Source organism: Silene latifolia, unplaced genomic scaffold (genome assembly GCF_048544455.1).
Source record: "Silene latifolia isolate original U9 population unplaced genomic scaffold, ASM4854445v1 scaffold_181, whole genome shotgun sequence".
Lineage (NCBI taxonomy): Eukaryota > Viridiplantae > Streptophyta > Magnoliopsida > Caryophyllales > Caryophyllaceae > Silene > Silene latifolia.
In genome coordinates, this window is record NW_027413152.1 from 403,871 (window position 1) to 475,959 (window position 72,089).

Sequence of the window (72,089 nt, forward strand, 5' to 3'; positions counted from 1 at the left end):
AAAAAGAAAGAAATGTCTTTTACCTGCAGAATGACGGGACTTCCCAAGTATGGTAGGTCACGATTGGCTTTCCTATTATCCAAGCCCAAAAGAATCTCTCTTAAGCATAAACAAGCTGGGCTCCTGCTGCGCAGCTCCATTTGCTCAACAAGGCCCAGAAGACGGGGATCACCTCTCAAGTCTTCATCAACATGCCCTTGGAAAACATACACATGTAACAAGCAAAAGCCAAATGCCCTCCGCTTAGCAACATGAGAAACGGTGGGGTCGGCCCTGTTGATGAATCGATCTATGAAGTCCAACATTCGCACTCCCTTCGAAGTCACTAGACGGTCCACCTCAAGTCTAGTCAACCCAAGCAAGTCTCTAAATTTGCTCTTGTACCCTTGCGAAGTAGAAGGAATGGCAGGCAAGTGTTCGGGATCCCACCCACCAATAGCGGCAATTTCTTCAGGAAATGGGCAAATATCGCCCTGTGGAACGCAAAAACATGGTAATTCGGGTCCCAATAGTTAAGACAAGCATCCAAGAACGGTTTAACAATCTTGATGAGTTTTAAACTCAACAAAGACCCAAAATTATAAGCACCCATATCATGTTTCTCCATGTTCGAAAATTCGTTGGTCCATTCCTTCAAGCGAATCTCCAAAGTATTCATGATGAAAAGATTATTTTGAGAATTTTATGTAATTAGACGAAGAGACGGAAGAATTGTGTGAATAAAAACTCCATCGACGTTTCTATTTATACTAATTTCTGTTTCCAAAAATCGCTGCAGAATAGAGCAACTGGGGAACAAGCGCAGCAAAGACTGCGCGCCTCTTCAAAGGGACGCACTCATGCTGCGCCTCTTCCTCATCTTCACTTCTGTGATTTTCCGCGTTGGATCTTTCCTAATTCCATGACGAATAATTTCCTATTCCTACGGGTTGTTACTTTGGTAAATACGTGTACATTACCATGTTTCAGGTTTCCTAATTCCGCGAGCACGCATTTCGAGGCGACACCGACATTTTGGCCATTTTACCGCACTTGCACATTTTTTCATTTTAGGAAATAATTTTCATTTTTAATAATTTCCATTTTCATTTTCGGAAATAATTTTCATTTTTATTAATTCATTTTAGGAAATAAATCTCATTTCGATTTCATTTCACTTATTTCATCATCTCACCTCTAACTTATAGATTTCTATTTTTTTCTTTTTTTAGGGGGTAACCCTCCCTACCATCCGGTCATTTTCCGACAGATTTTTTGCATTTTTGCATTCTTTTGAGTCACTCGTTTTGCGCTAATTAAGGGCCATATGTATATATAAATGTACGTTTTGCGTGATTTTCTATGTAAATTTCGGCGGCATGACGGCGTAAACGTCATCCACCAAACCTGTTCAAAGCTAACCTGCAGGTACAAGCAATGCAACCCAGCAGCAAAGGCACTCAGGCCGTCGTATATACAACCAAAAAGGGAAATGTACAACAAACTGGGGGCTCGAGCCCCAAACAAAGTCCAGAATGTTCAAAATGAAGGTCCAAATGTACAACTGTGCAAAATACAGCCAACAAACAAACAAAAAAGCTACACAAAACTATCGCTGGTCGCCCTCCACTCTGCAACTCTTGCCGCAAGACCGCAATCTCGGCGCCCCGAACCTCGAGCTCCCTCAACAAGCGAGCTGTCTCCTCCCGAGACTGTGTCAACTCTCGCTCCAGCTCGCGGTTCCCCTCTAAACAACAAAATGGCTCATGTCAATCGTTTCAAGCAAAATTGGAAAATCAAAATTCAAAAATGAAACAGGCACAAGGTTCATACCGACGGCCTCGACACGACAAGTGCCTCGACGGCAGAGCTCGCACGGTTAGCCACCCTCCACAACGCCACGAACCGAAACGGCGCAACCTGCATTTTCAAAAAAAGTTCTCAACAATTGAACAAACTCAATCAAATGTGTTCTTACACAAAAGTTATGCAAAGTTAGAGGATTTATCCTCCGAATCGAATCTTGTCGCCAATCGCCTAGGCCAAGATCCGTCACGCCTACGTCAAAGTCACGCAGCTCGGAGATCGTCGTCCTCCCAATCGCGTCGTGTGTACTCGAGGGTCTCGGGGTACAATGGGGGCTCGATGCCCGCCGCCTCAACCTCCCGCAAAACCAAATATTTTCGTTAATCGGTGATCTTTCATCATAATTCAAAAATCAAGAGGAAGAGTAAAAGATGCTCACCACTACCGGCCAAGACACCAACCTCCTCAGAGGAACGTCGAGTAGTCCTCGCCGGGGAAGAAGGAGGGCGTCACCACTAGCGCCAGCCAAGTCCGCCTCCTCTCGCCTCGAAGGCTCCTCGAACATCGTTCTAAAAGGATCGATGGGAACCGTCAACACGTCCCGAGAGCACTGACGAGCCAAGCGCGCGCCCAAGTACCACACCGGACCCATAGACGCCCTCAACAAAGCTGGCTCGAGCTTCGGGTCGAAGGACCTTAGCCACAAAAGGAGGCGTGTCGCGTACTCCGCCCAAGGCCTCGGGGCACCCACTAGGACAAGATAAACAAGGAATCATTCTTACGATCAAGGCAATATAGAAGCAAATGAATATAAGCAAGATACTTACGTTGTCAGTCAAGAGCGTTCACATCCCGCGGTGAGACACCGTGAGAAGAACGCTTGCTCTTCGTCCCGCACATCACCCAATCCCTCACCACGGGATAGGCCTTCTCAGCGCTCCGTCCTCTTGGGCGCGAGGCTCGGGAAGTAGGAGTACACCACGCCCGTGAAGCAAGATAATCAATAATGATCTTTCGGATTTGATAAAGAAAGGAATTAACTTTGGTCTAAAGGAAGGTTCATCCCTCCAAAAGTAGTCCAGTCCGGCGCCGGGAGAAGTCCCCTTCTCCATCAACTCCGGACGAACCATGGCCCTCATGAAGCGGATGAGGACCGCAGCCAGCCAGATAACTTGACCCCAACGCCCTAGGGAACTCGGGTCGAAAGGAAGGGAAGAAGCTTCGTCGATGACCTCTCACCCTTATCTCCGAGGTAAATCAAGAGAGAAACCACTGTGAGCCACAAACGAGCCCTCGCTCGGTCGCCAGACAGGGGAGGAGGAGCCGTCTCCCCTCTCGTCAATCGTCACGGCCGCCGGATCTTTCCCGCAAAGTAGTCTCGAACATAGGAGCTGGGCACCAAGCCTTAAGATCGTGACAGCCTTTCAGCGATGTGTTCCGGCCGATCAATCTCCTCGCCTCGGCCGAGTCCACCCTCATGGCAGTCTCCGGCCGCTCCACCTCCTCGGTCCCACACGGCAGACCATAAATCATGCCGTAATCCTCCAGAGTGACTCCCACCTCACCAAAAGGCATGTGAAACGTGGAAGTCGTATCCCAGAATCGGTCCAAGAAAGCGCGGACCAGGCTAAGGTTAGCCCGCAGCTTCCTCTTCGCGATATCCCTCCAGGCCTGCACCAAAGGACCGAACGCTCCACGCTCAATCATGGCCCGCTCCTCCGCCGACAGCCGCTCGTAGTGCTCCATCGCTGTCGTGTAGCCCGAGAACGACCTGATGTTCCCGGCCTCCTATTGTGATTTGAAATAAAAAGCTATCTTTAGTTTTAAATGAAAATCGAAAGAGATATAAATGAATGAAAGAGGATGGGTAATAAGTAGTGAATTCTTATTGACCAAGATCTTCACCGTCCTGTAGGACAGGTGACCCTCTGCAGCCCACAGCAGGTGCCTACTCTCCCAAGTCTCAGCCCACGCAGGAGCTCCTCTCAGCTGACGACCTCCTCGTCCAACGTTGGCCCGTCTCGGGGCCTCCTCCTCCTCAACAGCCTCCTCCTCATGGACCTCGTCCCCAGCAGCCATCACCGCGGTGATGAAGGCCTGCTCTAAAGCCTCCTCGACAGTAGCAACATCTATCTCCATGGGAGTCCTCCCAGAAGTAGAAGCCACATCACCTGCAACGTTAAAACAAATTTAGGCCACGTCATGTGACGACAAGCCTTGGTTAGGGGATTTTCGAGCCTTCGAAAGCCCTGAAATCGCTCTTTTCTCGCCATATTTGGCCACATTCTCACCAACCCGATCACTCATGTGGTAACTTGGGTCAAGTCAAGCCTAATTTGAAGCCTAGTTCCGGGTTCGAGTCGAAATTTCGGCAGCATTTCGTTATAACAACGATTATGCCCTAGAAAAGTGTCCAGAAAAAGCTTTCACAAACCAAAATTCCGAGATGATAAAAAGTTTACCCATCATTCAAGGATCCCAAATATCAAGTTTCATCGCAAATGGGCGATCCTAAGGCTATTTTCGAAGCGATTTAAGGTTTAGCTGTGAAACCGTCTCAAATTTCATTCAAAGGCTCAAAACTCGACGAAAATCCAAGACAAATACATGTTTATGTTCCTTATACTACCAATTATCCATTTATAATGTCAATTTGACAAGGCAAATGCATTTGGGGGAAAAGCCCCAAATTTTCGATCAAATGGGTCATAAAGCCTAATTTTTTCGACTCAAAATTGAGCAAATACGGAAGATTAATGCAAGAATGAGACACATACCTCGATTAGTCATGATTAATGCAAGCTTTTGAATCAAACCTTGGCGGAAATGGTGAAGATTTGAGAGATAATATGTGAAATTGTGTTTCGAACAAATGAACATAAGCCTCCTGATTATCGCGTTTTTACGCAGAAAAAACACTTTGGGGAATAGACGCAGCAGGCGCTACGCCTCTTCCAAGAGACGCAGCTCTTGCTGCGCCTCTTCCTTGTGTTCCCTCCATACGGATTTTCAAAAATTCGTTATGAGTTCGTTATTTGTGGGCCCATCTTTGGTGCGCCTCTTCCCCGATGCTATTTTATCCTTTTGGTCCGTTTGACGATTTTCTTTCATTCCGACCCGCATTTTCTCAAGCCAGCAGCAAACTGTTGCATATTATTTATTCCTTTCAAGACCTTTGCTTGTCGCGACGAGCATTTATTCCTTCACAGAATTCGACACGCCTTCATTATAACGAGAGTAAGCGGATACACTTTCCCTCTCACGACATGGAGATTAATTCCCAATCATGTCCCCAGCGAGAGTAAGCGGACGTACTGTCCCTCTCAAGATATGAAGATTAACATTTATCTAAGCAGATTTCTCCTCAGCAGTTCCCGACTGTGTCCTGCTATTTATAATGCTTCTCGAAGACTACCCAAGCAGTCTTCTCCTCAGCAGTTCCCGCATGTGTCCTGCTATTTATATTATTTCTCGAAAGACTACCCAAGCAGTCTTCTTTCAGCAGTTCCCGTCTGTGTCCTGCTACTCACCTTATTTAGTCCTTACGCTTGATCTTCGCTCCTTAGCTCCCATGTACCTCCGGAAGCATTTCGAGAAGAAGTCTCAGGTATGGTCTCTTCTTATGGCTGGCGAGCTTCCTTACGTAGTCTAATGGACTTTAAACGACCCTCCCCGATAGTCGACAGACTCTAAAATGTTCCCGACGACAGGTCCTTGGCTCAGACCCCTTGAGCCGCCTCGCGTCGCCATAGTCGTCAGGTTGTAATCTTCGATTGACCTGATGGCTATACTTTGACTTTCGCCTTGTCCAAGCCTCAGTCAAAGTGGGGGCTCTGTAGATACCTCGTTTCTGCACCTCTCCCAAACCACCCGGTGATGATTTGGCCGCATGTTTGGTACGCGGAACGATTTGTGACAATTCGTAAGATTATCGTCAAGTGATTGCTCAAATATTCATGTCTACCTCTTAGTTGTCATCTACGTGCCGATACGGTCGTTTTGACAGTAATTAGAGTACATTTGGAGTCCGGGCCTAAAACCGTCTCCATTTTCTGATAACCGTTAAATCCCGAGTCGAATGTTCGGGAATGTTAGGATATTTCTATTCCATATTTCATAATTTTCATCCTTTGGTAAACAATTTTCCGAAATATTCACATAAGATATTAAGGAAAACCAAATTATTCCGTCCTACCATAACTTAAACACGGAAATCTTTCTTCCGCAGGAGGAAACCACTTGGGAACAGACGCAGCAGGTGCTGCGCCTCTTCCAACAGACGCAGTGGCTGCTGCGCCTCTTCCCAGGTCCTTTTGCGTATTTCTCGTATCTTTTCATATCTTTCCGAGATTCACTTCCAAAGAGTCTCTGAAACCCTAATTCCTTCACGTGATTAGTATAAATAGGAGCCTTCGCTCCTCATATTTCTCACGCGAGTGTCCGCCCATAACTTCTCCCTTTGCATTCTAGACTTTTGTTCTTACTTTTTGGCGCCTACGTGCTTGAACATTCGACCACGTAAGCTCGGATCCTTCTGAGTACCAGCCTCGTTTGCATGACCGACCAATTTAACCAACTCCACAATCAATCAACTTAATTAATTAATCGTTTTCCTCTTACGAGGGCACTTTCTTTACGTTCGCGTCGAGCATCACTAATCGATATCTTAGTCCTTCTCGTTTCGTTATACATGTAAGTCTGAGGGTGTATAATCCTTATTTATTTATTGTATTTACCTTTTTGTAATCATCAATGTAATATTTACGTCGAAAATACCTCTTAAAACCGATTAATAAAAGCTTGTTTAAAAACCCTTTTACGGATTTCCGTGAGACAAACGTCGAGAAAGGACGCAGCACTGCCGCGCCTCTTGAAGGAGCGCAGATTCTGCTGCGCCTCTTCGTGAGGCCGCGCAGTTCTCGCTTCCTTTCTTCTTCCTTCGCCCTCTCGTAATTCGTTCGTCAAAATTTGTTTCGTTTGTTTCTTGTTAATTCTTTGACATAATAGCTTATCATCTCACATGTATATCATTAATCATCATTAGTATTTAATTCATTATTAAATCCCGACTTAAATCCCTTATAATTCATATTTGCAGGTTTTCGTCATTAAAATCAAATTCGGGTTTTAGAGGTTCGATTCATCCATATTGAGTCTCTGGAATTCGTCATTGATATATTTTTTCATCTGTTATTTATCGTCACCATCATTAGTTCGTCATTAATAACTTGTTTAACCTAATTAGTTTGTTTAGTTAATTTATATTTGTTAATTATTAATCTCATTAATCTTGTAAATAATTCGTCTTAAATCCGTCTCATCCATGTTTATTGCTTTTATGACCATCATTCACATGTAAATGACCCATTAATCACTTCCATCCGAGTAAATATCATAATCGATCCTTAAATTAACCAATTGATATTAACGATTTGCGATTCGCCATTACCATAACTCACCCTTGGAACAGACGTAGCATCTCATTGCGCCTCTTCAGGGCGATCTCTGCGCTGTTCGAGATGAGTTATGTCTCTCGAACTCCGTTGTTGCTTGACCTAGCTTAATTAGCTTACGTATAATTGACTATTATCCGTATTATCGCCTCTTGATTTGATCGTTAATTTATTCTTTTATTCTTTTCTCAAATTATCCGTTTTAAAGGTATTTTCGACATAAATCGCCTAATCCCATTGTAATTATTGTAATATTTATTATTGTAATTTTCCTTATCGTATTTATCATTATTTCTTGTATCCATTTGTATGTTTCCACATGTAATTGAACTTAAATCCTACTTTGACATTAATTGTTTGCTAAATTAATTGTTCACCGACTTAGTCTAATTCTCACATGCTAGGATTAAAACTTGGATGTTGCATTGCATGCATATAATCGACAATATATCGAGTATAGACGATTTTCCCTAATCATTAGTAGAGGCCGCTATCGAGGCGGGCGGGATTAGGTGTTCGATCAAAAGAGCTTCCTAATACGTACCCTCACCCCTTACTCCAGATCTCCGTGAGCACCCGTGTTCATTGGCATCCACGAGAGTCATTCTAGACATAGAATGCTAAGGGTAACGATTGCTTAGTGTTCATGTCTTTACTTTGTGTCTTGACATGACACGAGGTATTCGAACGGTTCCAATTTCCCATAAAAATTGGTGGCGACTCCAACAAAAATGCAAACGCTTGTTCCTCTTTCCTCCCAAGCGCCCCCGTGGGCACCCCCGCTGTCCACACTTAGTCATTCTTATATAGTATTATTTATTATTTAAGTTATAATAAATGGCGGGGTTTTAGAATCCTAACCTAGCATTTTCAGCATTTTTAAAAAATATGTATTTGGCGTACTACTATTATATTAAGGAGTGATGAACAACTGATTTATTAGTTAAGAAACTTTTATAAATTTTCTTTATTTATTCTTGTCGAATTTCAAATGCACCATGTAAATGTCCTTCTATTTACATCTTGAAATGACGGGTTGTATCCTGTAAAGGATTGCCTGAAAGGTTCAATAAACCATTTTATTAGACTCTTCTAATAATGAAACTAATTTAATTATTAAACTAGTGGTGGATCTAGTGCATGCAAAACAAAATAAAAAGATTTGGAAGAAAATAATTTCCTTACATTGTTGTAAGAACCGAAATTTTGGGCACAAGTAAGGTCTCCTACCTTCGCTTGTTCTTCAGCTAGAATTAGAATGGATGATCTTCCAAAACCGAGTATTCAAACTAGAATACCTCCTTTAGTGAACACCCAAGACTAGCACAAAAATTAAAACAAATATTAACTAGATAGTTGTAGTAATATAACCTTAATAATGTTATTACTACACTAGTAATTTTAGATTAATATCATCATATTAATATGTGAGGTTTTAGAGAGAATTTTTAGTGGAAAAATGCAAAAAAGAAGAGAGTAAAAATGAGCCACAATGACCCATTTTGTAGCTCCCAAAACCAAGACCTTCATCTAAGGTGAGTGGGTTTTCTTTTTCTTATTTTATTCCCATGCTTAGTAGGTAGTAGGCTAGCTAGGTGTGATTAATAAGGTTAATCATCATTGTGTTTTTAGCATCTTCCAAACAAAAGAAGACAAAAACCAATGGACTCACTATGCCCTCTTAAAACCGGTTATGGGTTCTTGTAGGATCCATTTCGGTTTTCGACATTTGTCCCGTAAATGCTTATTAACCTCGTGTTTAATTATTAAGATAATTAAATATTTAATTTGTCGTATAACGATTTATATGACAAATTAACGGACGATGTATATATGCTCAACTTGTTGAGTATGTTTTATCGTCATCACATCAATTAATGGGTACTACGATGCCCATTTTAATTAATTTACAACTTCTTGTAAATATAATGAACTTACAACCTCTACCTCAAAATACATATAAATCTCATTTAAATTTATGAGTTCCAAACTCATATTAAATATTTAACTCACATAACTCAATATATATAAGGGATTAATTAACTTGTATCAAATACAAATAATTACTTTTCCATTTGTGCGTCATCCTATAGGTGTGACCGAAGGGATCAACTGATCACCACCATCAAACGACGGTAATGTCAAACTCTAGTTAGCCAATCATTACCGATTAATGTGGATCACTTGACAATATAATTGAATCATCCCCTCCGTATTCTTATTATGAGATTTAATCATGTGATCGCACTATTGTTAAGAACACTTACTCCAACAATCTCCCACTTGTCTGAGACAAGTGTGCGTCACCAATTCTCTTGTCCTATTACATCATCTCCCACTCAATGCAAGGTGTCTTGCAGGTCGATTTGTATTTTATCATATCATGAGTGGTTTTCTCGATCCGGAGAGTAACGTCGACCGAAATTATCTATCGTGGATACCTTCCAACGTGGCCACGCATTTCGCTTTACTACTCCTCGAGTGGCCTTGAGATTTTAAATAACCCCGACAAGGGGTGGACAATTCCTATCGCACTGTTCCCTTTGAATAGCCACATCTCATTATGACTCAAAAGATGCCAATTTGACCTCAGTTACGAAAGTCGTAGAGCATAAACCAAAGTCATTTAGAAACTGTGCCACCATGGGAAAACAGTCTTTAGTCTAAGAATTGACTCAAAAGAATACTATAGTAGCTCTCGCCACGACCAGGCTACATAAAAATTGCCAGAACTCTATAAGCGGTCACTGCCCAATAGAGTGTCCTATACAGTCTGCCTATGTGATCGACTAGTCATCCCTTATGACTCTATGGCTTTTGAACTTACCATCAATCGACTCACACTCTAGTCACTAGGAGACATCACCTCATGTAAGTGACTAGGGGCCACTACTAAGTTAATCCAGTTCACTTTAATAGGGTTCAACGTTGTCCTTACAATTTATTTGGATATAACAAAGTAATAAAAGAGTTTAAAATAAAACTCAAACGATAAATGTATTATCACATATGTAAAATTAATACAATATCAATTACTACATAATCTATAATCCGTATTTAATTTTTATATAATCGTACATTTCAATTCAATTGAAATGGCATGACTTATCATGTTAAGCCTATGAGAAGGCCTTGGTTAACAAGTCTTAGCAACATCTTGCACCTTACTTAACCTCATTATATACTATTCCCCTTCGTTATCTATAATCTTGTATTATAAAACCTTTTCAGCGCGTGTCTAGATCCAATCTAGACATAGGCTATCTTGCCTTAGGATAGCTCCCACTATCCTCACAGTGTGTGGGATTCATCCTTCTTGCATATCTCATAGATGCAGGTGTACTCAAGGGATCAACCGATCACCACCGTCAAACGACGGTAACGTCAAACTCTAGTGAGCCAATTGTTATTGATAAATGATGATCAGTTGACAATATAATTTGCGTTGTATACTACTCAGATTTACTCCTAATAAATATAGCCAAGATGGTTCTCTAACCATCTTTATGTGTTTAGAATATGGTTTTGTGTAACTTATTGCACATAAATCCAATAATTATTTCTAAACATTTATCCTCTCGTATATATCACTTATAGATTCGGATATTAAAGATGTTTTGCATCTCTTCCTAGTCTCCCAATCCCTTCTTCATTGGTCCATTATTCTCAATGAATAATATGTTATCTATATATGAGACATAGAAGACATATCATTAATACTTCTTGAGTACTAATGGATAGACTATATGGCTATATATTGACTTTCACAAAGATTTGATTTTAATTTCTCGTCATACTCTAAGTATACGAAGTAAAAGAATAGTGATACATCTTAGCATAATAAATTAATCCCGCCGCGAAAGCAAGTGGATTCAATTTCTACATGTTCAATACTTTTGAACTTGTCAAGATTCTTATTAATACAAGAATACTAACTTTATGCTAATATCCATCGAACTGGATATCTTAGAGATGTATTATTCCTCTCCTAAGTCTTTCATCACTCACAGTGATCAATATGTCACTCACAGTGATCAATATGTCATTCTCATATAAGACTAATAATAACACCCTACTCCCACTAAAATTCATATATAAACAAAACTACTCAACAAATTGAGAAAGGTTTATTACATGACTGAAACATACCATTCAACTCCTTGACTTTTACTAAATATTTCTTCTTAAGTTCGTATCCTACCTTAGGATAGTTGCGATTTACAAAACTCATGCAAGATGATTTTAAAATTCAACAGTCCAATAATATTATTAAATCCGAATTTAACGAAGTGTTGCAATTGGTGTAAACTTCTTACCACCAATCAACCAAGTTATGGAAACATCTTAATGTTTATGTTCAGTTCGGACTTTTGCGGAGTTGAAACTAGATAAAGCGTCTTAATAAGTTACATGTTTGTTACTTTCAAAAATAACATGACTCTTGTCTACTTAGGTTTCTCGAAATAATTACTGATTTTGACCAAGAAGGAACATCTTCCTACGTCTTATCTTCAGTTTGTGGCTCTTGAACATTTTCTCCCACTCTGTCTTTAAAAAATAATCCTCTTTTCTTTAATAGACAACATCACGAGCCACACACCCTTTATTCTCATGATCATGTAGGAAGAGAGAGCACATGTTTACTATCAAAACAAGCTACAATTTAGGTACCATGCCTAACCATATCTCATATGAAAAGTAGATGACTGCTTTTACCATGTTTTGTTTTAGTGGAAAATTTAAATGCCAGACAAATTTTATAACAGAAACTACCTCCAACTACATTGTAAAGATTCAATTATACCGTAATGAAAGTGAACTTGTGATATCATATCACACTGTTTTTGCTGCAGATAAAAGTCTTCACTTTATTGTTCCTCATTTTAACAAAGTACTAATACTTTGGTTTTATTATCTGTAGGTTTTGATACTTTTTAAATATTCATTGAACTTATTCAAAGAATTTCTCTTCTTACCTCATTAAGGGGATACCTAGTATCTACCTAGTTCGTTGGTAAAAGAGATGAAGAAGTTATAACCGTTTCTGATTGAAATTGTATTTGACCATACACTTCAAAGTATAAATAGGGGGAATATCTTGCTCTATTCATAATCCTTTTCCAGAAAAAGTCATGAATTAACTTGCTTTGAATACAAGATTCGCATACACCAAAAGATTCCCAATCAAATGATTTGGGAGACTAGTCAAAACTAGTTTCTAAATGTGATTTTCAATCGAGAATTGAGAAATGATTGGGGTCACCAACTTGAGTCTTGTACATATGACATTTTATATCTAGTTTGAATATAATTACCTTGATTTTCATGGTCTCACCATAAACTTAATAGTGTATGTTAGGGCACATCGCATGTTTTAATTGCATAATAGAGAAACCCTTTGCGTTTTATACAAAAACTTGAATTATATTCTTATTAAGACATATTGTACATCATAACAATTATTGAAGTACATTTCTAAACTAAAATGATTACACTACAACATTCTTGCTAGTCATCACACGATAATACCAAATATTATGATGAAATCCACAAATTTGTATCAAATACTCATGATGTGGTATTTTTTTTTTTTTTGATGACGAGGGGGTTGAATCCCCCGGGCCCATGCATTCTCGCACCACCACATGGACCATGTAAGCCACCTTTCGAGGGCTGCAGTGGCCAAGTGATCATCGTCGCAGCTGGTAGTCGAACTCGGGACCTCTCAACTCCTGTATTTCTGCAAGCTGCAAGCTTCATGATGTGGTATTTGGCAAGAATGCAATGTCAATGTCATAGATTCTCAAGAAGGAATATGTTGGAGTCACACGACCAACTTCCTTGATCTTTATTTATTGGGGTTTGTATCTATTTTAGTGTCTAACACCTTCTCTTCCGAGGCTAGTTCTATCCTTAACAATTAAGATAGGTACTTACTTATTATTGCTCCCACTGGCTTCAAGAATTTCTACTTGATGAAGACTTATCTTCATTTAAATTCCTATTTAATCCTTCACAAGGGTTAACTCTATTGTGGTATTTGGTTAATCAAAATTTCTAACAAATTAATTTACCAATTTAACATTGTCATGTTTTTAACAACTTAAGTGCTTGATGACAAGTGTTTAGTTTGAGCAATAAGACTTTTGAACTGTGGATGCATAGAAGATATTATCAAAATATATTTTGACTAATCATTACCTCTATTCATATTTCTTCACAAGAAATCATACATAGGTATGTTAGGAATTTAAAGATGCTAACCTTATAAGACATAGGACAACTTCTACGGTGTTCTATGGAATAGAACGATTCCTTTGGAACTAGTCCATGCCCTATTTAAACGGTTCAATTGAGGCTTTTAGAAAGGAGATTCTATTTGTCTTTGGTTATAATGGTTTAATGGAGACATAAGTTAAAATCGAAATGACATCGTATATGTCTAGGAGCACAGATATAGAACAAACTTAAACAACGAAATAGTGGGAAAACTAACATTTATCGTAATATATGAAAACATTTAGCAAGTTTTAGCATTTATATAGTGACCTCTAGCCAACTATAATAAATGATTCCGAGATCCATCTTCATACAAATATGGGCACGGGGAAACCGATACATCCCATACTTATGTAAATTTGGTGAATTAACTCTTTAATTGATTCTAATTTAGAATTCTCGGTTGATGAATTTCATAAAACCCATCTTATAGCCCCGGAACATAAGACTAGTCATAATATCCCGTTGAGACCAACCAAATTTCGTGTGTAATAATGTTTTATTACCCCACTTACCCAATAAAAATGAAAGCACCGGGAAAATCGAACCTACCCCAAATGTCACGGGGATTTATGGGTCCTACTATTTGGTAAGGCTAATCTCAATTTTAAATTTAGTGAGAGGTCATGTCAATCTATTATCTATCTCGTTTAGTGAACTAAATCGGTGAACTATCGATAATTGTAATTGACACGGTCGATGACTCGATAAGAAAATATATGCATGTAAAGTTATTGCGATTTGGCAATGCATGCAACATATTAAAAGAAATGCAAAGCAAATAATAAATTCCTAGTATGGTCTTCCTAAAATAGAAAATCAAATAATTTAGTAAAAGTAAAAGTGATGGAACTTCAAGTGGCACGCTTCTCAAGAACACCGTCTTTCTCGGAACGCCTTTCCGAATGGCACTAAATCTTGAAGGAACTCCGAATTAAAAATATAGTAATGAAATTACATAGCTTTTGAATTATACATATAAAATGGAAAAACTTAGTAAAAGTAAAAGTGATGCGAGATCACATTAACTTACAACTGTATCGATATCCCCTTATATTACGGAAAATATCAATAAAAACTAAGGTCATACTAAGATAAAATTACATAATTCAAAATTATATAAATAACATATGACATTCATCAATGAAATATGCGGCATTATAATATGTATCTAAGATGCCAAGCTATGTGTCAAATCGCCCTTCGTCATAAACAAAAACCCATGCATCATGTAGTGTAGCCTAGTATAGCTTACATTTAGTTTAGAAATCATGCATTATACTTGCATAATTTCCTATCATATTGGCCATTGAGGACAATGCTCATACTAGTGTGGGGATGAGAAATTCTAACTTAACTTCTATTCCAAAAAAAAAATCAAAAATTTCGAAAAATCAAAAAAATTGAAAAATTGAAAATCCAAAAACATGTTCATTTTCTTTGTAGTGTAGTCTTGTATATATTGTTTGTATATATTATGTTTGTCTATCCTTGTTCACATTGAATGACTACGCCACATCCGAGACATGAGGATATTGAAGACCGCATGGTATGATCTTTCCAATCTCCTTTTTCCTCTCTATGTTAATGACTATGTGGCTTTATTTTGATTGATGCGGTATAAACAATGTGAATTTAGGACTTGCATTTAGATTATTTGGCATATTAGTTGGTAGAATCATATGCATTAGGATGTATATATGATAGTTGCATCATGGCATGTAGTTGCATGTTAGAAAAATTTTGCGAAACCGTCTACTTGGGAAGCTTGACAAGTGTATATAGGCCCTAGTAGATGCTTTTTCTTCTTAATACTTTGCTTGTTAGAATACTTGTAAAACACCCTAGGATGTGTCATGCTAGTATCCTTTGACCCATGGATTAAGGCCTAGTCAAGAGTACTTTGTGGTGTGATAACTCCTTGGCTACCGTTTATTCCAAGGTGACTCTTGAAACCATGCAACCATCATTCATCCATGTTTTACCATATATTTTGACATCAAAAGGAATGGGCACAAAAATTGTTAAAAATTTGAGTTCAAGAAATGAAATGAAAAGTAAAAAAGTTTGCAATTGCATCAAAAGAAAAGAGGAGTAATAAAAATGAAAACTCCTATGCTTCAAATATAAGGCACCCTCGCTACAAATGGGGTGACTTTGAAAATGTTCAAAAGAAAAATGCAAAAAGTTGAAAAGTTGTCAAGTATTGAATTGCCAAAAGTCAAAAGAAATGGCAAAAGAAATTGTTCTCAAATGTTATATGCCACAAGAAATTGGGGGGAAAAAACAAACAACAAAAGCAAACTCCCAAGTGAAACTCAAATACTATCAATCCCTTTATCCATCGTATCCATTTTTGTGCATGGTAGATAAGGGACGACCCTTCTTCTTGTCTAGGCAAGAAGGGGAATTCCGTGATCCTCCAGTGTTTCTAACACCATAGGGATTCTACTCTTGACAAAAGCATTTAACGATTGAGGACAAAGGTACCCTAGCTTGACACAATTTGGAGGCGATTTATTGTTATCCTTCTAGGCTTAGTAATTTGAAGAAATTGTATCTATGAAGGAGTGTGTACCCTTGAATTGCTTCCCTTGTAGATAATTTTTTGTAAGATATAAACCAACTCAATCCATCACAACAATAATTGCTTGCTTATAATTTGAGAATATGTTTGTATGATCAATTCCCATGAATCCCCTATGACCCCAGGACACCCTAGTGCCTTTTATCAATTGTTTACATCCCTTTTTAACCATCTTGCTTGTTTACTTTCATTGCTATCTAGTTTAGTGATCTTCTATTCAAACCCCAAATTGTGACACCCCTAGACACCACTACTTACAATTGAAAATCTTACTTCAATACCCGTCCCTTGGGATCCGACCTTTACTTGCCTCTTTACTAATAATAGAGTTGTTTGTGGAGTTATAAATATTGTTTTGGTCTAGGTGCTCCTAACGACAAATACCGAAAACTAAACCTCCAGCAAGTAAGTCCGACCACAAGTATATAGAATGAGTAGTGAACAAAAGTCCTCTAATAGTGGAGGAGGTGTCACGGTTCAAGGAGGGATGAGGACCAATATCTTGTCCTTCACTTTTCCTTTTGTTCCTATCAAAACCTTAGGCATGTAAGGCTAGGTGTAGACTAGGCATCATAAGCTTATTTTATCTCATAAAATAATTCACCCACTAACACCCATCACTCTCATTATATCGGTCCATGTACCATAAAATGGACTACCATTTTATTTTGTCAATTTGTCATTTGTCACACAATATGTCACATGTAGAATGCTACATGTTATTAATTAATTTTAATGCACATTTATCACATAAATATCATTTTATAAATTAATTAAATTACATTCAACAAATTGACTAGTGATACTTGATCACATAAATAAAATGGGTCATTTAATTATAATTCACAACATCTTGTAATTATAATTAACCATTCATTATCATCTCTATTGTTTCACAAACAATTTTAGTAATAAAATATTTCAATTACTAAAATAAATCTTATTTAATCCCATTATTATAAGATATCAATATTCTCTCTCTCAAATTGAATTGTTCAATTTTAAGGAATTGATTAACTTGTATCGTCATACAATTAATCAACTTTACAGATTAGGGCATCATCCTTTAGGTGTGACCTTAAGGGATCAACTGACCACCACCGTCCCACGACAGTAACGTCAAACTCTAGCAAGCCAATCGTTACCGATTAATGTTGATCAGTTGACTATATAATGAATCATCCCTTACGTATTCTTAAAAATGAGATTTAAACATGTGATCATCATGATCGACAATTGTGATCGCATTATTGTCGGGGACACTCCAACAGAATATCGAGCCATGGCATATACGGTATGTGAACTCAAATGGCTCAATGGCCTCCTACATTTTCTCAGCATAACTCACACTAGGCCTATTGAGCTCTCGTGCAATTGCCAATCGGCTCTATATATAGCTCGCAATCGCGTTTTTCATGAACGAACAAAACACATTGAGGTGGATTGTCATTTATCCAGGACGAGATCTTAAAAGGCTTTATCAAACCATGTTACGTCCACGGAATGGCTCAATTGGCCGATATCTTCACTAAAGCCCTTGGCCGCACATCCTTTGAAGAGCTCTTGTTCAAGTTGGGCGTTTCACACTTACATGCACCAACTTGAGAAGAGGGGGGGATAATACGCGCATCCCAGACCCAACGGCTCACATTTGTTCATAAGGCAACAGTCCGACATTGCCTCCTTTAGTTTATTTTGTAGCTGTTGTAAATTATTTCCTTCCGCATTTACGTTATACATGTTAGTATATAATCTTTTGTTTGTACCATTGTAATCACACAATTGACAAAAACAATAATAATATGCATAAGTTTTCCAATCCTCAAATCATAATAATGTTTACTCAGGAATCTCAAAGTTAATTGTGAAGGTTGATAATTAATGGGTTATTAACTCAATTTGTATTACTTGGCAAATTCTTTGGGAAATTCCTAGTATTATCAAGGGGTTTTTTGTGAAACACGACCTTTAAAAAAAAGTTTTTTCCAAACACCACCTTTTAAAAAAAAGTTTGTAAAACACAACCTTTAATAAATTTTTTTTTGTCAAACACGACATTTTGGCTGGAGGACGCAACATTTTGCAATGGGGTAACTTTCAGTCGATGTTTGAGATAGCAAACGAGGTCGGTTTGAGGTGTTCTTGGACTCGTTGGAAAGGTGGAAATACAAGCTTTCCAGCGGTTATAAGCACGATGGTCAAAGGTGGCCTTATGTGGGGTTTATTGCTGTGTAAAGTAAGGGCGGTCGGAGAAGGTAACTATAAAGCGAGTGGTCATGAGGTTTTTCGTGTGTCTTTAAATGAGGTTAGGATGTTTTGTTTGGTCTGAAATTTGGTATGTAGGTAAAGGGGAGTGTAAGGTAGGTTGTAGTTGTGTTCTTTGGGGTGGTTGTTGGTTGCAATTGGTTGTTTGAGGTGAGTGAATTGACCCACAAAAAAAATCCTACTTTAATTTTCTTCTGATTGTTTTTTTACCTCCAATTTACTCCCCTCCGAACCACCAATTGCAACCAACAACCACCACAAAGAACACAACTACGACCTACCTTACACTCCCCTTTACCTATATACCAAATTTCAGACCAAACAAAACATTCTAACCCCATTTAAAGACACACGAAAAACCTCATGACCACTCGCTTTATAGTTACCTTCTCCGACCGACCTTACTTTACACAGCAATAAACCCCACATAAGGCCACCTTTGACCATCGTGCTTATAACCCCTGGAAAGCTTGTATTTCCACCTTTCCAACGAGTCCAAGAACACCTCAAACCGACCTCGTTTACTATCTCAAACATCGACTGAAAGTTACTCCATTGCAAAATGTTGCGTCCTCCAGCCAAATGTCGTGTTTGACAAAAAGAAAATTATTAAAGGTTGTGTTTTACAAACTTTTTTTTTAAAGGTGGTGTTTGAAAAAAACTTTTTTTTAAAGGTTGTGTTTGACAAAAAACCCATTATCAAGGATGTGAAATTAGACCTTCATCATTTTTTCGATAAAGTGATAATTAAACATTGTTTTCGTGAAGCCAACAAGATTGTTGACTTCATGGTTTCTATTGGACATTCATGTCGAACCCTTTCGAAGTGGTTTGAAAGCCGGTAGCTTCAACTTATCTCACTCATTCGAAAGGATGAGATATCTTGGTCCTACCCTAGATGATCAACCTAATTTTCTTACCTTATCAAAAAATAAAAAATTATAATAATGTTCCACTTGGAATATTATGATGTCTAAAGGCTTTTTTAATTGTGGAACGTAGAACATAGTATGGTGAAGGGAGAAATAAGTTGTCACTACATTTGTGGCCAACTGATATCGTATTGATTGGGTGGATATTGTGCACAACTGCACATGATAGAGTAACGAGGCCATTAATTAGTAGCATTTCAAATTTGCAAGGAAGAGGTGGAAACGTTAATGAAAAATGCGGCAATTGTGTGGGCATGATATCATAGTAAGAAACTAAGGTGTTGTTTGGCTTTACTTGTCTGAAAGAGCTTCTCTTTTTTAGAAGAAGTTTTTCACAAGCTACTTTTTGGAAAAAAAATTATTTGTTTAGCCATATTTTTGTAATAGCTACTTCTTATCAAATTTATATGTTTGGCCTAACTTTCCATCTAGTTTTTTTTTTTTTATTTTTTTAATACTCGTTTTGTTTGTAGAATCATTATTTGAATAAAAACTAATTTTTAAAAATTTACTGTAATCATTCGAGAATTGTACTTAAAACATATGATTACTCTTCAAAATAGTTTTATACACCTTCGTCGAATCAAAATTACGCCGATAAATAGTTGGAGTTGATGATTGATTACATGGTACTTTAATGGTGTGTATGTGAGAGAGACAAAAGATTGTGCAGAAGAGAGCAAATGGAAACACCAATAACAAAGCATATAAAGGGGTAAAGATTTTCTAGAGGAAAAAGAAAAAAAAATGGCGCAAAATATTTGGATTTTTTGGTGCTTCTTTGAAAAGTAGAATGAGAAGTAGAAAATTGTTACTTCTACTTTTTGGGGCCTAGAATGAGTTTTTGACTTTTCAAAAGTAGTTTTACATTTGTATAAATTATACTGTTTGGTCGCTTCTTCTTTTTGATTAAAAGACAAAAAGTTTTGCCAAACATGTCCTAAGGACTAATAAGGCGTAAAGGTAAAGTAAGATGAATTTGTGCCGCAGATTTCGCCACTTTTACTCTTATTTCTGGATTTCAGTTCACCTAAAAGTAGTATACATGTCCCTCAAGTCCCAAACCTTCATTCAATTAGGGGCTTGGTCTTGCATAACTACCGCATTTCACGGTTGTAAGTCGCAACTCCTTAAATCTCTATTAAAATTTTCTTTGTGCATTCGTGTCCGCTTTCTCTTATTCTTCTACTTTAGACAGTAACACGAATTTATTAATAACAAATAATTACCAATTTCATTATTTCAATAAAGAGTAAGGTACTTAAAAGAACCGTTTAACTTTCTGGTCTAAAATCACTGTACATAGCTTACAATCCGATTTTTGTTCGAAATTGAAGTGAATGAGGGTACAAGAATGGTAAACTCTACACTTAAATCTTGCCGAAAACTTTAGTTATGATCTTCTATAGACTCCCTTCAACTCAGTTATTGATCATCGCTTTGTTTTAGTACAAAGACTAAAAAAAGAGTCAAATACCTTATTTATCTTTCTCTTTGACTTGTCCGTATAACTTATTTACCTTTTCTCGTTGCTTGTCCCCCACACAAAACTTACACAAAAAGAAAATCACAAATTCTTATTTGGTGCGACACTTTTCGTCTTAAACTTAGGACGGTTCAAGTATTTTACTATTTGTGTATATAAGATAAATATATTGTATTTTTCCTATACATTCTTATATACGTAATTGGTATGTATTTGACCCGTCATAAACATAAAACGGATAGTCGCCTTAAGAGAGACGGAAAGAAAATAGGTAATGAACGAGTAACTTACGCCAAAATAAAAATAGATTACTAACCACGAGACGAACGGAGTATCACTTTTGTTAAAATACCACATTTTCTTAGTGTGTTTTACAATATTTCTACATTTTCTCTAATGCTCACACAAAAATATCATTTTTACAAAATAAGTAAAAGTTGAATTAAACTGAATGGAGTTAAATTAAGTTGAACTAAACTAAATGGAGTTGAGCTGCACTGAATAAAGCCGAATTAAGAATTAATTTGTAAAGCTGATTTGTACTGAATATACCTAAGCTGAATTGAAATGAGCTAAAATCAAATAGGAAAAACAAATTTGTCTTAAGACAACAATATTCGTTTTAAAATAAAAACAAATCAAATATGGTTTCATCTATATGGATATACTTAGGGGCGTCTAAGACCCCACCAACCACGGGCGTGGGAATCGGGCCTCCGATTTTGGTCACCGGATTTACAAGCTTCATTGATAATATTCAATAGAAACCTCGAATTTTAATATATTGTGCATTCATAATTAGGGCCTTATTTTTTGTTTTTCACACCAGGCCTCCATTTATTTTAAGACGCCCTGAATATACTCCGTAGGATATATCATCTATTTTTGTCTCAACCCTTATCCTGTTATCCACAGTCAGTAGACTATACAACCAGTTGTATTGGTTGTATAGTACAGAACTCGAGCTTTATAATGTGTTTACTTGAGACTTTATTTGAAAGAAACTGAGCCCCATTATAAAATACTAAACTTAAAAAATTATAATGAAATTAAAAAGTAATATATATGAGCTCAATTAGATTTTACTTTTTGATATAAAAATTAGAATATAAATAAACAGTTATAGAAACTCAATAAAAATATACATAAGCTCAATTAAATTGATTATAGTTGTATAATACTCTAATACAACCACTTATATAATAATAATAATATTTATTTGTTATCCATGCCTCGTTAGTTTAAGACGGTTATGGATCTTTAAAAGAAAAGAATTTGTGAACAAATATTGCGGTGGGGCAAAGAAAAAAGTGGTGACGCACATAGTGGGTATTCAATATCGCAATTCAAGGCCCCAAGTAACGTAGCACGGGGTCCGTCCAATTAGTGATTTGTATGAAACCAAACTCGGAGGGTTTTGAAAGTCATCGTTTCCTTTGCCCTTTTTCCGTTGTTAACTTCGCCAACTGATGATGTTACGTAATATTTAACGGTCTCAACTTCTGACTTTTGCTACCTGATTACTTGATTATTTTTTCCATTTAACACAACTCTACCACTCTACTTTTTCACGTTTATCAACGCGTATTTTACGCGCTAAATATCGTTAGCTACATATTTACAAAAATTATAAAATTTAGATATTTTTAATGTACTCGTAAAGGCGAATCAAACAAGATCCACATGAATATATTTTCACCTACGTATCGAAAGAAAATTGAAACTAAATACTCACCGGTAAATAGTGTACAAAAATGAAATTGATGGAGTGAAGTTGAATGGAGGAAGTATTATCTACTTGTTTGTTATTTTCTCACTACATTACCACCTATTTAACCCTTGTAAGTTGGCATATCAAATAATTGGGATCCTCTCCCTTTCCTAAAAAAATGGAGGGTTCATTTTCTATAAAGGTTCTAAATTTCATTTTATAACGATCTAACGGACCCAATTTCAGCATGAAAAATAAAGGTAAAAGCTAGTAGAATGAAAATAACAATATTAAATCTATCCCTATGAGTAGGCTACCACTATCATCCCTAATATTGCAAGTACCACCCTCTATTAAAATGATATTGTTCACCTTCTTTAATTTGAAATACAAATTCTCATTGAAGACCTACTATATCCGTCATAAGGAAGAGACGGATCAAATAGTAGCATATTCTAATGATTTGGGCGGGTGGGTTGCTAGTGGGTTCATTAGAATATTATTAGCTTATCTCGTTTTTTGTGCTAGCCCAATTATTTTATTAGCAAATTTAACTCAACTCTAACCCCAACCATCACACTTTTTTGTGATGTTAGTCACTCCCCTATCAGGCACCACTTTTCTTTCCAAAAAAAAATCCTAGAGCTACCATCATCTTCATCTTCAAGCTCCCATCTATAATTCTTCACCAGTAACATCATGTAAATCTTTAACGAAAATACTCACATTATTTTTACAAATATTAATCACTAAGGAAAAATGTCAGAGGAAGATCATATGGGTGCTGTTGATAACGATGATAGTGTAGTGCTTGTCGTTACTGACGACGAATTTGTGACGATGATGATAAATAAAGGTTCGATTTTTTCCTCTTTATGATGGTAATTGTTGTTATGTTCTGTTTGTTGATGATATTTAACTCAATCTAGGGCATTTTTTTTGTCTACTTGATAATTTTTGGTGTGGCTGATAAATCGTTAACAACGATGAATTTGTGACGATGATGAATTGTGACGATGATGATAATACTCTAAGATGTAAACATAATAATTTGTTGTCTTCTACATAAATCTTGTAGCTTACTAAAAAATATTTTCATGACTTTGTCAGTTAATGAATATGAGTTTCGTAATGCTTTTTTCAAGAACAACACAGATTCGGATGTAACCATGTTAATGCATATCGGCTACCATTTTAGGTTTTCTGTCTATTAAGTTTACAGTTTATTACACAGTGTTATTATTCTAACACGATGTGTCTAAATCAGATGCATTTGTCACAGGTACTGACCTATCTAGTTCTCTTCTTGGAATCAAAGCAGGGAAATGAGAGCATATTTACGCTCTCTATATCAAACATTCGCAACACATTGGATTTAGTGTCAAGAAATCTACATCTCGTAGGGCTAACAAGAAAGATAGACCGTTCATTGAGCGATACTTTAGATGTTCTTGCGAATGAAAACACGGGAACAAGAGTAAAGGTGGTTTAAATGGTGACGTTAAAGTTTTCAATGAAATTTGAGGAATGATTCATTACAAGCACGTGTCGGGGACGCAAGTAAATGCGGAAGGATTATGGGAGGTATCTTGCACATGAGATCGAACATAATCACCGTTAACCCCCCCCGAGTGGCAGCATCAGCATAGGTTTGAGCGTAAAATTTCAGAAGCGGTGGGCGAGTTAATATATAAAGGCAATGACTGAAGCGCATATGCCCCCTTCTATGCAATTCGAGTTCTTTGCGGCTCTTTGGCGATGATGAGTTCATTGGGCACACAAAGCGAGATCATATTAACTACGTAAAAAAACTACGGATGAAAAAAATTGAAGGAGGTGATGCAGCAACATTGATCAACCTGTTGACTAGTAGGCAAGCGGAGGAGCGGGATTCTTCTTCCTTGTTCAATTTAATGAAGAAGGAAGATTAAGTAACATATTTTGGCGGGACGCGATGATGAGAGAGGACTATTTGTTGTACCGAGACGTTATCTTATTTGATACTACGTATCATACGAATAGGTACAATCTTATTTGTGGAGCCTTTGTTGGTAGCAACAATCATTGGTCAACGTTATGTTTGGGTGTGCTTTCCTGGCGAACGAGAATCAAGAATCATTTGAGTGGTTATTCAAAGTCTTCAATGAATCCATCGGAGATGAAATCCGACCAGTCTCTCTATCTTCATGACCAAGATCAAGCAATAGCAAATGCCATCAAAGAGGTTTGACATTATCTCATTACAGTTGTCCACATTACGCATAAAATGGACCTCGTTCCCATTTTTGCATATATATGTTATCAAGTTAACCTTATATTCCGAGTTAGATTATTGTCTAAGCTATCAACATTTCTAATTGTAATAACCATGTCACCATCTGAGCTGATATATGTCCCACCTTTTATCAGATTATACCATTTTCATTTATAAATGTTACCAGTATAAGATTTTGACACTTTGTATAAATAATTTTTGTATTGCTTGCATTACTCTCTAAGCTACCAACATTTCTATTTCTAATTAACATGTTGCTATCTAAGCTGATATATGTCCCTCCTTCTATCTATCTGAAAAATGGTTACATCTAAACCACTGTGACAGTCACATTGTAACACATTTATCAGATGACACCATTTTCATTTATTAATGTTATCACTATAAGATTTTGACACTTCATATAAATAATTTTTTTATAGTGCTTACATTACTGTCTAATCTTCCAACATTCCTAATTCTAATTAACATGTCGCCATCTGAGCTGATATATGTCCCTCCTCCAATTAATCTGAAAAGTGGTTACATTTAAACACTATGACACTAACATTAAACCAAATATATCAGATGACACCATTTTCATTTATAAATGTAAAATATAAGATTTTGGCACTTCATATAAAATTTTTTATACTACTTACATTACATTCTAAGCAACCAACATTTATAATTCTAATTAACTTGTCGCCATCCGAATCGATATATGTCCCTCCTTCTATCAATCGAAATGTGGTTACATTTAAAACACTTTGATACTAACATTGTATCACATTTATCAGATGACACCATGTTCATTGATAAATGTTGTCTGTATAAGATCTTGACACATTATATAAATAATGATGTAGACCCCTTACATTATTCTCTAAGCTATCAACATTTATAATTATAATTAACATGTAACCATTTTTACAATTATTATATTGTACACACTCCAAAGTGGACACATTACTGACTATTAAAGATGGTTACACTTATGCATGAATCTATTAACAAACCAGATGTAACCATCTTAATGTATATTTTGGTGATAACATTTTACACTAATAATGGTGACATGTCCACAAGTCTTTCCCACATCAAGACATAAGTTATGTCAGTGACACATTCAACAAAACACAATATCTCACTTTGGGAAATTAAAGAGTAATCGACCGTTCCAGAACTTATTCAACAAATGTCTCAACGGTTGTTACAATGAGTCTGAATTTGAAGAAACTTGGCGCCAAATGTTGAAATACTATGGGTTAGAGGGCCATTCATGGTTTACGAGACTATATATACATATAGTGAAATGGAGCACTGCATTGAATAATGAATACTTTTCTGCCGGGATATTATCGTCTCAGAGGAGCGAGAGCACAAACCATGTTATGGGTTTCCAAGCTTCAAAGACCATGTCAGTGACCGCTTTCTTTGGTATATTTGAAACCACAGTGAGAAGATGGAGAAGTTAGGAGGAGCGGAAAGAATTCAACGGTATAAGATCTACGCCAACCTCCGTGTACCCTCTTACTGATTTGTTGCTGCATGCATCTCAAGTTTATACTTTGGAACTCTTTCGCATCTTTGAGAGAGAATTCTCTCTTGCCATGGGAACTCGGGCCACATTCTTGCCATTTGATGATGCTCTGTTGATGTACCGCGTCCAACCCGCTGGTTTTGTGGAAGGGGCACATCATGTCACGTATGATTGCTCTAATCAGTTAATTGAATGCACTTGCCGAAAGTTCCAGGTTATGGGTATGTTTTGCAGTCACATCATCCATGTCCTCCACATGAATTCCGTTGGGGAGATACCGAATCGGTACATATTACGCAGATGGACTAAATTTTCCAAAAAAGTTGTGTCGGAGAGGCTCCTCCCAAGCGACATTCGCAGAAGCGCTGCTAATGACGCCATCAACTGGCGTCGTTCAATGTTGATAGCTACAAACCATCTTATCACTAAATGCCACAATGTTGTTGAGACAAGACTTTTTTTTGAGAAGTGTGTGTGAAGGCTAATAAGGAAGTGCGATCGTTACTCTCCAAACTTAGTATGGACGATTTAACAACGAACGAAGATCTACCCAATGTAGACTGATTTGGTCCCCCAATTCTAGATCCAAAGATCGTTGTACGACAAAAGTTCGTAGTGTACGTAAAAAAAGGAATCTGGGGCCAAAGAAGAAGGCTAAGAAAACTGAACATGGAAGTACCATGTACACCCCTGTTCCGCGTATGATTTGATCTACACGGCCCCACATGACATAGCTCAAATATTTTCGGGAAATTTTTTGGGTATTATGAACTATTTGTTAGACCAGTTTATTTTGTGTTAAAACCGTACTCATATAAGTCGTAACATATATGAAATCGATTGATATATCGCATTCATACATGTTACCATATTATGATGCTACAAACTGGTCACATTTGAAGAACAAGGTGGTGACATTATTAGTTATCTACCAATGTCACCATTTTTAGTCATAAACTAAGTATTTTGACTTTAAGTTTCAAAGTATGGCTGTTTATTTTCAATACTTTGCGACCTTCAAAATGTGTCTTTCTGTTGAAAATATGGGTTACCTTTATTCCTCTTAGCTGTTCATGTAACACCCCCATACTCCAAGTGCCTTACCAGGACCACTCAAGGCATGAAAGTGCTACCATCTCGGTTACCCGAGGCAATGATAATCAAATGACAATGAAGAAACATAATTTAAATAACAATATAGTTTAAAGTGATTACATGATCAAAACCAAAACCGTTAAATCGAAATACAATGTTCTCGGATCGCTCTCATCCGATAAACCTATCAAAGCTACTAGACATCGTCGACACACAATGGAAGACTTCTAAGCGCCACGTGATAACTCATCCGGCTATCCCATGCGCATCAATCATACCGCGCTCAATAATCGCTCACCACCCCCAAATGGATCACCACAGTTTTTAAAACATTTAAACGGGGTCAGTACTAATCACACAATTTATATAATCCAACAACACAACAAACAACACAGCTCATTCGTCACAGATATACTCCGAACTCCATCACCAACTCCACAATACTGACTACACACTATAGTGTGTAGCCCCGCGCAGTGCCCATCGCAACAGTCACTCCACGCGCCGCTGGGGGATCGTAGCCGTTCCCACCTAATCCCCGCTCATCTCCGTCGAGTGATAAACCCAAATCCATTAATGTGAACATCCCTTCTGTGGCGGGTTCCACAGAAGGTGAATAATGGGCGTGAAGCCACTCCAGCAAGTGACTCCACTCGGCCGGGGACACGCCCGAAGAACAGACAGATACAAACAATCACGGCTACTATCAACAACCAAATCCAACAACCGTCACAATACGAGTACGATAATATTCAACAATCACAAAACACCAACAATGCATTATGGGACTAGTACTGAGTAGGGAAACCCTACCTGGAATGCAATACAGTCAGATGATCTCAACAGCTGTTATCAAAATTCCTCTTCTACGAATTCTTCTCCTAACATAGGATCATACAATTACTACCAATCAAGAGAGACAACAAACCCCCAAATCCCCAAATTAGGGTTTAACCAACTTAAACAAAATACTATAAAAACAGTACGTAGATCTTACCCTCGACGCAAGGATCACAAAGATGTAAAGAAAGATGAATTCCGACCTTCCAAGCTCCGGGATTTGTCAATAATGCGATGAATGCGAAGTACGTAGATTGATTTCTCTTTTGAAAGTAATTAGGTTTGTAAAAGTGTATTATGAAAGTGACGGAAGTGTTTATATATAAATTCGCATTATTAACAAAACCCGACAAATCATCCCCCCAGAAACCCGGCTACTCGATCGAGTGGCGACGTACTCGATCGAGTGCCGCCTACTCGATCGAGTACCAAGGCTACTCGATCGAGTACCCAACAGTCGAAACTATTTTAAAACGCAAAACACACTTACTCGACAGAGTAAGGCCCACTCGATAGAGTACCCAGAGACTCATAAAACCGTAGTATTACAGTCTTCCCTCCTTAAAAAGAACTTCGTCCCCAAAGTTCAACCCATACATAAAAAAGAACATACTAACTCGACCAAGACACAACAAAGCTACTAAGAACTCAAAACAAAACCTCAACTTATAAAACATGAAATCATGAACTCTTAACACCAACTCCACCAAATATTCCTACCAACACACATCGCTCACGATGTCGTATCAACTACATCATAAACTCTCCCGACACTAACTCCATACACTACCAACTACCATCCACTAATGCTGCTAGCTCCATAATATATCATCCACTACCAAATCCAATATCAAGATATAGACATCAAACGGAATGTTACATTCTACCACCCTGAAAAGGAACTTCGTCCCCGAAGTTTACTCACACTCATAACCTCATCATCCAACTGTCAACACTAGTGAAATATTCTCACACTCCTAAACATCACACTACTACAAGCACGGCCATGGCCTTTTAACAACATCAACTACGATATATACAACTTCATTCTTTATGCTACACCAACACTCTACTTCGAATTATACTACGACATGCAAAATCATCAAACTCTCTTTTATCGCATCCCACTCCTCTTACGATAAATGTTACGTCCTGGTAATTCTCTAATACTATATCCTTAGTTATATCTTCTCATTATTCTCATCATCATCACATGTCATAGATAACCGCCTATAATCTAAACACTCGCTAATCATATATCCAAGTTCTCTTACTTAAACATTTCTCATCCCTCAATTCAGTCGGTACACCACTTAACCTATACCTTAAAATCTTTAGCTTAACCCAGAACTTCAACTCTTCCACGTTACGGCAACATGACATACCTCTCTATATGAACTATATAAAACTCCCATCGCTAAAAGCATAACTCACGATCCACACTTGTTACGTACACTCACACTAGATCCTCAAGTTCTTTTCTTTCATTACCGCAAAACTCATACATAACTTAACATGACACCAATTCCCAACACCCTGCACTCACTATCTCAAAAAAAGATTATGAGCCACGTGCCGCTTTCAGATCATTACAACACATGTTCCACGAATCACTTGCCATGACTATGACTACCGATGCCTCATCTTAAAACAAGATCAAAATTACTGTAACAACTTCTCACACTTGTGTCCCATCAACAGAATATCACTATACCATGACAACAACGAAAACATATACAACTCTCTTTCATATCATACTCTACCCTCATTCCCAAACTGAAACTGGTAAGAAACATCAACAAACAAAACAACAGTCTACATGTTCAACCAAAACTCACAAGGAAAAGACAAAGAAAAAACAACAATCTATGTTTAACTGGTATGTACTTTCGAAAACTCGTATCATAATCATCTCGCCTACTCCACCACAACCGGTGACGGCATCGCAACACTGCCACCAACAGCCACACCGCAGTGCGAAAATACCCGCATCACAACACTAAGTACCGTGCCCGGATCACCACCTGAGGCACCACAACCACACTGATAGACATCACAACATACACACCCATAAACACTGACTCAATATAACATCTCGGACAAGAAAAATTTACTTAAGACTGCTTTACTAGATCACAACACCATATATCATACGGAATAACAGACAAGAATCTCATGCATACCATCCATACCTTTTCACGGAATAAACATATATCATGAATACACATGCAAATATAACCAGTCATGTCAGACCACCCAAACTATCACTTTTGGTCATCATTCCATTAAGTTACCGTATCCAACATATATTACAGAACATTCAAATAACAACTTTATAATTATCACACAATACCACTTCTTGTGAGGTCAAAACCTCACACAAACATTTATATACATCTTAGACCCATAATCACATCCAACTAGTTAATCTTGATCACGTAAGTTACCCCGTGATAAAAGTTACCTCTCACCCGAGCTTAACTCGTATACCCCTCATAATATATTCTCCCATTCGCATATCCATCACCCCCTGCCAATTGTAACCATACCATTAATACTCAACTACTAACAACCGCCTCATATAACCACATCTTATACTCTCTCACAACCATACATATCAATCTGGTCTCTACAAAATCAACCTCTTTAGAATTGCTACCTTTCTAATATACCCTCACCCTTAACCACTAGTCACAAACCATAACACTACCACTGTCCGGACATCAAACCTCTTACACTCATCTCTAAACATCACGATTTCTTTCCTATCTTTGGTTAACATCCCAAACAACGAACATCAAATCCATGAACAAAATTACCTCAACATTCTTCCCAATACTATCCTTAATTGTATCATCATCTAACTCTCCACCAAAATCTCATATCATGCAGATATTTTACCAACTTATTACTTTCCTTAATTCCTCAAAACTCAAGACTAATCATGTTGTCCCGAACTCCTATATAACCATTAACTAACATCCTCATGATTGGTATCACACATCTCGACGACTCCTTACCTCTATATCACATAACTCCGGTCAACATTTTCTTAGTTTTACTCCCCTCATTCTTTTCTTTTTCACTCGATAAAATCAATTACCCATAAAACTCCTTATTACTTCTTCCTAACTCTTTAGTGCTCCGATTACCTTCTCATTGCTCCAAAACTCAAATCCCATTATTTCTTATCGATATTATCTCATTCTTCCTTACCATGGATCTTCTCTTATCATGCTATCACTCTGACTTATCACCAATCAATCTACACGGTCAGTCCACTCCATCTTTTTTTTTTTTCAATCCCAAAACTCATTTCATACTGCTAACTGCCCAAGGAAATCACACATCAGTTCCACCTCTTGATAACCAAATTCCCAAACTAAATCTCAATCCACAAATCCACATCGCTGCATAACTCAATCTAAGCTCTTAATACACCATTACTTTCCATTTACCTATAACGACTTTTCCATTACATATATTCTTAACCAACCGAGTGATAACTACCTCCCTTCATAATCCTTAAACATCCAAAGTTACCACCATATGCGTCTCTCATTTCATTCTTTCATTCTCACGTTCCATAAACTTACATCACCCTTTGCCCACATTCACTCACTTTTACATTACTCAACACACAATCATATCACTCATCCCATCTCACAAAACATGCTCTATGCCTCAATTAAGCCTTGCCAATCTTCCTTTTCTTTTTCCTTTATCTATCACAACCTCATATAACTCATGTCTTCCCACCGAATTCATACCCACCATAAGGTGCCACTCATTACACCATAAAATTGGGTAACTTACGCATCAGGCTCAACATACATATAAAACAATGCATAAAGAAGCAAAATAATACCTTTGAATTAAACATGATATGCAACAAAGTCAAAATATAGGCATATCACCCAAAACAGGGGTCACGAGATCGAGTACAGGCCACTCGATCGAGTAAATAACTTGCTCGATCGAGTAGGTGAAAGTCAGAGACACGTATATAAAACTTACCAGGGCTACTCGATCGATTATACTCCAAGGTGCACTCGATCGAGTAAGGGCCACTCGATCGAGTACCCTACGCATTTCTCAACACTGTCCAGTTTTCGTAAAACGGTCATAACTCACTCATTTCTTGGTCGTTTTGGGCGCGTGACCTATCGTTAGAATCGTAAAAGAACAAGATATCACCTCCAATTGGAATCACATTAAAATCACTTATTCATCTCAAGTTATAACAGTTTTAAGACAACTTTGTTGTAATCGGGACGACATAATTATCTCGATTTTCTCTTTCAAACAACTTAAACATCAACAAAGCGAATATAAGCGACTCAATACTTGTTAAACCACTATCCCTAACCACATGTTACGACCTACCAAAAGCCAAACAATAACATTTATCATGCTCATATAACATTCAACTTATCACTCATGTACTACCGCATACTTTAACTTCATAACTTTTCGTAAAACAAAACATACTCCTACAATTACAAATCCTATTTCCATTTTACTAATACAACAATATTACAAATCCACTTCGTCACCTAAGCATATTCATAATCACGAAATTCATATCTTCATGCAATTGCCACTTCATCTTTTCCAATCAATTCATCTAGTTCAATCACATTCTTCATCTAACAAGTGCATATGATACAACAAAGAGACAATTATACGAACTTCTTATATAGCTTTATGCAAACAAAATTACGTAAAATCATATAACACCCCCTAATCACATGTTACTAGCATATCCCCATTATAAATCATCCCTCCTGCAACATCATTATTCATCTTTTTCCACTAATTCATCCATCATGCCACATATTTATCCACCATATTCGTTCAACATATTCACCCAACACATGTTCAATTCACACTCCCAACTTTCTATACTCTTACTCAAAATGACTACAACAACATATATAATTACGCATCGCTTTATATATATATAAACAAAACACTTTTCCTTTCATAATTATAACATGCCAAATTATATGTATTAATCATTATACTTTCATGCTTTACAATCAACCAGCATACAATTCACGTCATCATCATCTTTCAACTCAGATCTCCCATCCTCCACATGCATGCATCCATCAATTCATACAACACCTTACTATATGTAGACACCTCGTTTCTGCACCTCCCGCAAACCACCCGGTGATGATTGGGCCGCATGTTTGATTCGCGGAACGATTTGTGACAGTTCGTAAGATTATCGTCAAGTGTTTGCTCAAATATTAATGTCGACCTCTTAGTTGTCATCTACGTCCTGATACGGTCGTTTTGGCAGTAATTAGAGTACATTCGAAGTCCGGGTCAAAAACCGTCTCCATTTTCTCGATATTGTTAAATCCCGAGTCAGAATGTTCTGGAATGTTCCGGATATTTCTATTCCATATTTTACAAATTTTATCTTTTGGCAAATAATATCCCGTAATATTTACAAGATAATCGAATTATTTCCGTCCTACCATAACTCAAACGCGGAAATCTTTCTTCAGCAGGAGGAAACCTCCTGGGAACAGACGCAGCAGTGCTGCGCCTCTTCCAAGGGACGCGATGGCGCTGCGCCTCTTCCCGGCCCTTCTTTGCATGATTTACGTATCTTTTTCATATCTTTCCGAGATTCACTTCCAAAGAGTCTCAGAAACCCTATTCCTTCACGTGATTAGTATAAATAGGAGCTTTCGTTCCTCATATTTCTCACGCGAGTGTCCGCCCTTCTCTTCTCCCTTTGCATTCTAGACTTCGTTCTTACTAATTGGCGCCTACGTGCTTGGACTTCCGACCACGTAAGCTCGGATCTTTCCGGTACCCGACCTCTCCGTTGCATGACCGACCAATTTGACCAACTACACTCAATCAATTTTAATTAATCAATCGTTTTCCTCTTACGAGGGCACTCTCTTCCTTGCATTCGCGTCGAGCATTCACTAGTCGATATCTTAGTTCATCTCGTTCCGTCAACATGTAAGTCTGAGGGTGTATAATCCTTATTTATTTATTGTACTTTTATTTATCGTATAATCAATTGTAAGATTTATGTCGAAAACACCATTAAAACCGATTTCTAAAACCGTGCTTTAAAACTCTTTTCTTGCGGATTTTCGAAGATCGACGATCGAGAAAAGACGCAGCAAGAATCGCCGCGCTCTCTCGAAGGAGCGCAGTTCGCCGCGCCTCTTCGTGAGGGCCGCCGCAGATCCTGCTTCTTTTCTTCTTCTTCTTCGTCCTCTGTAATTCCGTCTTTCTTATTTATTTTGTTATTTGTTTGTCCGTTAATTCTTTGATACAATCGTCACTGGTAATTCACATGTATTATAATCATTCACCATTAGCATGTTTAATTCATTAAATCCGACTTAAATCCTAAATAATTCATATTTGCGGGTTTTCGTCATTAAATTCAAACCCGGATTTTAGAGATTCAATTTGTTCATATTGAGTTTCTGGAATTCGTCATTGATATAGTTTTCATCTGTTCCTTCACATGTTCGTCATTAATTTGTCATCAATTCATCATGTTTAGTTTGTTCTATTCACCGATGTCACTAATTAATCATTCATTAACATCGCCCCTTCATGTAATTAATCCGTCTGCATCCGCCTCATTCATGTTTATCGCTTTTATGACCTATTCATATGCTAAATAACCTGTTAAAACACTTTCATCCGAGTAATTATATCAATCAATCCATAAATTACCAATTAACATTAACGGTTTGCGATTAAAACTACGGCCAGAACTCACCCTTGGAACAGACGCAGAAGAATCGCTGCGCCTCTTCCGAGGGCGATCTCGTTTGTGCTGTTCAGGATGAGTTCTGTCCCTGAACTCCTTTTCTGCCTTGACGTAGTTTAATTAGTTCGTATTAACTAACTATTATCCGTATTATCACGCTAATTCCTGTTCGTTAATTTATTTAACTTCTTTCTTTTATCCTTTTTTCCCAAACTATCCGTTTAAAGGTATTTTCGACATAAAGCCTATTCCGATGTAATTATTGTAATTTTCATTATTGTAATTTATAATTATTGTATTTCTTTTATCGTTTGTATGCTTTCACATGTAAATGAACATTAAATCCTACTTCGACATCAATTGTTTGCTAATTAATTGTCAACCAACTTAGTCTAATTCTCACATGTTAGGATTAATCTATGGATGTTGCATTGCATGCATATAGCCGACGATATATCAAGTACGAATAACTTCCCTAATCATTAGTAGAGGCCGCTATCGAGGCGGGCGGGATTAGGTGTTCGATCAAAAGAGCTTCCTAATACGTACCCTCACCCCTTACTCCAGATCTCCGTGAGCACCCGTGTTCATTGGCATCCACGAGAGTCATTCTAGACATAGAATGCTAAGGGTAACGATTGCTTAGTGTTCATGTCACTACTTTGTGTCTTGACATGACACGAGGTATTCGAACGGTTCCAATTTCCCATAAAAATTGGTGGCGACTCCATACAAAATGCAAACGCTTGTTTCCGATCCTCACCAAGCGCCCCCGTGGGCGGCCCGCTGTCCACAGTTTGGCGACTCCGCTGGGGATATTACACTTACGTGTAGCAAGGGTGAAACTTGAACAAGGTTAGGGAATAAGTTTGTACAAGACAATTGTCGGTTTTCATAACTCGGTCTTCCTAGACCGTTTATTCGGCCTTCCTAGGCCCAACCCAACCCATTCGACCAATCGTCCCGTCTAAACGGTCCTAATTCTTATTTGGGCCTAAGGATGGATAGCGATTGACGTCATCCATACCATGATGCTTACTCTTGTTTGTATCAAGGGCCTTCACTACTTGAGGAAATGGACTAGGAATCGGCCTTACTCTTGTTTGGCACGAGCCTCTCCACAGACTTCGGGTTTGATGGTTCGGTATGGCAACGCACCCTTTAAACCAAAACCCTTTTAAATGCACTCAGCATCCCGTTATAATGCTTGTATAAATGTGTAAACCTTACGTGATCACCATTTCTAAACAAAACCATGACGAATTTTCAAAAAAAATCAAAATCCTTATTTTCAAAGCAAAATTTCGAAAAAAAAAGGGCCTTCAATTAGCGCAAAAATACGGTCAAGACTCTGTCCGTTTGTCGTGTCAAAATTCGGGCCACAAGCCCATCTCAAACCTCACTTCGAGTCCACTCCTACAACTACACTACAGTTGGCTAGGACACACATTTTCAAAGACCTTGTCTTTCTTCAAAACTCACTCAACACAAGTGGCACACACCCACTTCACGAGTCAAAGCTTTTCCTCTTTTAGCAAGTGTGATAGAATGGTCGATCGTGTTTTGATTCGTCGCCGATCTCTTATCCAGTTTCTAAGATGCCTGGGTCAAGTGATGAAACAAACCTTCAGCAAATTCAAGAAAGTAATGATCGAATCCTAGCCGCGATAACCCAAATGCAAATCACTCAAGAACAAACCTATGACCGCCTTGAACTTATCGAAGGCCGTATCTTTGATGTAGAGGGAAGGTTGCCTCCCCTTAAAGGTAAAGTACTACAATTTTCCGATGACGAGTCTAAAGATTAGAATCCTGCCCTAGGGGCAACCGCAGCTGAGAAGAGACTCCAATACCTAGAGGAGCAATTGATGTACCTTAAGGGGGATGACATTTACAGGGAAAACAATCGCAAGTATGAAGCCGACAATTCCAAATTACCCACTAACTTTAGCATGACGGATATCCCTAAGTTTAAAGGACATGAGAACCCTTTGAACCACATCCGCGCCTTCAAGGACTACATGTCTATCAAAGGCATCAAACCCGAGATGTTCTTAAGGATCTTTCCTTCATCTCTCGACACCATCCCGAAGCAATGGTTCTACACTTTAGATCACAAAAAGGTCGCTACTTGGGAAGACGCCGCAATCGAGTTCTCAAAACAATACGCGGATAATGCCGAGATCCAAGTCAATATGCGTACTCTAGAGGTTCTTACCCAAAATGACAAAGAAGGATTCACCGACTTCCTAAGTAGGTGGAGGAAGACTAGTACTCAACTAGTTGAGCGCCCAGATGAGGCTACTCTTGTGGAAAAGTTCGTGGATAATCTCAAACCCATATATGCCAGTCACTTGAGATATCAAAACATCAAGACTTTCAAGGACTTAACCGTACTAGGGACACGAATTGAAGATGACATCCGTAAAGGACTCTTGTCCAAAACGGCAGGTCGAGGATATCAAGGGTCCACAAGTCGTTCATACGGCTCTACTAGCAAGACCGACGAAGTTAACCTTCTCGAGCCATCCAAGAAAACTAGCCCACCAAGGAAGTTCACAAACCTTGGGGACACGTACTCCAACGCTCTAAAAGGGCTAATGAAGCAAGGTAAACTCCAACCCATTGGACCTACTCCCGAACCCGAAAAGAAGTCCAAGTTCTGGGATGAAAACTCCTCGTGAATACCATAGGGGCAAGGGGCACGACACGAGAAAAATGCTACAAGTTGAAACACGTGCTTCAAGATATGATCGAAGATGGTCGACTTCCAATTCCACCGGGAGGTAAGCCCAACAACACTCAGAATCCTCTTGGAGTTCTAGTGATTACAAGTGACGAATCTACCTTAGATTGCTCACACCTAATTTCTCCCACCGAAAACGAAATTCATGCAATTGAGAAAGAAAGGCTCTACTCTACCATCTCCCCTACCATTTCCGACTTCATCGCATGGGCAAGGAGTGTAGATAGACAAGTGTGGGAATTAGAAAACATGGTAACGGCCTTAAGCCATCCCAATATAATACCTAAGGAACGTGTACCATTGATCTTCTCTCAAAATGCCACTATGCAAGAAGTAGTCGCCGTGGTCGATAAGCTAGTCGATCAAATCATACAACTAGAAAGTGATATCATGAGAATGAAGGAACTAGCTGCAGTCAATGGGGTTTGGGCCGATGACGATGAAGACGAATACCTCATTGAAAACTCCTTGGTCAAGGAAATAGTCCAAAATGGTGAAGACCAAGATGTGGATCACCTAACTCGTTCGGGTCGCCCATATCAAAGCACTACTCAAGACGGTCCAACCAATGTCATCACACCAAATGATAACGAAGATGACCCCACTGACCATTTGCTCAAGCAATTACAAAAGACCAAGGCTGATCTTTCAGTCTGGCAACTAGTGGCAAGCTCATTTCCGCATCGCCAAGCTTTACTGCAAGCTTTGGCCAAATTGAATGTAGCGCATAACTCCACTCCTGAAGATGTAGTCAACTTGGTCTTCCAAGAATCACCGAGGCTAAGTAATCCTATTACTTTCTCAGATGAAGACTTGCCACCTTTTGGCGCTAGTCACAACCTTGCTCTATACATCACTGTCATTTGTCTAAAGAAGAACGTGCCAATGACTTTGGTAGATGATAGCTCCGCGGTCAACGTCATACCCCTCAAAACGGCATACAAACTAGGCATGAAGGAGCCTGATTGGACTCCTACAAATCAAGGTGTACGTGCATATGACGGTACACGACGAAAAGTGGTTGGACTTGCTAGCCTAACCATAGCCACGGGACCAATCGAACGAAAAGTTAACTTCCAAATAGTGGACATCGAAGCTTCATTCAACATACTTCTGGGAAGGCCTTGGATTCACGCTTCTAAAGCGGTAACATCCACCCTTCATCAAAAGATCAAGATCCCACTAAATGGCAAAGTTGTGACGATCACCTCGTCACCCATCAAGGCAATAATCGAAAAGCAATCAAACAATCAAGTCCTTGCGGATCCCATATACGAACTTGGGGGCTTCCATAGTGTGAATGTCATAGAAAGTGAGTTGGCACCCTTATACTATAATCCCTACTCTAACTTGGTGGTCAACCACATACTCAAATCCCAGGGATACTTCCCTGGAATGCCTTTGAACCCAATTCGGAAGAACACCTTCGCACCATACAAGAAAGGTAACTCGACAAGGATACCACTTGGGCTAGGATACAAACCCACAACTGAAGAAGTTCTCGAAATGCTCGCTCAAGTCCAAAATCGCAAGCATGTGGGAGTCCAAATGAGACCATATCTCCCCACTTTAAATGGGTACTTCGTTCAAGAAGGAAGTTCAGAACTCTTTCATGGATTTCCCGAACCTTGGCATTATCTTGAGAGGAAGTTAGCCGGAATCGAGATCTTTCACGATTGCTACTTCATTCCTCCCGAAACGGTTCCTACCGTCAAAACCGGTCAAGCACCTTGCTTCGACGAACAAGCTGTTAGCTTATTGTTTGGAGAGGACCGATTCGTTAGGGCCGCGCAGGATGAGATCATTACTATGATACTTCAGGGACGATCGCTTCAACCCCACCGCATTGATCACGTAAATCGACACAAAGCAAAGCAGAAAGGATGGAGAAAATCTATCAAGTGGACCAACAACCAAGGAAGGCTCTTCAAGCTCGCTCATGGAGAAGGAGAGATGTTCAAAGGAGAACCGAAGAGACGACGAATTCGAGTCGGAGTCGGAGTCGGAGTCGAGTCGGAGTCTAGAGAAGTCATTAGAGAGTCTACTCCTGTTGTCATCCCCACTCCCTTCGTTTCTCCTAGCTTAGCCTCGAGTAGTCACGGTAGTTCGGGGAATGCCCCACCATTCGTTCCTTTACCGCCACCGACCATGGATCGGTTGGCTCATTTGTTTCAACTTTACTCAAATCTTAATATGAATAAATCGGTTCCACTCTCTCGTGTTCTTTCGAGTGCAATTGCATTTTATGATGATACGAGGATGACCAAGACCCGGACTTGACCGAAATACCTCCCTACGTAGCCAAAGAAATATTACAAGAAGGGGAAGGGGGACCAATAATAGAAGATACCGGACCCATCAACGTAGGAACCGAACTAGAACCCAAAGAACTTAGGATAGGGACTACCTTGAGCTCTACCGAAAGGGCCGATTTCATAGACCTCCTAAATGAATTCAAAGACGTTTTCGCTTGGTCCTACAAAGACATGCCAGGGATCGACGGGGATATCGCCGAACATAGGATTCCGATTAAGCCAGGTTTCAAGCCTGTGAAATGAAGCTTCGACGAATGAGAACAGAATGGGCTCTAAAGATTAAGGAAGAAGTTGATAAGCAATTCAAAGCCGGGTTCATCAAAGTTTCCGAGTACTCTGACTGGGTAGCCAACATAGTACCTGTGCCCAAAAAGGACGGGAGAATCCGTGTTTGTGTTGACTTTAGGGACTTAAACAAAGCAAGTCCAAAAGATGACTTCCCTCTACCTCACATTGACATATTAGTGGACAATCGTTGCAGACCACGCATTACTATCCTTCATGGATGGATATGCGGGTTATAACCAAATCAAGATGGCCATGGAAGATATGCACAAAACCGCATTCGTCACCCAATGGGGAACATATTGCTATACAAAGAATGCCATTCGGATTGATCAACGCCGGAGCTACATACCAACGCACCGCAACTACGCTCCTACATGACATGATGCACAAAGAAGTTGAGGTATATGTAGATGACATGATCGTCAAATCCAAGGAAAGAGAGGGACACATTGCAAACCTTCGCAAGTTCTTCGCAAGGCTACGAAAGTACAACATGAGACTCAATCCTCAGAAATGCACATTTGGGGTAACATCCGGAAAACTCCTGGGATATGTCGTCACCCAACGCGCATAGAAATAGATCCCTCAAAAATCAAAGCTCGATCGAAATGCCACAACCTCAAACGAGAAAAAGAAGTCGAGGATTCCTGGGAAAGGTACAATATATAAGCCGATTCATATCGAAACTTACCATGATTTGCGAGCCCATCTTCAAGAAACTCAAGAAAACAGACCACACCATGTGGGATGGTGATTGTCAAAAGGCGTTTGACCGAATCAAGGAGATATTGGCTAAACCACCAGTGCTCATGCCACCGCAACGAGATCAACCTCTTGGTTTATATCTCACAGTAACTGCAACTGCCATGGGGGCTATGCTGGCTCAAACTGTAGGAAGTTAAGAAAGAGCTATTTACTATCTAAGTAAGAAGTTCTTGGAATATGAGTGCAAATACTCGCGACTCGAAAAGACATGCCTCGCTCTTGTGTGGGCAACGAAGAAGCTACGTCACTACATGCTTAGCTACTCCGTCAAGATGTATTCCAAAATGGATCCAGTCAAATACCTCTTCGAGAAACCCGTCCTCAACGGACGTCTTGCAAGGTGGACTCGATGCTCTCGAATTCGACCTCAAATATGTACCACTAAAAGTCATAAAAGGTCGCGCTTGCCGCCGAATTCTTCGCAGAAAATCCTATCAATGACGCACAAACCATAGACACTTGGTCATTTCCCGACGAGGATATACTTCAAACAGACATAGACTCTTGGGATCTATACTTTGATGGAGCATCAAATTTAAGAGGATTCGGAATAGGAGTGTTGCTCATTTCTCCTGAAGGTGAGCATACACCGATTGCTGTCAAACTCGACTTCGAGGTGACAAACAACGCTGCAGAGTATGAAGCTTGCCTCATCGGACTACAAGCGGCAGTAAGCTTAGGCATCAAAAACCTCCGAGTACATGGGGATTCATCACTGATCATCAACCAAGTTACAGGATCCTGGAAAATCCGAAGCGAAAGCCTCGCACCCTATCAAGCTAGGATAGACCAAGTGGCTCAATTCTTTGATCACGTAACCTACTTACACCTACCTCGAGAGGAAAATCAATTTGCAGACGCTCTTGCGAAACTTGCATCTCTAATAAATATGCCAGATCACATGGTAGAAATGCCTTTGTGTATCGAACGACGATCAGAACCGGCTTATGTCCACCAAATAACCGATGAAGAAGAAATCGCACAGGAACCCTGGTTCCAAGCGATCCTGAATTTCAAGCTTAATGGTACCTATCCACCGGATATGGACAAGAGGGGACAACGCGCCATACGCCTTTTAGCTTCCCAATACATTCTGATGCAAGGAGAGTTATACAAAAGAACACCTCTTGGTGTAGTCCTACGTTGCCTTGATCATTCACAGGCACGAAAGGTGATGGAAGAAGTCCACGACGGAGAATGCGGTCCTCACATGAGTGGGCCCATGATGGCAAAGAAAATCACACGCTTAGGGTATTATTGGACCACCATGGAATCGGATTGCATCAAATACGTGAGACATTGCCACAATTGTCAAATCTTCGGGGAATGTGCAACATGTCCCTCCTTCGTTGCTATACACGATGACATCTCCTTGGCCATTCTCCGCATGGGGAATTGACATAATCGGGAAGATAACCCCAGCCGGAACAGGAGGTCACTGTTTCATTCTAGTAGCAATTGACTATTTCACCAAGTGGGTAGAAGCGGCTTCCTACACTGCTCTTACGGCTAAAAATGTGGCAAAATTCATACAAAACAACATCATCTGTCGATATGGTTGCCCACATGAGATCATCAGCGATAATGGGTCACATTTCCAAGCTGAAACCGAGCAATTGCTAGCCAAATATAAGATTAAGCATCACCACTCTTCGCCCCTGCACCACGGACTAACGGCGCGGTAGAGGCAGCAAACAAGAACGTTGTCACAATTCTCAAGAAAATGACCGACAACTACAGAGATTGGCCAAGCAAGATACCCTTTGCTTTATGGGGATATCGTACATCGATTAGGACGCCCACTGGGCTACTCCTTTCTATTTGACCTACGGCATGGAAGCCGTACAACCAGTCGAGCTAGAAATACCATCCTTGCGTATTCTACTAGAAAGTCAAATCCCTGAAGCCGATTGGAAGAGGGATAGATATGAAGAACTCATCCTCCTGGATGAACGTAGGCTACGCGCCTTACATAATGTCCAAACATATCAAGCCCGTATCAAACGAGCTTTCAACAAAAGAGTTAGGCCAAGAAACATCAAAGAAGGAGACTTAGTACTCAAATCGGTTAGAGCTCTTTTACCTGTCGACCCAAGGGGAAAATTCAAACCTAATTGGGCCGGACCATATCTAGTCAAATCCATACTCCCAGGGGGTGCGGTTAGAATCACAGACCTAGATGGGAATGAGTTTTCAAACCCCACAAACCTTGACCAACTGAAACGATACTATGCCTAGAATAGGACAAAAACGCGCCTCGCGTAAACCCATGTGTCGCTCTTGTGGCACTAAATAAACGGCCCCTGGCCAAGCTGAAATAAGCTAAGTGTCACTATGCTCTTGCATTTTGACAAGATTGTCATCCTCATATCATCAAATAAACTGAATTCGCACCTTGAGAACAAGCAAAAGCTCATGCTTATTTTCTATGTTCACTACAAGGTCTTGCTTCGAACAATTATTCTTTTACATTTACTCGAACTACGCGCAAGGGTTTGATTTCGCTTTTTTAAGTGAATACGTAGGCAATCCTTCACCGGATTCAACCCAATATACCTAAAATGTAAATAGAAGGACATTTGCATTGCATTTGAAATTCGACAAGAATAATAAAAGAAAATCACAGCGGTTTTTTAACCATTCAACCTTTTTTATTTCATTCATTTTCTAATAATAATAGTACGATACATAATAAAAAAAATAGAATAGGCTAGGATTCTAAAAATCCCTCCTTTTTATTACAACAATAATAATAATAACCAAATAATAAATAAGGACTCGGGCTATTCCTCCATCTTCCCCTTGCCCTTGTCATTCTTTTCATATTTCTTGTCACGACCTCGAGCCGGGCGCTCTTGCACCACTTCAGACCTAATCACCAACGGTCTTTCTCGAGGCCTGACTCTTCCATTCTTGCCAACCACCATTTTCAACAGAGTAGTCTTTGATTTCTTGAAGGATGAATGACCTGAAATCCAGCTTCTTCTTCTCCTTCTGTCAGATGCTTCTCCTTCTCTTTCTCTCCTTCGCGCACCTTGTAGTCAACAGGCTCGCGTTTCCTCAGTCTCTCGCGTTCTTCCGAAGTTGCAGCCTTTCTCCACCTCAGATAAGAATCCGACACCCACAAAGCATTGGCGGAGAAGCTCAAGAACCACATGTTCCTTTGGGCCCATTTGATAGCCCACTCTCTTCGGCTCTCGGTGGTAAGCGCTACAAAGAATCTGAACTGGAACGGTATCAAGCCTCGGGATAGTCTGCTTCAACCCAACTTGCCTCATCAATCTCTCCGGAAAGATGCACACCATGAACTCCAATCCCGGAATGCGCACGGACCTAGTAGGATCCAAAGAAGACACTCCAGTGACAGACTTGAGGTGCCACCACGGTACGACCCACCTAATCAACGGGCCATCATCATTCTTCAGCTTGTTCTTCCAATAGTCACAGACCCGAGTGAAGTCCACCATGTACAAACGCGTCCTCATCGCAATCATACGGGAATGATAGGAAAGTGCATGAACTGGGGGCTCGAGCAGTCGGAGCCGTTCCATAAGCCAAACCTACCAAAAGCAGGTATTAGACACCCCAAAAAACGAAAAAAAAAAAACAAAAAAAAAAACGAAAAAAAGAAGAAAAAAAAAAAAAAAAAAAAAAAAAAAAAAAAAAAAACAAAAAAAGAGAAAAAGGGTGTCTTTTACCTGTAAGATAACGGGACTCCCCAAAAATGGAAGATCGCGGTTGGATTTCCTATTATCGAAACCCAAGATAATCTCCCCTAAGCACAAGCAAGCTGGGCTCCTGCGCAGCTCCATCTGCTCGATAAGACCCAAAAAGACGGGGATCACCTCGCAAATCTTCATCAACGTGTCCATGGAAGACATACACATGCAGCAAACAAAAGCCAAACGCTCTCCTCCTAGCAACATAAGAGACAGTGGGGTCAGCCCTGTTGATGAATCGGTCTACAAAGTCCAGCATTCTCACGCCTTTCGGGGTAACTAAGCGATCCACCTCAAGTCTAGTTAGTCCAAGCAAGTCTCTGAATTTGCTCTTATGCCCTTGTGAAGTGGAAGGAATGGCAGGTAGATGCTCGGGATCCCACCCACCAATAGCAGCAATTTCCTCCGGAAAAGGACAAATATCGCCACCTGGGAACGCGAAAACATGATAATTTGGGTCCCAGTAGTCAAGACAAGCATCCAAGAACGGTTTTACAACCTTAATGAGCTTCAAACTCAATAGAGACCCAAGGTTATGAGCACCCATGTCGTGCTTCTCAATATTCGAGAATTCATTAGTTCATTCCTTCAAGCGGATCTCCAAAGTATTCATAATGACAATTTTCTCTTGAAAATTTATTTTGGGAGTTTTTATGTGGATTAACGGAGAAGAGACGAAAGAATTATATGATTTAAAGCTTCGTCGACGCTTCTATTTATACTAATTGCTGTTTCCAAAAATCCGCCAGAAGAGACAAGCTTGGGAACAGCGCGACTCTGCTTTGCGCCTATTCAAAGCGACGCGACTCATCTTTGCGCCTCTTCCCCAGACTAATTTTCTGTGATTTCCGCGTTTTGATCTTTCCTAATTCTATAATGAATAATTTCCTATTCCTACGGGATTTTATTTTGGTAAATACGAGCAGTTTACCATGTTTCGAGTTTCCTAAATTCGCGGGCACGCATTTCGAGGCGACGTCGACACATTCGCCATTTTTATCGCATTTAACTTTTCTTTTATCATGATTTTAATTTATTTATTTATTCTTAGGAAATAAATTTCATTTTAATTTTGTTTTTTTAGGAAATAATTTTCTTTTATTTTCATTTTTTAACAAATTTCAACATTTTCACTTCTACACTTACCGATTTCTATTTTTTCTTTTTTTAGGGGGTAACCCTCCCTACCGTCCGGTCATTTCCGACAAAATTTTTGCATTTTCGCATTCTTTGTATCCTTTTGAGTCTCATTTTTGCGCTAATTAGGGCCATATGTGTATAAAATGTATGCTTTGGCGCGATTTCTATGTAAATTTCGTCAGCATAACGGCATAAACCGTTGTCTACCAAACCTGTTCAAGAACTAACCTGCAGGTACAAGCAACACAACCCAGCAGCAAAGGCACTCAGGCCATCATATATACAAATGTACAAGCAAACTGGGGGCTTGCGCCCCGAATCAAGTACAAATGTACAAGCAAACTGGGGGCTTGCGCCCCGAACAAAGTTCCAAAGTCCAGGCAAACTGGGGGCTTGCGCCCGAAACAAAGTCCAAAAATGTTCAAATCAGAAGTCCAAATGTACGAGCCTACGAAACTACGCAAAACTACTGCTGGGCACCCTCCAACTCAGCAACCCTCGCCGTAAGAGCAGCAATCTCGGCGTCCCGAAACTCGAGCTCCCTCGACAAGCGAGCCGTCTCCTCCCGAGACTGGGTCAGCTCTCGCTCCAACTCACGACCCGCCTGTAGACAAAAATAAATTGGCTCATGTCAATCAACTCAAACAAAACTGAAAATCAAAAATCAGAAGAAATCAAATGAGGTTCATACCTGACGACCTCGACCACCGACGAGTGCCTCGATGGCGGTAGCTCGTAGCCGGTTGGCCACCCTCCATAGTGCCATGAACCGAGATGGCGCGACCTACATGTCAAAAGGAATTCTCAGTAAAGTGAACAAGTTCGAATCAAACGTGTTCTTACACGAAAGGTATACAAGCTGGAGGCTCACCCTCCGAATCGATCTTGCCGACGTCGCCAGGCCAAAGATCCGTCGCAGCTACGTCAAAGTCACGCAACTCAGAGATCGTCGTCCTCCCAGTCGCGTCAGTGTACTCAAGGGTCTCGAGGTACACTGGGGGCTCGATGCCCGCCGCCTCGACCTCCTGCAAAGACAAATAGCTCTCATTAATCGATGATCTTTCGTCGTAATTCCTGAAATCAAATCAAAAAATAAAAGATACTCACGACTACTGGCCAGTACGCCAACCTCCCGTAAAGGAACGCCGAGTAGTCCTCGCCAGGCAGAAGAAGGTCGTCGCCGCCACGGCACCAGCCAGTCCGCCTCCCTCTCGGCCTCGGTAGGCTCCCTGAACATCGTCCTCGGAGGGTCAATGGGAACCGTCAACGCGCCCCGAGAGCACTGACGAGCCAAACGCTCGCCCAAATACCACACAGGACCCATCGACGTCCACAACAGCAGCCGGCTCGGGCTCCTAGGTCTAAGGACCTCAGCGACAAAAGGAGGCGCTCCAGCGTACTCCGCCCAAGGTCTGGGCACCCACTGCGACAAGATAGGGCAAAGATCATTCCTACGATCAATTAAAAGCAAAGGACAAGAAATATAAATGGATACGAGTGGGATACTCACGCTGCTCAGCTGAAGGGCGTTCACTTCCCGCCGGTAGACATTGTGAGAAGAGCGCTTGCTCTTCGTCCGGCACATCACCCAATCCCTCACCACGGATAGGCCTTCTCAGGCTCTGTCCTCTTGGGCGCGAGACTCGGGAAGTAAGAGTACACCCATGCCTAAAAAATGAATAATCAATAACGATCTTTCGTAATTCGATAAAGAAAAGAATTTACTTTGGTCTAAAGGAAGGTTCATACCTCCAACAAGAGCCTGTGTCCGACGCCGGGAGAAGTCCCCTTCTCCATTAACTCCGGACGAACCATGGCCCTCATAAAGCGGATGAGGACCGCAAAACCAAGATGACCAGTCAGCGTCCTAGGGAACTCAGTCGAAAAGAAAGGGAAGAAGCTTCGTCGATAGCCTCTCGCCCTTGTCTCCAAGGTAAATCGAAGACAAGAACCACCAAAGCCACAGACGAGCCCTCCGCTCAGACTGAGGAGGAGGAGCAGCGATCTCCCTCCCATCGATCGTCACCACTCAGGGGTCTTCCCCAAAGTAGTCTCGGACATAGGTACGGGTACCAAACCGCAAGATCGCAACAGACCTTCGGCGATAAGTTCCGGCCGATCAACCTCCTCGCCTCGGCCGAATCCGCCCTCATAGCGAGTCTCCGACCACACCATCTCCTCGGTCCCACACGGCGGACGGTAAATCATGCCGTAATCCTCCGAGTAACTCCCACCTCACCAAAAGGCGGGTGAAACGTGGAAGTCGTATCCCAGAATCGATCCAAGAAAGCGCGAACCAGGCTAAGGTTAGCCCGCAGCTTCCTCTTCACGATATCCCTCCGGACCGAACCGGAGGACCAAACGCTCCACGCTCGATCATGGCCCTCTCCGCCGACGACCGCTCGTAGTGCTCCATCGCCGTCGTATAACCCGAGAACGACCTGATGTTCCCAGCCTCCTATTATGATTTGAAACAAAGCTATCTTTAGCTTTGAATGAAGTTTGCAAGAAGTTTGGACAAGAAGAATGAAAGAGAATAGGTAATGAGTAGTGAATTCTTATTTACCAAGCTCTTCACCGTCCTGTAGGACAGGTGGCCCTCCGCAGTCCACACGAGGTGCCTACTCTCCCTGGTCTCGGCCCACGCAGAGCTCCCTCCCGACGACCTCCTCGCCTGACGTTGGCCCGTCTCGGGGCCTCCTCCTCCTCCTCGACGGCCTCCTCCTCGTGAGCCTCGCCTCCAGTAGCCATCACCGCATCGGTGAAGACCTACTCCAAGGCCTCCTCAACAGCAGCGTCTACCTCCATGGGAGTCCTCCCAGAAGTAGAAGCCTCATCACCTGCAACATTAAAGTAAATTTAGGCCGCGTCACATGACGACAAGCCTTTGCTAAGGAGTTTTCGAGCCTCCGGAGCCCTGAAAACGCCCTTTCCATGCCATCTTTGGCCATATTCCCGCCAACCCAATCACTCATGTGATAAATTGGGTCAAGTCAAGTCCAAGTCAAAGCCTAGTTCCGGGTTCAAGCCGAAAATTCGGCAGCATTTCGTTATAACGGCGATTATGCCCTAGAAAGGTGCCCTGAAAAAGTCGTCAAAAACCAAAATTTCGAGATGGTAGGAAGTTTGCCCATCGTCCAAGGATCCCAAATATCAAATTTCATCGCCAATGGGCAATCCTAAGGCTATTTTCGAAGCAATTTACGATTCAGCTGTGAAACCGTCTCAAAATTCGCTCAAGGGTTCAAAACTCGATGAAAATTCAAAGCAAACACATGGTTATGTTCCTGACATTGCCTACTATCCATTTCTAACATCAATTTGGCAAAGCAAATCCATTTGGGGGAAAAGCCCCAAATTTTCGATCAAAAGGGTCGAAAACCCTAATTCTCGCGGCTCAAAATTCGACAAATGTAGATGATTAATGCAAGATTAAGACACATACCTCGATTAGTCATGTTTAATGCAAACTTTTGAATCCAACCTTGACGGAAATGGTGAAGATTTGAGAGAGAAATTGAAGGAATTGAGTTTCGAAATAATGAAATATAACCCTTCTGATTTCGCGTTTTTACGCGGAAATAGCCAAATTGGGGAAAAGACGCAGCAGGCGCTGCGCCTCTTCCAAGAGACGCAGCTCTTGCTGCGCCTCTTCCTTGTGTTCCCATCCTCCACATGCATGCATCCATCAATTCATACAACACCTTACTATATGTAGACACCTCGTTTCTGCACCTCCCGCAAACCACCCGGTGATGATTGGGCCGCATGTTTGATTCGCGGAACGATTTGTGACAGTTCGTAAGATTATCGTCAAGTGTTTGCTCAAATATTAATGTCGACCTCTTAGTTGTCATCTACGTCCTGATACGGTCGTTTTGGCAGTAATTAGAGTACATTCGGAGTCCGGGTCAAAAACCGTCTCCATTTTCTCGATATTTGTTAAATCCGAGTCGAATGTTCGGAATGTTCCGGATATTTCTATTCCATATTTTACAAATTTTATCTTTTGGCAAATAATATCCCGTAATATTTACAAGATAATCGAATTATTTCCGTCCTACCATAACTCAAACGCGGAAATCTTTCTTCGGAGAGGAAACCTCTCGGGAAAGCACGCAGCAGTGTCTTGCGCCTCTTCCAAGGGACGCAGTGGGCTGCGCGCTCTTCCCAGCCCTTCTTTGCATGATTTACGTATCTTTTTCATATCTTTCCGAGATTCACTTCCAAAGAGTCTCCGAAACCCTATTCCTTCACGTGATTAGTATAAATAGGAGCTTTCGTTCCTCATATTTCTCACGCGAGTGTCCGCCCTTCTCTTCTCCCTTTGCATTCTAGACTTCGTTCTTACTAATTGGCGCCTACGTGCTTGGACTTCCGACCACGTAAGCTCGGATCTTTCCGGGTACCAGCCTCTCCGTTGCATGACCGACCAATTTGACCAACTACACTCAATCAATTTTAATTAATCAATCGTTTTCCTCTTACGAGGGCACTCTCTTCCTTGCATTCGCGTCGAGCATTCACTAGTCGATATCTTAGTTCATCTCGTTCCGTCAACATGTAAGTCTGAGGGTGTATAATCCTTATTTATTTATTGTACTTTTATTTATCGTATAATCAATTGTAAGATTTATGTCGAAAACACCATTAAAACCGATTTCTAAAACCGTGCTTTAAAACTCTTTTCTTGCGGATTTTCAGAAGACTGACAGTCGAGAAAAGACGCAGCAACTGCTGCGCCTCTCCAAAGGAGCGCAGTTCCTGCTGCGCCTCTTCGTGAGGCTGCCGCAGTTCCTGCTTCTTTTCTTCTTCTTCTTCGTCCTCTGTAATTCCGTCTTTCTTATTTATTTTGTTATTTGTTTGTCCGTTAATTCTTTGATACAATCGTCACTGGTAATTCACATGTATTATAATCATTCACCATTAGCATGTTTAATTCATTAAATCCGACTTAAATCCTAAATAATTCATATTTGCGGGTTTTCGTCATTAAATTCAAACCCGGATTTTAGAGATTCAATTTGTTCATATTGAGTTTCTGGAATTCGTCATTGATATAGTTTTCATCTGTTCCTTCACATGTTCGTCATTAATTTGTCATCAATTCATCATGTTTAGTTTGTTCTATTCACCGATGTCACTAATTAATCATTCATTAACATCGCCCCTTCATGTAATTAATCCGTCTGCATCCGCCTCATTCATGTTTATCGCTTTTATGACCTATTCATATGCTAAATAACCTGTTAAAACACTTTCATCCGAGTAATTATATCAATCAATCCATAAATTACCAATTAACATTAACGGTTTTGCGATTGCGCTTAAAACTACGCCCAGAACTCACCCTTGGAAAGACGCGAAGAATCGCCTGCGCCTCTTCCGAGAGGCGCGATCTCGCTGCTGCTTTGTTTTGAGATGAGTTCTGTCCCTGAACTCCTTTTCTGCCTTGACGTAGTTTAATTAGTTCGTATTAACTAACTATTATCCGTATTATCACGCTAATTCCTGTTCGTTAATTTATTTAACTTCTTTCTTTTATCCTTTTTTCCCAAACTATCCGTTTAAAGGTATTTTCGACATAAAGCCTATTCCGATGTAATTATTGTAATTTTCATTATTGTAATTTATAATTATTGTATTTCTTTTATCGTTTGTATGCTTTCACATGTAAATGAACATTAAATCCTACTTCGACATCAATTGTTTGCTAATTAATTGTCAACCGACTTAGTCTAATTCTCACATGTTAGGATTAATCTATGGATGTTGCATTGCATGCATATAGCCGACGATATATCAAGTACGAATAACTTCCCTAATCATTAGTAGAGGCCGCTATCGAGGCGGGCGGGATTAGGTGTTCGATCAAAAGAGCTTCCTAATACGTACCCTCACCCCTTACTCCAGATCTCCGTGAGCACCCGTGTTCATTGGCATCCACGAGAGTCATTCTAGACATAGAATGCTAAGGGTAACGATTGCTTAGTGTTCATGTCACTACTTTGTGTCTTGACATGACACGAGGTATTCGAACGGTTCCAATTTCCCATAAAAATTGGTGGCGACTCCATACAAAATGCAAACGCTTGTTTTCGATCCTCACCAAGCGCCCCCGTGGGCGGCCCGCTGTCCACACTATATAGATACACAACACACAAGGTAAACACATAGCGATCCCGACTCATATCCCATGTGATCGGTTCAAAATTGTAGGGCGAGTTCGCGACTTTAGGACGTCTCCCAAGCCTTTGCATTAGCTCCTACAACTTCTACCCCGGGTTCATTTTAATTAGACTCCCTAGATTCATTAGATTCATTGGTTACAGGTTTCGGGATCGTCTCTCTGATACCATTTTGTAACACCCCCATACTCCAAGTGCCTTACCAGGACCACTCAAGCCATGGAAGTGCTACCATCTCGGTTACCCGAGGCAATGATAATCAAATGACAATGAAGAAACATAATTTAAATAACAATATCGTTTAAAGTGATTACATGATCAAAACCAAAACCGTTAAACTGAAATACAAGGTTCTCAGACGGTCTCATCGATAAAACTATCAAAGCTACTAGACATCGTCGACACAAAGCGGGAAGACTTCTAATCGCCACGTGATGACTCATCCCACCTATCCCATGCGCATCAATCATACCGCTCAATAATCGCTCACCACCCCCGAATGGATCACCACAGTTTTTAAAACAATTAAACAGGGTCAGTACTAATCACACAATTTATATAATCCAACAACACAACAAACAACACAGCTCAATCGTCATAGATATACTCCGAACTCCATCACCAACTCCATAATACTGACTACACACTAAAGTGTGTAGCCCTTCCTGAGTGCACATCGCAACAGGTCACTCCACGCCGTCAGTGGGGGACCACAGCCGTTCCCACCTAATCCCCGCTCATCTCCGTCGAGCGATAAACCCAAATCCATTAATGTGCACATCCCTTCTGTGGCGGGTTCCACAGAAGGCGAATAATGGGCGTGAAGCCACTCCCGCAAGTGACTCCACTCAGTCAGGGACGCGCCCCGAAGAACACAGATAGATACAAACAATCACAGCTACTATCAACAACCAAATCCAACAACCGTCACAATACGAGTACGATAATATTCAACAATCACAAAACACCAACAATGCATTATGGGACTAGTACTGAGTAGGGAAACCCTACCTGGAATGCAATACAGTCAGACGATCTCAACAGCTGTTATCAAAATTTCTCTTCTACGAATCCTCCTCCTAACATATGAATATACAATTACTACCAATCAAGAGAGACAACAAAACCCCCAAATCCCCAAATTAGGGTTTAACCAACTTAAACAAAATATTATAAAAACAGTACGTAGATCTTACCCTCGACGCAAGGATCACAAAGATGTAAATAAAGATGAATTCCGACCTTCCAAGTTCCGGGATTTGTCAATAATGCGATGAATGCGAAGTACGTAGATTGATTTCTCTTTTGAAAGTAATTAGGTATGTAAAAGTGTATTATGAAAGTGACGGAAGTGTTTATATATAAATTCGCATTATTAACAAAACCCGACAAATCATCCCCCCGTAAACCGGCTACTCGATCGAGTAACTGACGTACTCGATCGAGTGCCGCCTACTCGATCGAGTACCAAGGCTACTCGATCGAGTACCCAACAGGTCAGAAACTATTTTAAAACGCAAAACACACTTACTCGACAGAGTAAGGCCCACTCGATAGAGTACCCAGAGACTCATAAAACCGTAGTATTACAGTTCATACATGTTTCCATATTAAGATACTACTATCTGATCACATTTGTAAAAGAAGGAGGTGACATTATTAGTTAAACTCAAATGTCAATCTTTTTTTGTCATAAAATAATTTTTTTTGTTTCCTTTGCCACCTTTCAAAAGTGCCTTTCTGTTGATCAATATGATGGCAATTTAGCGTTGGATATTACCATTGTTTAACAAATTTTTATTTACATGTGCTTACATACTAAAGTTAACATGGTGACTTAACTGTTAACATAGGAACATCATTGGCTAATCATCGTGACATATATGTCATTGTTGCAAATGTGACCACCCTATCGAGACATGTACATATGTTTAAGCGTTCTGATTTGAACTTAACATGACAACAACCGTGGTTTATAACTTGTTGACTTTTATGGTCAGCATCAAAATGTTACTACTTTATTCAACAGTGTGACCATGTTTGTCACATATGTCACAATACGAAGAGTGTCAAACATCTTCAAAATGTAAGTATAGTACTAGTAATACTAATAACACATTAGTCTACACAATACACAATGGTAGATCATAAGTTTTTAACAAAACTAGGTCTATTTAACATTCCCTTCACAGTAGGGAAGGACCAAAAGTGGTGTCCCAAAATACTAAATCATTATCAATAAACGACAATTCTGTTAACGACCTGTGCCCCTACTTCACTTCTTCTTACTGGCAGGCTTTTGTGTAGGACGGTTCGGGGCACGGGTGACATCCTTAGCGCAATTTAAAACGGGGCCTCCTGGTGAACGGTCTCTAGCACGAGTGTATCTGAGCTCGTAAGAGCGGGCTGGTGCTTGTCTAATGTCATATATCCCCAAGTCAAACGAGGGTGGGAGAACCACGTTCTCCAAAGCCTGGTCCACCTGATCAAGCATGGAAATGAAGTCAGCATAGAATACGAGGTCGTTATCTAATTTCTACGTCAAGGTCTCTTCTGCTTCACCTGCTTCTCCAACACCTGCGTCCTACTATTGCCGCACCTGCTAAGACAAGGGAGGATCCGCCTTCATTTCTGCTGCCATTTGACGATCTAAGCATGACACCAACTGCTGGTTACTCTTTGACCGGTACCATTTCAGTACACGCGCCTACACATGGACAAATATGGATTATGAGCATATTTAACTAACCTGAATACACTAATATAATGCCCATTACACATACATATAATTTCACATTTTAACAGACCTACATATCACAGCTATGATGCTCACATTTTAAAATGTATCAACCTTTAGTCAGAATGTCACCATTTTAAGTTGTCAAAAAACACCTACATATCACAGCTGACATGGTCACATGTAAACAGTCCATAAGAATGCAACCATATTTAGTCAAAATGTGACCTTTTTTTAGTTTTAAACACACAGAACATGCTGTCACATTTCATACTAAAACAACTACATATCACAACTACCATTGCCACATTCTAACATGAAATCATAATGTAACTATCTTAATTTAGAGTGTCACCATTTTAAGTTTTACACACACACACACACACACACACACACACACACACACACACACACAACATGTTGTCATACAACAACCTCTACATATCCCAGCTATGATGGTCACATGTTAACAGTCCATGAGAATGTAACCATTTTTTTATCAAAATGTCACCCTTTAGAGTTTTAAACACACACAACATGCTGTCACATTTCAGACTAAATATTTGACATATCACAAAAGCCATGGTCACATTTTAATAGTCAATCACAATGTAACCATCTTAAGTCAGAATGCCACCATTTTAAGTGTCATACACACACACACACACAACATGCCGTCATATTTCATACTACAACATCTACATATCATAGTAATGATGGTCACATGTTAACAGTCCATAAGATTGTAACCATCTTTAGTCAAAATGTCAACCTTTAGAGTTTTAAACACACAGAAGTAGGTGTCATATTTTCATACTAAAACAACTACATATCACAACTACTATGATCATATTTTAAAAGTAAATCATAATGTAACCATCTTAAGTCAGAATGTCACTATTTCAAGTTTTAAACACACACAACATGCTGTCACATTTCATACTATAATGGTCACATTTGAAGATTAAATCAGAATGTAACTAACTTTAGTCTAAATGTCACCATGATTTTGAAGGCTAGACAAGTGTTGGTACTTACGTCGTTATATAGGCGGTTGAGATCCTCATCATTAGGGAGGTCATCTGGTAGTGGGAAAGACACAGTCCTACATCCCTTATCATCTGCAATGGCACTGTCCTCGGCCGAGCGAGCTTCTTCCTGCACGATAGCTTCCACTTCAGGATCCACCCTTTCAACCGTAAGTTTTTAGAATGACTTCTCCAGATTAATGGAGACTGGATACGTCCTCAGATCCCACACCCCTATACTAAAGCCCCTATGGACAGTGTAAGCTTTGCATTCCTCTTTAACTCGCTTCTTCACTGCGTCATAGGTCCAATGTCTTATCAAGGGTAGTGTACACTCTGCAGGCTCACCCCTCCAAATCAGTCGGTGAAAGTATAGTAACTGAAAGAACATTAGGCAGCCCCCAATGCTTTTTGAGTCGTTCTCCTTCCATGATTCCACAGAATGGTCAAAACGATCCAGAACATAAGAGCATCAGTCCATTTTCAGAATCGCAGCTACATCCTTCAAAGCCCCCACCAACCTCGTGTCAACACGATTGTGAACTGTTGGGGCCAAGAACGATCCCATTGCAAACAACATAAACATTTTCTTAAAATATGATCCACCTTCTACCAATTGCAGCATCTGTTCTTCCACTGTTCTTTGTGAAAACAATTTAGAGACTTGTGACCATCTGTTCTTCCACTGTCCATTATCTAGAGCTGTTTGGCAAGCTTTGTTGCATTGGATGGGCATTCTTAGGCAGGGGAAGACTCTTATGGAGGAGCTTCTTTATAGGAGCTCTTATGGAGTGAAGCATTGGAGGCATGTGTGGTTTATGGTCTCTCTGGTGGCTGTTGTTCATCAACTATGGGCTGAAAGAAATAGGCGCATTTTTCAAGGGACAAAACAGCATTGTAGGGGTCTAGTTCAGAAAATTAAGTACTTGGTTTCTGTCAGGATGTTCTTGTGGCATTCTCATCCTGACTATAACGAATAGTAGATAGTCTTTGCTCTTAGAACTGGATTTTTGTTTGGGTTTTTCCCTTATTTGCTTGTAAGGTTTTGCTAGTAGCTTACTAGCTAGTGGATAGTCTTGCAAATGTATTGTAATTTCTCTCTTTTGAGTTGAAATGATAATTCCTTTGCAAAAATTGCAGCATCTCACCTCTAAGCTTTTCCAATTGGATATCTTTCTTCAGCAAAGCACCGAACCTCTCTCTCCAAGAGTGCACTAGCTCTTTATCGTCTTTAACCAGCGGCACATCCCCTCCCCCCCCCCCCCCCCCACACACACACGGTAACATGAACACATCATAAACATCATGTTTACTTATTGCGAAATGGACAAACCTATTAAATAATAACAGCCTTGTATGTGTATCATAACGCTCCAACAACTAGTCAACCATCGTATGAATAAACTTAGATGCCTTCAGTTCTTGAAGCCCTCCGAACCCAATATCGTCAACGTCCTTCCTCTGAGCTGTCGATAAGTGCTCGATGACATAGTGTAGGGAAGCTGGTGACCCATGTCCCTCGACCCCCTTCAATTTCCTATATCCGGACACAATTAATTAGTCATTAAAGAAAACAGTTAACATGGTTACATGAAGAGGAACAATTCATCAGTCTCAATGAATGGTCACATAGTTTAGAAGGATGGTTAACATACGTTCCTTCCTTTCTCTGTCTTTTTTTTTCCAGCCACTGCCCCCTCGGGTAACTTTCTCTTTGAGCCTTCGCCAACCTCCACCTCCTTCAACCTTTGGCCAACAGCTGCCACTTTGAGAGCCTCTGCTTGCACATGAAAAGCTAAGATTGTCAAAGAATGTCCAACTTACAATCATAGATGTCACCATGTTAGAATCAAAGATTGTCACAGATGTTATCATTTCAGAATGTTACAATTATAATGTTCAAGAAACTCAAACATATTGGAAGTCAAAAGGAATTTACTTGTCTATGTATTGTTCCATTTGATCTTTTAGGTCACGACTTCACCTCGACGGTTATACCACGTCCCTACGTACATTTCTAAACTATGGTGGTCACATAACACACATTTTATAATATGTCCCTATGTGTTAATTATATATGTTATGATGTTAAGTTCATATGAAAATATGCTTAGTCTATTATGTTATCATGCTAAGATATTTATTCTATACTACAGAAGGATATGTTAGACTCTTAAGATTTATTCACCCACAAGATATATGGTGCATCTACTTCTCAAAGTGGTCACATTTTACAGACGACAAATATGTGATCATGTTTTAAACATAGCTGTTACCCTGTTAATGTTAGGTCAAACCACCCAAACAGAACACCTTATCTCTGTCAGGGTCACATTTATCAGTTAAATTGGTCATATTATGCAGATAAAATGGTCACATATACAACTTACCGTCTATCGTGGTTGTCTCTTCCTTGATCATCTTCTTTGCACCAAGAGATGCTGGCATTTTCACGACTTTATTCAGCACCTCTGCCAAACCACCATCTTCTGATTCCGACACTTGTTTCTCCTCCTCGCCACTGTCTTCTCTCTCCTCCTCACCACTGCCTTCCTCCTCACCACTGGCTTCCCTGTCCTCCTCACCACTGGCTTCGGTATCCTCTGAAATGTTCTCTGACCCATCACTTTATTCCCTTTCATCTATTTCCACCGGCTCTCTAAATGAAACCCGAGATTTCACCTTCTCTTTACCCTTCTGCATCGGCTGCTTCCATTTTGCTTCCTTCTCATCTAGTCATCAATGAAAAGTGTAATTAATTAATTTTATCAACAAAAAAAAAACTATTTATCCTAATCTCACCAGACCTGACATTGCAACCTAATCTGACCTCACAATGTTCACCTTATCTGACCGTTTTTATTCAACATACAAATATTACTTCATGCAAGCATACTTAATATACAACATCCACCAATAAACAACATTTATAAACCTAATATAACCGTTTCTACAACCATTTTATTGACAATAATGTCACCATTCTTTACTAAACAAAAATCAACATGTTCAACAACTCCATTGTTTACATCTATTCATGCATGCAACCATTTTAACATAATAAACAACATTTTTTAACCCTAATCTGACCTGACATTGCAACCATTGTAATTACAATAACGTATACATTTTTTACTCCACAAAAAACAACATATTCAAGAATACCTTCCATATTTTTCTTCGGGGGTGTCCTCCTAGCCATTTGTTTCTTCCCCATTGTCTTCAGGATCTTAATCAAATGTTACCACACTAACTCAAGCTCCGCGAGATGGAGATTTGCCCGGAGATAAAGAGGAGTCTGATAAATTCTGATTTGTTGAGAGAAAAATGATGAAGATGAAGATTTTGTTGATGACAGAGAAAAGATTTAGGCGAGGATGTGATGAGAGAGTGTGTATTATTGCTTTGCTTCGTTTTACTCGACGTATGGGGAAGCTCCCCTTCCCTACTTTTTTTATTAGTTGTTTGATATAGTGGGGTCAAATCAGTTTTTAAATATAATCCATCAACTTTATCCATATAGCATAAAACGGTATCAAATCGACCCGTCTCTCCCTTGTGACGGATACTCTATGTGTGACTGTAATACTCCGTATTTATAGTCTTGGGGGTACTCTATCGAGTAGGCCTTACTCTGTCGAGTAAGGGTAAGTGGCGAAGCAAAATAGTTTCTGACCTGTTGGGCACTCGATCGAGTAGGGGGGTACTCGATCGAGTACCTTGGGTACTCGATCGAGTGTCCGGTTTACGGGGAGTTTTTCGCGGGTTTTGTTAATTATGCGATTAGGGTATTTAAACATAATCGTCGTTGTTTTAATTCACTTTTACCAAAACCTAAAACCTGTTTAAGAGAGAAAGCAGTCAGTCATCTTCCTAATCGCATCCTTAACAATTCCCGGAGTTCAGACGGTCAGTTCGTATCGTAGTTCGTGTCGTTGGATTCCTTGCGTCGAGGGTAAGCTTTTAATATAATTTATATAATGTTTTGCTAGGTTTGGTCAAACCCTAATTTAGGATTTGGGGGTTTTATGAATAATAAGTAATTGGTAGTCTTTATGTGTTATATGTTAGGAGGAGAATTCGTAGAAGAGGCGTTTTGAGACAGCTGTAGATACCGTCTGCGTGTTGTGCTTTCCAGGTAGGATTTCCTACTCAGTATTAGTCCCATAATGGGATATTGGTGATGTCTTTGTAGTTAGTTGTTTGATATGATGATTGTGATTGTGATTGTGATTGTGGTTGTGTTTGTTGATGGTTCTCGAGATGCGTTCTCGGTTGAGTGGGGTCACTTGCGGGAGTGATCTCACGCCCTAGTTTCGCCCTTCGTGGAACCCGCCACGAAAGGGGATGTGCACATTAATGGACGGGGTTATCGCTCAAACGATGAGCGGGGCTTAGGTGGGAACGGCCGCGGTCCCCCAGCGGGGGTCGGGTCCAGTGGACGGTCAAGATTGAGATGATGGGAGTTGGTGGTGTGTGTGTGTGTGTGTGAGTTCAAATTGTCTATTTGTCTTATTGTTGTTATCTATATTGATTGTGTGATTAGTACTGACCCGGTGTTGTTTTGTAAAACTGCGGTGATCCATTCGGGGATGGTGAGCAGATATTGAACAGGTATAGAGATGATCTTTGGGATAGCTGGGATGGCCACGACATGACGATAGAGTCTTCCGCTGTAGTTTAGTATTTACTTACATTTCAGTTGAGAACAGATAGTTTGGCATAATGTATTGTACTTTCAGTATGGTTTCGAGGATTGTACTCATTCATTAAATTACTTATAATAAATGTTGTTTCTGTTTTGTCTATTTGATTATCATACCTCGGGCAACCGAGATGGTGATGTCTTCATACCTGAGTGGTCCTGGTAAGGCACTCGGAGTATGGGGGTGTTACAAATGGTATCAGAGCGACGATCCTGAAACCTGTAACCAATGAACTTAATGAACATAGGGAGTCAATTAAAATGAACCCGGGGTAAAAGTTGTAGGAGCTAGTGCAAAGGCTTGGGAGACGTCCTAAAGTCGCGGGGATCGCCCTACAACTTTGAACCGGTCACATGGGGGAAATATGTGTTGAGTCATGTGTGTGCTTAGTAACTTGCGTAACAATGTGATGGAATGTGTTGATGGTTGGATGTTCGAATTGGAAGTTGATGAGATGAAAGAAAAGTAATGTTATATATATAGACATTGTTGATGAAATGATAGCATGATGGAATGTTTTACAACGTGGCAATTAATAGCATGATTGTTATGATATAATGTGATTTATAAAGTTAGCATGTTAGTATACGACGTAATATGCGGGTAGCTCTTACGTATTGGTGGTACTTGATCGAGTGAGGCTGACTCGATCGGGTAGGTTTTTAGCGATTTTGAGTCCAGAATCGAGTTTTGGGGCACTCGATCGAGTAACTAGGGGTACTCGATCGAGTAGGGGGTCACTCGATCGAGTAGCCTAGATACTCGATCGAGTGGGTTAGAGATCGAAGGTCCTGTTTGGTTCGGAGTTTGGGTACTCGATCGAGTACATGGGGGCACTCGATCGAGTAGCCCGTTACTCGATCGAATGGGTTTGGATACTCGATCGAGTAGGTTCGGGCGCGCGTTTTTCGTGTTTTGAGGTTTAGTACGCGTGTTTATGTTTATCCCTTTCTTATATAGCTTCAAGATGCCGCCCAAGAGAAATGCTTTGTACGCGAGAGCGGAGCTTATGACTACGGATGACATCGTTAAGATGTTGGAACACCGGGACGCTCTTACCGAGACCCGAAGAGAGTGAATGAGGACAAGGATAAGAGTAAGAAGAAGGAGGTTGACCATGCTAAAGTCGGCCTCTATATTCGAGGTTTAACCTGAAGGAGTACAAGGGAGTTGAGGAGCCTAACCATCTTGATAGTTGGCTGAGGGAGATGGAGAACATACTAGATTTAGTTCATTTGTCCCGATGAGATGAGAGTGGATCAGCCGCATTCTATCCGAGGGAGGCGGTGGCAAGTGGTGGGATTCCGTGAAAGTGAGTGCCAAGGAGATATATACCAACCAAGGGTTACCTGCTATACCTTGGGAGGAGTTTCGTAGGGATGTGAGGAAGGAGTTCGTACCAGAACATGTGAGGAGCAAGTTGAGGGAGGAGTTCGACAAGTTTAAGATGACGGCAGAGATGTACGTGGGCTGAGTACTACTAGCAGTTCAATGAGAAATCCAGATATCCGAGGATATGGGTTTGAGTGAGGAGAATCGGGCTTTGAGGTTTGAGAGAGGGCTAACCACGAAAATTATGGATAAGTTACCCGTGGGAGTCCTTGCGATGTGAAGGAAGCGTATGAGAGGGCCGGGAGAGCCGAGAGACTAGTGGAGATGGCTCGGGAGAGGTCGGGTGAAGAGAAGAGGAAGTCTCGAGAGCGAGGGTGGTGGCCAATCTAATTTCAAGAAAGGCAACCACAATCAATCTAAGGGATTTTCTTCTCGGGTCCGGGTTTAGTCTTTGGAACTTCCTTTGGGCGTGGCCGTGGGAGTGTGAGTAACAGTTGGGGAGTGACCTGCTTTGGTTGTGGTGGTGTAGGCCACAAGAGACATGAGTGCACGAGTGCACCGGGATCTTTCGAGAGACCGCACAGAGCTTTGCGAGCAATGACCAGCTGGATCATGGCCAAACCGGGGAGGTCAGAGCTACCAGAGTGGAGGCAACCGCAACGGCGGTAATTCTTATCAGAAGACACCGACGAACAACAACAACAACAACAATCAAGGGTCGGGTGCTAAGCCGACCGCATCGCCCGATCTTGTCCAGGGAGGCGGGCAGAAGCCCGATGGCAAGTTCTTCATGATGGACAAGAAGGCGGTGAGGAAGATGCGCACGTTATCACCAGTACATTCCTTGTTAATGGTATTCCTACGTTTGTTTTGTTTGATTCGGGGCTTCTCGATCGTTTGTGTCTTCGAGTCATGTAAAACAGTTGGGTTTGAGAGTATATGAGTCGGTTAGGGAGCAAGTTTTCATACCTTCGGGTGAGTCTGTATCGTGTGGGAGGTTGTTTAGAGATGTATCTTTGATAGTTGGGCAAGTCGATTTCCCTGTAGACTTGCTAGAGTTTCCTTTTAATGGTTTTGAGATGATAGTTGGGATGGATTGGTTAGGAAAGTATAAGGCTAAGATAGACTGTCATCAAAAGAGAGTGTCCCTTAGAGGTCCTAAGGGTGTAAGTGTGTCTTATCGTGGGTTTCTAGTCAAACCCAAAGTAAAGTTGATTGCATTTGTCACTTTGAAGTCGTATTCGAGGAAGGGATGTCCTTTGATCCTGTGCCATGTGAGAGATGACCGGATAGAGAGCCCGACAGTTGATGAGATACCAATGGTGGGAGAGTTTGCGAGATGTTTTTCCGAGAGGAGATTCCGGGGTTGCCACCGAAGAGGGAGATAGATTTCACCGTTGAGTTGAAGCCAGGGACGGGGCCAATCTCTAAGGCACCGTACCGTATGGGTCCTAAGGAGATGGAGGAGCTTAGGAGACAGTTGGATGATTTGATAGAGAAGGGGTACATTAGACCAAGTGTATCGCCTTGGGGAGCACCAGTTCTTTTCGTGAAGAAGAAAGATGGGAGTTTGAGGCTGTGCATAGATTACCGGAGCCGAACCGTGTGACGATAAAGAACAAGTATCCTTTGCCAAGGATAGATGACTTGTTTGATCAGTTGAGTGGTGCAACAGTCTTTTCTAAGATTGATTTGAGGTCGGGGTACCATCGGGTGAAGATTAGAGATGTGGACATACCGAAGACGGCTTTCACGTCGAGGTATGGCCATTATGAGTATGTGGTGATGCCATTTGGGTTGTCTAATGCGCCGGCAGTGTTTATGGATTTGATGAATAGGATCTTCAGACAGTTCTTGGATCAGTTTGTAGTAGTGTTTATCGATGACATCTTGGTCTACTCTAAGACTAAGGAGGAGCATGAGGAGCATCTGAGGATCGTGTTGCGAACTTTGAGGGACCATGAGTTGTATGCTAATTTGTCCAAGTGTGAGTTCGGTTGGAGAAAGTTGCCTTTCGGGGCATGTAATCTCTAAAGATGGGGTAGTGTGGATCCGGCGAAGATTGAGGCGTGACAAAGTGGGAAGCACCAAAGAATGTTCTTTGAGGTGAGGAGTTTCTTGGGTTTAGCTGGATACTACTGAGGACGGTTCGTGAAAGATTTCTCCAAGATAGCTAGACCGATGACAGCGTTGATGAGGAAAGAGAACAGGTTTCGTTGGGATGAGAGTTGTGAGACGGCGTTCCAAACATTAAAGGAGCGTTTGACCACGCTCTGTCCTAGCATTACTGAAGGGAGCGAGAATTTTGAGGTTTATACGGATGCCTCGAAGAATGGGTGGGATGTGTGCTAATGCGAGAATGGTAAAGTGATTGCCTATGCTTCTAGGCGGTTGAAGCCTTATGAGGAGAACTACCCTACTCATGATCTGGAGTTGGGTGCAGTGGTGTTTGCTCTCAAGATTTGGAGGCATTACCTTTATGGAGCAATCTTTAAGGTATTTTCGGATCACAAGAGTCTTAAGTACATCTTCACGCAGAAGGAGTTGAACATGAGACAGAGGAGGTGGATGGAGCTGATTGATGATTACGACATGGAAATCATCTACCATGAAGGGAAGGCCAATGTTGTTCTTTGATGCTTTGAGTAGAAAGAGTGTACATTCCTTGTGTACAACTCTATCTTTGATGAGGCCGAGGGATGAGGTAGCGAGCTTTGGGATTCATATGATGCAGAAAGGAGATGCTATGGGTGATATGACAATACACATGGAGTTTTATGATGATATTCGGGATAAGCGGGCTTTGGATCCTAAGATAGTGGAGTGGGAGAGTGGAGTAGAGAAAGGGACAGTGTCCGGTTTTCCATTCATACAGATGGTAGTTTGAGGTTTGATGGTAGGTGGTGTGTTCCTAATGACGAGGAGTTGAAAAAGACAATCATGACAGAAGCGCATTGCACACCATATTCAGTTCATCCGGGTGGAGACAAGCTTTACAAAGATTTGAAGAAAACGTTTTGGTGGCCTGGGATGAAGAAAGAGACAGCGGAGTTTGTGTCCCGTTGTTTGACATGCCAGAGAGTTAAAGGGGAACAGAGAAGACCACAAGGTAAGGTTCAGTCTTTGGAGGTGCCTGAGTGGAAGTGGGAATCCATTTCCATGGATTTCATTGTGGGTTTGCCGAAGAGTCAACAAGGTAACAACATGATTTGGGTGATAGTGGATCGTCGACCAAGTCGCTCACTTTGTTCCAATGAAAGATACATGGACTAAGGCACAATTGGCTATGGCCTATCGAAAGAACGTGCTTAAGTTACATGGAGTCCCTAAGGACATAGTGTCTGACAGAGATGCGAGGTTTATATCAAGGTTTTGGAAGGAGTTGCAGGAATCGTTGGGAACGGCTTTGAAGATGAGTAAGATTTCATCCCGCGACAGACGGGCAGATCGAGAGAACAATCAAGACTCTTGAGGATATGTTGCGAGCTTGTGTGATGGATTTTGGTGGTAGCCGGGAGCAGAGGTTGGACTTGATAGAGTTTTCTTACAACAACGGCTATCACACTAGTATTGGTATGGCACCGTTTGAGGCTTTGTATGGGAGGAGATGTAGGAGTCCGATCTGTTGGGACGATAGTCGAGGCGGTGGTTTTAGGACCGAGAGATGGTACATGAGATGGTGGAACAGATTAAGATGATCAGAGAACGGATGAGAGCAGCCCGGGATCGACAGAAGAGTTATGCAGATCTACATCGTCGGGACATAGAGTTTCGAGTTGGGGACAAGGTTCTTCCGAAAGTGTCTCCTATGCGTGGGGTTATGAGATTTGGGAAGAAAGGCAAGCTAAGTCGGAAGTTTATAGGGCCTTATGAGATCTTAGAGCGAGTTGGGGAAGTTGCTTATCGTTTGGCTTTTTTAATTTGCGTTGGAGAGAGTGCATAATGTGTTTCATGTATCGCAGCTGCGGAAGTATGTGAGTGACCCGTCACATGTGTTGGAGGCAGAGAGCTTAGAGCTGGATGAGTCTTTATCATATCTTGAGGTACCTAAGCAGATCCTAGACCGAAAGGTTAGAAAGACTAGGGGTGGTGAGACAGTTCTGCTTAAGATCCTTTGGTCTAACCACGAGTCTGAGGAAGCTACATGGGAAGAAGAGGATATCATGAAAGAGTGTTACCCTTTCCTTTTTTATCAGGTATGTATGGTTACGGGGACGTAACCTTGTTTCTTTTAGGGGGTAGGAGATGATCGCGAGAGTTTTTAAGAGTTCTATATACACCTTTTATATGTTGTGTCGGTATGATTGTCGGGATAGGTTGGGGTTAGTATCATGTTTTACGTCGTGTTTTGTTTGACCTTCGAGTCGGGAGGCTTATGGGAGTACCTTTGTTTAGTGGTGGTTTGAACTTCGGGGACGAAGTTCCTTTTAAGGAGGGAAGACTGTAATACTCCGTATTTATAGTCTTGGGGGTACTCTATCGAGTAGGCCTTACTCTGTCGAGTAAGGGTAAGTGGCGAAGCAAAATAGTTTCTGACCTGTTGGGCACTCGATCGAGTAGCTGGGGCACTCGATCGAGTAGGGGGGGTACTCGATCGAGTACCTTGGGTACTCGATCGAGTGTCCGGTTTACGGGGAGTTTTTCGCGGGTTTTGTTAATTATGCGATTAGGGTATTTAAACATAATCGTCGTTGTTTTAATTCACTTTTACCAAAACCTAAAACCTGTTTAAGAGAGAAAGATCATCATCTTCCTAATCGCATCCTTAACAATTCCGGAGTTCGACGGTCGGTTCGTATCGTAGTTCGTGTCGTTGGATTCCTTGCGTCGAGGGTAAGCTTTTAATATAATTTATATAATGTTTTGCTAGGTTTGGTCAAACCCTAATTTAGGATTTGGGGTTTTATGAATAATAAGTAATTGGTAGTCTTTATGTGTTATATGTTAGGAGGAGAATTCGTAGAAGAGGCGTTTTGAGACAGTTGTAGATACCGTCTGCGTGTTGTGCTTTCCAGGTAGGATTTCCTACTCAATATTAGTCCCATAATGGGATATTGGTGATGTCTTTGTAGTTAGTTGTTTGATATGATGATTGTGATTGTGATTGTGATTGTGGTTGTGTTTGTTGATGGTTCTCGAGATGCGTTCTCGGCTGAGTGGGGTCACTTGCGGGAGTGATCTCACGCCCTAGTTTCGCCCTTCGTGGAACCCGCCACGAAAGGGGATGTGCACATTAATGGACAGGGTTATCGCTCGTACGATGAGCGGGGCTTAGGTGGGAACGGCTGCGGTCCCCCCTGGCAGGGTGGGTCCAAAGTGGACGGTCGTATTGAGATGATGGGAGTTGGTGGTGTGTGTGTGTGTGTGTGATTCAAATTGTCTATTTGTCTTATTGTTGTTATCTATATTGATTGTGTGATTAGTACCGACCCCGGTGTTGTTTTGTAAAACCTGCGGTGATCCATTCGGGGATGGTGAGCAGATATTGAACAGGTATAGAGATGATACTGGGATAGCTGGGATGGCCACGACATGACGATAGAGTCTTCCGCTGTAGTTTAGTATTTACTTACATTTCAGTTGAGAACAGATAGTTTGGCATAATGTATTGTACTTTCAGTTTGGTTTCGAGGATTGTACTCATTCATTAAATTACTTATAATAAATGTTGTTTCTGTTTTGTCTATTTGATTATCATACCTCGGGCAACCGAGATGGTGATGTCTTCATACCCGAGTGGTCCTGGTAAGGCACTCGGAGTATGGGGGTGTTACAGTGACGATCCGCACACTTGAACCCTTAGTTTTATTTATGCTTATGTAATTTCATTTCCCTTGTACTTTTGTAGTAAGTAATTTCTTAGTTTAGCATAGTTTTAGAATAGCTTTTCTTTCCTTAAATAGGTATATCGCTATTCTGAACTAAACTTGTAATTTCAATGTTTCCTGCTACCAGGACCAAACTATCAAACTTGCCTCTTTGAGAGGTGCTAGTCAATGAAAAACCGCTTCTCATCCAAAAGCTTGTTGTTGCTTGTTGCTTGCTTTCAATAATCGTATTGCTTACTTTTATTGCTTTCGTGTGCCGGACTTGATAATCGTGACTAGGATTCCCGACACACACCGACCCGAGACCGATTACAAATAAACTAATGATCCTTCACTAGAGCTTAACGCTCTCGCTTGCATTCTTGTCGTGTGTTAGACAAGAGTGCGCGCCACGGTCCGACTCAAAGGCCCGGACCGTGACATTTGGTATCAGAGCTCGGTCTTCACAACGAGCTGCTGCTTACGATGACGGGAAAGAACACAGAACCGAGTGGGAACAAAGGAGAAACTAGGGCCCGGGTGACGGCCTTAGAGAAACTACTTGAGGAAAAACTTCCTTATCTGGAAGGACTCGTGGTGAGCCTCGGGGGAACTCACCAAGCCGTAGACGAGACGGTAAAGGGGCATGAGGCTCGCCTAGAAGCCGTGAATGAGACGATAAAGGGGCATGAGGCTCACTTTGACGCCATAGAGGCAATGATTCCGCGTGAGTACGCGGAGGAAATGGGCTATCTCCATGAGAGAGTCGGGCAACTCGAGAACATGTGTAATACACTGATGAGAATGGCCGCAGACGGGAGTTTAGGGGGAACTCCCAAAGTGAAGCCGCCTACACCCCACAAGTATTGTGGGGCTAGAGACTCGAAAGAAGTCGACAACTTCCTCTTCGACATGGAGCAATTCTTTCGAGCTAGTGCGCTCGACGAAACACTGAAGGTCACTACCGCAAGCATGTATCTAATTGATGATGCCAAACAATGGTGGCGCTCCAAATACGCCGAGATTGAGGCAGGGAGCATAGTGCTGGAGTCATGGGACGATTTCAAACGACTCTTCAAGGAACAATTCTATCCGGAGAATACCGACTTCCTAGCTCGAAGAAAACTCAAGAGCTTGAAGCATACGGGTTCTATCCGGGAGTACGTGAAAGCTTACTCGACGTGTATGCTAGAGATATCTGATATGACCGAGAAGGATCGCGTGTTCCAGTTTGTCGATGGTTTGAAAGAGTGGGCTCAACGAGAGATCATACGACAAAGGCCCGAGTCCCTCTCCGCTGCAATGACCACGGCCGAGAGGCTAGTCGACTATTATTACGAGCGCAAAGCGGCACGAAAAGGTATTCCCAAAGCGAGCGGGAGTAGCCCCAGATTTGGAGGGAACACGTCGCAAGCCAAAACTCCTTCTACGGGAAATAGTCGATTCCGTCCAGGAGGAGATTATAGGAAGTGGGGGCAAGCTAATTCCACCCCAACTTCCTCAAAAGGGAGCACTTCGAAAGCGTCTACCGCTAGGAAACCGTTTGCTTGCTTCTTATGTAGAGGACCACACCGAATGTCTGAGTGTCCGCACCAGGGGGAGTTCAACACCCTCAAGAAGAATTTATCTAAGATGTCGGTTGAGCCAAACCCCGAAGGGACGGACCATGAAGTCGACCCGGGGGATGATAATGGGTTCAAAGAACAGGGAGAAGTGGCACGGATGGGGGCGGTGCACATGATGTGTTCAATGGGAAAAGCCGCCAACCTTTCCGAAGCCAAGTCCACTGAGCTCATGTACATTGAAGTAAAAATCAATGGAATTTGCACTCGTGCCATGATAGACACGGGGGCCTCCCACAATTTTGTTACCCCGGAGGAGGCGAAACGGCTCGGGATGGAGATAAACCGAGAAGGAGGAAGGATGAAAGCTGTTAACTCCAGTGCTCAGCCGATTCAGGGCGTGGCCAAAGATGTAGTGATCAAGATGGGTGAATGGAGCGGGAAGCTCGACTTCACCAGCGTCCCGATGGATGACTTCAAGATTGTCCTCGGAATGGATTTCCTAAAGCGAACACCGACCTTCCTGGCACCCCATAACGGTTCCCTTATGATGGTCGGGTCAAACCCTTGCTTGGTGAAGGCCGTAGGAGGAGATCGTAAGATGAAGGGACCCCTTCTTTCGGCGATGCAATTGAATAGAGGACTTCAAAAGGGCGAGCCAACTTATTTGTGTACCGTGTCCATGAAAGAGGACACTTCTGCTGAATCAGAGGAACCCTCGACAATGCGGGTGTTGGAGGACAGCAAGGACTTGATGCCAGATTCTTTACCGATGAGTCTTCCACCTCGACGCTCGGTAGACCACCAGATCGAGCTTCTTCCAGGGACAAGACCTCCTGCTCGAGGACCATACCGCATGGCACCTCCGGAATTAGCTGAACTTCGAAAGCAGCTAGATGATTTAATTCGCTCAGGGTCGATTCGACCTTCTAAAGCCCCATATGGAGCCCCTGTGCTCTTTCAGAAGAAACAAGATGGTAGTCTGAGATTGTGTATCGACTATCGGGCCTTAAACAAGTTGACTGTGAGGAATCGCTATCCCATTCCTTTGGTAGCGGACTTGTTCGATCAGTTACAGGGCGCTGTGTACTTCAACAAGTTGGATCTGAGATCGGGTTATCATCAAGTTCGGATTGCCGAAGGAGATGAGCCAAAAACTGCTTGCGTCACGAGGTATGGGTCTTTCGAATGGTTGGTCATGCCTTTCGGGCTGACAAACGCACCTGCCACATTTTGCACTCTGATGAACCATGTATTCCATGAGTACTTGGACAAATTCATGGTGGTGTACTTGGATGATATCGTTGTGTATAGTCGCTCTTTGGCTGAACACGCCGAACACTTAAAGCTTGTGTTTGCGAAACTGCGGAACAATCACTTATTTGTCAAAAAGGAGAAGTGCGAGTTTGCCCAACCCGAAGTCAATTTTCTCGGCCACATCGTGGGAAAAGGGAGACTTAGAATGGATCCGAAGAAGATTACCGCCATCAAGGATTGGGGCACCCCGAGAAACGTGTCTGAGCTTCGCTCTTTCTTGGGGCTAGCAAACTACTATCGGAGATTCATCCGGGAGTATTCTAAAATAGCCGCCCCCGTAACGGATTTGTTGAAAAAGGATATCAAGTGGGAGTGGTCTATCGACAGAAAAAGAGCCTTTGAGAGGCTCAAAGAAGCAGTGATGCAGGAACCCGTATTGGCACTGCCGGACATCACCAAGCCATTTGAAGTAGAGACGGATGCGTCTGATTATGCCTTGGGGGAGTATTCCTCCAAGAGAGTCACCCAGTGGCCTTTGAGAGTAGAAAGCTGAATGGGGCCGAGACTCGGTATGCTGCCCAAGAGAAGGAACTCCTTGCTATTGTTCAGTGCCTGCGGGGATGGAGACACTACCTCTTGGGATCGAAGTTTATTGTCAAGACGGATAACACCGCGGCATCCCACTTCCTGACGCAACCCAAGCTCAACAGCCGACACGCAAGATGGCAAGAATTGTTGGCCGAGTTTGATGTGGAGTTCACTTATCGACCGGGAGCAGCAAATAGGGTCGCTGATGCCCTAAGCCGTAGATGCGACTTGGCCACATTGCATATGATCGCTCACTTGTCCACCACCACCGTGGTCACAGATATTCGAGCTAAGGCAAAGGAACACCTTGACCAAGACCCAATGGCGAGGACTCTGAAACAGTTGGCCTTAGAAGGAAAGACTCGCAAGTTTTTGGTGGAAGATGGGCTTTTATTCACGAAAGGACATCGCATCTTTGTTCCAAAGGCGGCCGGATTGAGGAAGATGCTTCTACAGGAGTGCCATGATACCTTGTGGGCGGGTCATCCGGGATGGCAGAGAACCTTATGCCTATTGAAGATAAGTTACTATTGGCCCCAGTTGAAGGATGATGTGATGGAGTACACGAAGACATGCCTCATTTGCCAGCAAGATAAGGGAGAGAAACAGAAGCTGGGAGGGCTGTTAAATCCGTTGCCCGTACCTACACGACCATGGGAGAGTATCTCTATGGACTTTATCTCTGGGTTGCCGAAGGTAGGGGCGTTAAGTGTGATCGTTGTCATTGTGGATCGATTCTCAAAATACGCGACTTTCATTCCTCTTCCTAAGGCGTGTAGCGCTGAAGAAACTGCCACCGTGTTCTTCAGACATGTTGTGAAATATTGGAGATTGCCTCAAAGTATAGTCAATGACCGCGATTCTCGCTTCACGGGACTATTTTGGGGAGAATTGTTCAATCTCCTGGGTTCGAAGCTG